We start from the raw sequence: 60,948 nt of genomic DNA, 5'->3' as shown, positions 1-60,948 counted from the left end.
TTTTTTCTAAAAAAGGTTAGAAAAATCTGGACCGTTGAGTTCAAATTTAACGGTCCATAAGTTGACACGTCATCCGACGGTAGGATTGAATTTTAAATTTTTGACCGTTGGAAATCCAACGGTCCAAAATTATAGCCGTTGGGTATCTAACGGCTATGAACAAACCATCTACTGCTGAGGGTGTGAGTGCGATGACAAGCAGGCCCAGTGCCTGCTTTTGGTCGGCTCACGGACCCTCTCTGCTTCATTTATCATTTCCGAAGCGTCTCTCCTCCATCTCTCTCTCCCCTCCATGTCTCTGCCTCAGACCAAAACTCTGCCATTCTCAAACGCACAGAGCCAGAACCTCACCTCCATCCTTCATGCCTGTTCCAAAATCACATAGCCGCAATGATCAGAGGTCGCACCTCCATTTCCGCGAACGGCGATCACAGCCATGGGAGTGGGGAAACCAACCACGATCTCCAACAACCCCCAAACTTGGATTAAAAACCCTAATCCAGGAATTTGCGACTCCGATTCACCCATGGCGTGTCTGCAGAGGTAAAGAATTCCACCTTTTTCCTGGATTTCATGACCGAAGGTCAAATGGAAACGATTTGTAACTCATGCATGTGTATTCCATTCTCTGTGTAGGGTTGGATCAGAAGCTATGAACAAAAAGATGAACGGAGATCCTCAGATATACCGGAAAAGAAAGCGGAGGTCCCAAAATCCATGGATCAGGAAAAGTAAAGGTAAAACTCACCCTCAACCTTTTGGGTCTGCAATTCTTGGCAAAGATCGTGTCTTTTATATGTATGCAGCCCATTTCCTTTCTGGTGTATGTGTTGCTTTCTTGGCAGGTAACTTTGATCAGAAATGGCTATCCTCTGGTCAAAAGTGCACAGAAGGCCGCTGGCTTTTCCAGAACTGAAGAGACAAAAGGTAAAACTTAAGAATTCTCCTCTTCGAAAATTCAAAATTTCGGTCCAGAAAACTGAAAATTTCTCATGTGTTCTTCTGTGTAGGATCCCGAGGGCAAACTCATGGGCTTTTTGTATGCTTGGATCAGAAGGTCCCCAAACACACAGATCATCCAAAATAAAGGTATAAAACTTCAACCCTCACTGTAGCTGAATATCTTCGGACCCTGTATCTCTGTTCATCATGCATCTGTCAAAAGAATGTGATCTGTCTCTTCATGATTTAGCATATATGAGCATGTAAAAATCTTCAAGCGTTCGATGTAAATCTGTCCTGGCAGTCCTGCAGTCTAGGCTTGGGCGCCATAAGGCCAATCTGTGTACATGTGATCCGTGCATGTTTCTGTGTCCTTAATCATGCATGTTACTCACTGAAGATGCTGCCGACAAACTGATGTAAATCTGTGTTGCAGTGCCATGCTTGCATAAAATTAGACACAACGAATATATACTGGATCTGCAATGTGGACCCTCTGCATTTGGGCTCCCGAATTTGGATAATATATAGGATTCGAAATGAATGTCTATTAATTTATGGGGTGGGAGTGAGATGAGTGGAGCGAATGGCGGTCTAAATGCAAAAGCTTCATCAGATATCCCCTGGTACGATTTCTATAACCCCTAGATAAATGCTGCTTGCTTTGAAGGTGCTTACAAACATGCCTAGGCTTTATCGGTTAGATAAGCAAACGTAGGAATGGTCTTAAACCATCTCCAACCCTTAGAGTAAAACCAAAAATTTTTAGCTCAGAAAATTTAGGTTTTAACTCAGAAACAGTTTTTCTGCTCTAATTCTTCTGGCTTAAAATTTTAGAGATTATTAAAGAATAAATTTAGGCTATTTTAAAAAAAAATTGAACTTTTAAACGAAAAAATTATGTAGAAATATTTAAATTCCGATAGATATTGAAAAATCACTAAATCGATACACGAAACACTATGGAAAAATCACTAAATGCAAAAGCTTCATCAGATATCCCCTGGTACGATTTCTATAACCCCTAGATAACTGCTGCTTGCTTTGAAGGTGCTTACAAACATGCCTAGGCTTTATCGGTTAGATAAGCAAACGTAGGAATGGTCTTAAACCATCTCCAACCCTTAGAGTAAAACCAAAAATTTTTAGCTTAGAAAATTTAGGTTTTAACTCAGAAACAGCTTTTCTGCTCCAATTCTTCTGGCTTAAAATTTTAGAGATTATTAAAGAATGAATTTAGGCTATTTTAAAAAAAAAAAAAGAACTTTTAAACGAAAAAATTATGTAGAAATATATAAATTCCGATAAATATTGAAAAATCACTAAATCGATACATGAAACACTATGGAAAAATCACTAAATGCAAAAGCTTCATCAGATATCCCCTGGTACGATTTCTATAACCCCTAGATAACTGATGCTTGCTTTGAAGGTGCTTACAAACATGCCTAGGCTTTATCGGTTAGATAAGCAAACGTAGCAATGGTCTTAAACCATCTCCAACCCTTAGAGTAAAACCAAAAATTTTTAGCTTAGAAAATTTAGGTTTTAACTCAGAAACAGCTTTTCTGCTCCAATTCTTCTGGCTTAAAATTTTAGAGATTATTAAAGAATGAATTTAGACTATTTTGAAAAAAATGAACTTTTAAACGAAAAAATTATGTAGAAATATTTAAATTCCGATAAATATTGAAAAATCACTAAATCGATACATGAAACACTATGGAAAAATCACTAAATGCAAAAGCTTCATCAGATATCCCCTGGTACGATTTCTATAACCCCTAGATAACTGCTGCTTGCTTTGAAGGTGCTTACAAACATGCCTAGGCTTTATCGGTTAGATAAGCAAACGTAGGAATGGTCTTAAACCATCTCCAACCCTTAGAGTAAAACCAAAAATTTTTAGCTTAGAAAATTTAGGTTTTAACTCAGAAACAGCTTTTCTGCTCCAATTCTTCTGGCTTAAAATTTTAGAGATTATTAAAGAATGAATTTAGGCTATTTTAAAATAAAAAAAGAACTTTTAAACGAAAAAATTATGTAGAAATATATAAATTCCGATAAATATTGAAAAATCACTAAATCGATACATGAAACACTATGGAAAAATCACTAAATGCAAAAGCTTCATCAGATATCCCCTGGTACGATTTCTATAACCCCTAGATAACTGCTGCTTGCTTTGAAGGTGCTTACAAACATGCCTAGGCTTTATCGGTTAGATAAGCAAACGTAAGAATGGTCTTAAACCATCTCCAACCCTTAGAGTAAAACCAAAAATTTTTAGCTTAGAAAATTTAGGTTTTAACTCAGAAACAGCTTTTCTGCTCCAATTCTTCTGGCTTAAAATTTTAGAGATTATTAAAGAATGAATTTAGACTATTTTGAAAAAAATGAACTTTTAAACGAAAAAATTATGTAGAAATATTTAAATTCCGATAAATATTGAAAAATCACTAAATCGATACATGAAACACTATGGAAAAATCACTAAATGCAAAAGCTTCATCAGATATCCCCTGGTACGATTTCTATAACCCCTAGATAACTGCTGCTTGCTTTGAAGGTGCTTACAAACATGCCTAGGCTTTATCGGTTAGATAAGCAAACGTAGGAATGGTCTTAAACCATCTCCAACCCTTAGAGTAAAATAAAAAAAATTTAGCTCTGAAAATTTAGGTTTTAACTCAGAAACAGCTTTTATGCTCCAATTCTTCTGGCTTAAAATTTTAGAGATTATTAAAGAATGAATTTAGGCTATTTAAAAAAAAAAAAAAAGAACTTTTAAACGAAAAAATTATGTAGAAATATTTAAATTCCGATAAATATTGAAAAATCACTAAATCGATACATGAAACACTATGGAAAAATCACTAAATGCAAAAGCTTCATCAGATATCCCCTGGTACGATTTCTATAACCCCTAGATAACTGCTGCTTGCTTTGAAGGTGCTTACAAACATGCCTAGGCTTTATCGGTTAGATAAGCAAACGTAGGAATGGTCTTAAACCATCTCCAACCCTTAGAGTAAAACCAAAAATTTTTAGCTTAGAAAATTTAGGTTTTAACTCAGAAACAGCTTTTCTGCTCCAATTCTTCTGGCTTAAAATTTTAGAGATTATTAAAGAATGAATTTAGGCTATTTTAAAATAAAAAAAGAACTTTTAAACGAAAAAATTATGTAGAAATATATAAATTCCGATAAATATTGAAAAATCACTAAATCGATACATGAAACACTATGGAAAAATCACTAAATGCAAAAGCTTCATCAGATATCCCCTGGTACGATTTCTATAACCCCTAGATAACTGCTGCTTGCTTTGAAGGTGCTTACAAACATGCCTAGGCTTTATCGGTTAGATAAGCAAACGTAAGAATGGTCTTAAACCATCTCCAACCCTTAGAGTAAAACCAAAAATTTTTAGCTTAGAAAATTTAGGTTTTAACTCAGAAACAGCTTTTCTGCTCCAATTCTTCTGGCTTAAAATTTTAGAGATTATTAAAGAATGAATTTAGACTATTTTGAAAAAAATGAACTTTTAAACGAAAAAATTATGTAGAAATATTTAAATTCCGATAAATATTGAAAAATCACTAAATCGATACATGAAACACTATGGAAAAATCACTAAATGCAAAAGCTTCATCAGATATCCCCTGGTACGATTTCTATAACCCCTAGATAACTGCTGCTTGCTTTGAAGGTGCTTACAAACATGCCTAGGCTTTATCGGTTAGATAAGCAAACGTAGGAATGGTCTTAAACCATCTCCAACCCTTAGAGTAAAATAAAAAAAATTTAGCTCAGAAAATTTAGGTTTTAACTCAGAAACAGCTTTTATGCTCCAATTCTTCTGGCTTAAAATTTTAGAGATTATTAAAGAATGAATTTAGGCTATTTAAAAAAAAAAAAAGAACTTTTAAACGAAAAAATTATATAGAAATATTTAAATTCCGATAAATATTGAAAAATCACTAAATCGATACATGAAACACTATGGAAAAATCACTAAATGCAAAAGCTTCATCAGATATCCCCTGGTACGATTTCTATAACCCCTAGATAACTGCTGCTTGCTTTGAAGGTGCTTACAAACATGCCTAGGCTTTATCGGTTAGATAAGCAAACGTAGGAATGGTCTTAAACCATCTCCAACCCTTAGAGTAAAACCAAAAATTTTTAGCTTAGAAAATTTAGGTTTTAACTCAGAAACAGCTTTTCTGCTCCAATTCTTCTGGCTTAAAATTTTAGAGATTATTAAAGAATGAATTTAGGCTATTTAAAAAAAAAAAAAGAACTTTTAAACGAAAAAGTTATGTAGAAATATTTAAATTCCGATAAATATTGAAAAATCACTAAATCGATACATGAAACACTATGGAAAAATATGAAACACAAAATACATGAAACACACAGAACACATATATGAAGCATATACAAAACACATGATAGAGATGTATAACACACCAAACATGTGAAACACTTGACACACACAACCAAATACATATAAAACACATGAAACATAAACCTACACACATGAAACGCAAACCTGCCTAGGCTTTATCGGTTAGATAAGCAAACGTAGGAATGGTCTTAAACCATCTCCAACCCTTAGAGTAAAACCAAAAATTTTTAGCTTAGAAAATTTAGGTTTTAACTCAGAAACAGCTTTTCTGCTCCAATTCTTCTGGCTTAAAATTTTAGAGATTATTAAAGAATGAATTTAGACTATTTTAAAAATAAAAAAAAAGAACTTTTAAACGAAAAAATTATGTAGAAATATTTAAATTCCGATAAATATTGAAAAATCACTAAATCGATACATGAAACACTATGGAAAAATATGAAACACATGATAGATATAAACACAAAATACATGAAACACACAGAGCACATATATGAAGCATATACAAAACACATGATAGAGATGTATAACACACCAAACATGTGAAACACTTGACACACACAACCAAATACATATAAAACACATGAAACACAAACCTACACACATGAAACGCAAACCTTCAATCATCCTCTATATAAACATAGGTTGAATATCTAACCATCACACAACTTATTCACCAATCATCCAACTTTCAAAGTGTTTTTGTTTCCTCAAAATCATCAATATCTCATCAATGAGTGATAGAAGAAGGCGTAGCTTGACAATGCACATGACACAACACCAAGCAAGCCTTGCAACTGAGGATGCAGACAAGGTTCTAAAAAATGCTAGGCGTTAGTCAGGCAGCGGACTGAGGCCTAGCGCTTAGGTAGCTAAACGGGAGCCTAGGCAACCTAGGCGGATTTAAGTAAATTTATTATATAATATGTTATTTCTTCAAAAGAAAATTATATATGTATGAAAATATGTAAAAATTTAGACTCTTTTTGTTAGTTTTGTATCACTTTGTAAGGCTATAAATAAAATGCAAGTTGGGCCATGTAGTCCTTGGTTTACATTTGAGTAGAAATGTTATCCATTTATAGATGAGCTTAATGGACCCTAACAAAAAACCCAAAGTCATCCAATCCATTTATTATCCTATTAGAATAAAAAAAAAAACCAAAACCATTACCGCCGTACTCTTATCACCATATCTGCAATTGCAGATTCTCTCTCTCTCTCTCGTAGACCATCATCACACCTAGAGGAGACGACGAGACACACATTGCCTATATTTCCCAGTGTCCGCCTACTTCTGGGTAGGCTATCGTATTTTCCCAGGCCACCCAGATCTTCCAGCTTCCGGCTAGCCCACCCAGCGACCGTTTAGCCCACCTAAGCATCCAACTTATGCCACCTAATAGCTTTGTCGATTTAGTAAACGATTTTGGGATAATCGTGGTGCAGCACCACCGTCTAGAGAACACTGGATGCAGAAATGAACAACAATGAAGCCGAATTTGCAAACTCACTTATGCAATATGAGCACTATGTCGAATCTAGCTATCGTGGTTCTGTCACTAGGGTTTGTGCAGCGTGATAGAAAAGAGTGTCATGATCGGATAATGAAAGATTATTTCGTTGAACGTCCAAGATATCCTTCTTATGAGAACCTCAAACGCTTCTGTAAGGTAATTGAAACCATATATGGAGCCATATACCTCCGCAAGCCAAATCGTGAAGACTTGAAAAGGTTTATATGTAAGGCAGACAAAAGAAGCATTCCTGGCATGATAGGAAGTCTCGATTGTATGTATTGGAGTGGAAGAATTGTCCTACTGCTTGGGTTGGCCAATTCAAGGGCCGTCACAACAAGCCAATCATCATGCTCGAGGTTGTGGCGTCTTACGACACATGGATTTGACATGCATTCTATGGCGCTCCTAGATCAAACAACGAATATAACGTTCTTTGGTCTTCTCCTCTATTCGATGATGTTGCTAATGGATAGGTACCAGAATGAAGGTACAAGGTAATAGGCATGAGCTAGGTTACTACTTAACTGATGATATTTATCCTAGTCGGTCTACCTTTGTGAAAAGTTATTTCCATCCCGATAATGCGAAGGAGAAATTATTTTCGCATAAACAAAAGTCTTACAGGAAAGATGTGGAGAGAGCGTTAAGGATCTTACAAGCTCGATGGGCCATTATTAGAGTAGTTGCATGATTGTGGAATGTGGAAGACCTCCATTCAATCATGATGACGTGCATCATTTTGTACAACATGATTGTAGAAGATGAGTATGTAGAAATTGAAGAAGATTCTGACAAAGAGATGACCAACCAACATATGCGAGAGCTATGACAAAAGATGTTGAATATTTCGCTGCAACCACATGCGAGACCTGACATGATTGGGTCACACTTGAGTGAGATATGAGATGTTTAAATAAACTTCAAGCTCTTCAAGGTCATGACACACTCTGCAAGGATTTGGTTGAGCATATATGGCACCGAGAAGGATAACGTTAATGATGGATAATGTGTTCTTGTATTAAATTTAAGTGTGCGATGTTGTTATTTTCTGGAATAATTTTTAGTGTACTATGTTGGTATTTTCTAGTAATAAATTGAAGTGTCTTCTTGTGACAAGTCTTTTGTCTAGTACGTTGTCAAAAAATTATTGAAGGCCGTTTGAATGATTGAAGGCATTTATTGTACATTAAAGTCTGCAACAATATATGTACAAAAATTATTGAAGGCATCTAGAATAATAAAAGAAATAATTAATAAGCCATAAAATTAATGCACATGATAATTAAGAAGTCATAAACTTAATACAAACGACTTGTCACAAGAAGACACTTCAATTTATTACTAGAAAATATCAACATAGTACACTTAAAATTATTACAGAAAATAACATAGCACACTTAAATTTAATACAAGAACACATTATCCATCATCAATGTTTTCATTCACAACGCCATATACGCTCAACCAAATCCTTGCGGAGTGTGTCATGACCTTTAAGAGCTTGAATTCTATTTAAACATATCATATATTCACTCAGTGTGACTCTATCCTGTCAGGTCTCATATGTGGTTGTAGCGAGATATTCAACATTTCTTGCCATATCTCTCGCATATGTTGGTTGGTCATTCACATCTTCGTCAGAATATTCTTCAAATTCTACAAGTATCTTCCACAATCATATTGTGCAAAATTATGCACGTCATCATGATTGAATAGAGGTCTTCCACAATCGTGTAGCCCCTCTAACAATAGCCCACATCCTTCCTGTAAGACTCTTATTTATGAGAAAATAATTTCTTCTTCACACTATCTATCAGGATGAGAATAACTTTTCACAAAGGTAGGATAAATACCATCAGTTAAGTAGTAACCTAGCTCATACCTGTAACCTTATACCATCCATTGTACAACATCATCGAGCAGAGGAGAAGACCAAAGAACGTTGATATCGTTGTTTGATCCAAGAGTGTTGAAGAATGCATGCGTCGTAAGACGCCACAGCCTCGAGCACGATGGTTGGCTTGTTGTGGCGGCCCTTGAATTGGCCGGCTCAAGTAGTAGGACAATTCTTCCATTCCCAATGCATACAAGACTTCCTATCATGCTAAGGAAGTCTCTTTTGTCTGCCTTATGTAGAAGCCTCTTCAAGTTTTCACGATTTTGTTTGTGGGAAGGTATGTGGCTTCCTATATGGTTTAGGAACGCTTATATATGGCTTCATTGCCTTTAAGTAACGCTTGAGGTAGGACAATTCTTCCATTCCCAATGCATACAATCAAGACTTCCTATCATGCCAATGAAGCCTCTTTTGTCTGCCTTACGTAGAAGCCTCTTCAAGTTTTCACGATTTTGTTTGTGGGAAGCTATGTGGCTTCATATATGGTTTAGTAACGCTTAATGGTTTCATTGCCTTTAAGTAACGCTTGAGGTTCTCAATAGGGTCTTCTCAATAACTCTCTCTTCATCTGATACCGCCTCTGAAAATCATGAGGGCGCACTCCCAGCAAAGCCTCTCAACATGCTCAGTTTTCTTCCTCCCCCAAAGAAGATACCAGATGCCTGGAGTACAGATGAGGCAGGAGAAAACGGTAGATCGAAGCATGTGGAGACAAGCATAACAAATATATGTGTTGATTCATTCGCTGTTTCTTCAAAAGCAAAAGTATCTCATATCATCAAGGGCGAAAGCAAAGGTATCTCATATCATGCTCTTTCCCTGTCTTTTCCTTTGTCCTTGTTCTTACTCGCATAACAAAGTGAAAGAGAGCAATCAGCGGGCACTTGGAGTCAGTCTTCCGATCTGGAACCGACTACCTGGAATCTATTCCCTGGTTGCTTACCTAGCGTTGCTCTCGAGTAGTCATCTTCAACGGTTGATACACTTCCAGAGAAGGGACCACATCTGCTTGGAGAACAGCTAAGGCAAGTGAAAATGATACATTGAAGCATGTGGAGACAAGCGCAACAACTGCATATGCTGAGTTATCCTCTAACCCTCTTCAATACGAATTGGAAAGATTGAACAAAAGAATCCTCTAGCCCAGTTCAAGATTAAGCCTGTGGAATCACCAAGATCAAGCCTCAATGCAATCACCAAGGAGAAGATGGAATTTACACTCCATAACCAGATTTGCGTCCCTAAACTCTTCTCTTTGTTAGTTACATTCTGCCATGTTTAGTATGTTTAGTTGCTGTTTATGTGTTTACTTATGTTTTGTGTGAATCTATGCTTAAAACATTGAGGACAATGTTTGATTTAAGTGTGGGGGGTAACTAAGTATATTTGATGCAAATTCGTGGGATTTTATCACCCATAACTTCCAATGTTGTTCCTTGCTGTTTTTAAGTGTTTTTAGAGTGTTTTAGAGTGTTTTAATGTCTTTTGATCAGAAAATCCGAAAATTTACAAAAAAAAAAAAAAATAATAATAATAATAATAATAATTGCAAAAGAGTATTGAAAAGCCTAAAAAGAGTGTTTTGAGTTGTTTTTGTGTGTTTGTGTCGTAGGTCACCTTCCAACACAATGATGAAAAGAGTTTTTAATTGCATGACTGTTAAAAAGAGTTATAAACATGGAGAAAAGTTTGATTTACTCTTGGTATATGCTTGGTTATGGTTATAATGTATGACTTCACATGCAATCATAAAAGAAAAATTAGTTTTTGTAACATGCTTGAAGGAAGGAACTCAAACAAACGCTACAACCGTGTGAGACTTGAGCCTAAACGTTATTTGGAGAGTTAAAATCTGTGCATTATTGTTTTCTAAAGTCGTTGCATGATCTCATTATTCTTTGCTTGGTTACTACTTAGAAGGCGTTTCATCATATAGTTCCAAATGCTAGAACTCATGCCCATTTCATTCAAAGCATGTTATTGATTTGCATAACACATATTCAAGAATAAGTTGTGTAGTGACCACCACCAAAGCCAAATTGCCATGTATCCTACTTCATTATATGTTTAAGTTAACCCCATTGAGCCTTGTTAAGCTTACATTCTTTGTTAACCCACACTATCCTCACCTAGCCTAATTTAGGACTTTCCATACCCTTATGCTTGAAGCATAGCAAAACATGATTTGAATTGAACTCCCTTTGATTAATGTTTGGCAGAACCCAAGTGTGGGGGAAGTAGGTTTCATGTGAGTTAGTGTGCCATAGGCACGGGTGGAAAAGAGAAAAGGAAGAAGAAAATAAAAAAAAAATAAATAAAAAAAAAAGGTTGTGAAAAGAAAGAAAAAAGAGTATGAAATAAATGAAAATAAGTTCACATGTTTGTGGTAGTAGAGGAAAGGGTCCAAAAATGTTGAATATGGCCCTGAGTGTTGCTTAGTTCTTCCCTTTGTGTTAAAAGTTGATTTCTGTGTTTTAAAGTGAGTTCTAAGTTTCGATTTCATTACTTTGCTTGCTATTGCTTTAAGAACATTTGCTTCCCTTTATCTTTCCATTGTTAACCAATACCCTAAGCCCATTACAACCCTTGACTTCTATCTTGAGTATTGTGCATTTCAATTTGTGGAGTTTGAAGTTGGTATGAGCATATGGTGTCAATGGTTCTCGCATCTAAGTAGTAGCATTCCATTCATGAGATCATATCTAAACATGTTTATTAACTCCAGAAATTGCTTTCTTTGTGATATATATATGTGAGTGTTCTTTTCATGTTTACATCAATCTTCTCACATATAACTAGATTAGGGTGTGTAGTTAGAAATTCTGAGTGAAAATTGAGGGCATATCTTGTCAGGAATTGAGCAAATTCTGAGTGAAAATTGAGGGCATATCTTGTCAGGACTAGGAGGATTAGACTCTTGCAATTTCTTGTTCCTTCTCAAAATCCTCTCGAAATCGCCGTCAAAGTCGGAGATATTCTCACAAACAGGTTGTGAGCTACGGGTCATAAATTAGTACCTACACACAAGAAATTGCAAGAGTCTAATCCTCCTAGTCCCGAACCTGAATTAAAGGAGCAAGAAGTTGAAATTGAGGTTGAAGAGGAAGTACCAACCATGGCAGTGGACAATCGAACCATCAAAGAGCTTTCTGCCTCGGGTTTGGCCAATGCAGCCCCTATTTGCATCCAATACCCTAGGGCAGCCCCTGAGAAGACTGATGAATTTGAGTTGAAGTCCAGTTTGCTACATCATATACCCAAGTTCCATGGGTTAGCAATGGAGGACCCCAATAAGCATTTAAAGGAGTTCGAAGTCGTATGCTCAAGTATGACACCGGTGAACGTGGACAGCAACATATTGAAGATGAAGGCTTTTCCTTTTTCTTTGTTGGAAAAGGCCAAGGATTGGTTGTAAGAGTTGGCTCCCGGAACTGTCACATCATGGGAGAGTATGAAGCGAGCCTTCTTAAAGAAGTTCTTTCCGACATCACGAGTCATTCTTCTTCGCAAGAAGATTAGTGGAATTCAGCAAAGCCAAGGTGAATATTTTCCAACTTATTATGAACGTTTTAAAACTCTTGTTGCTTCATGTCCACAACACCAGATGAAGGAGGAGCTACTTCTTCAATATTTCTTTTACCACTTGAACGGCAAATGTTGGATGCATCTGCGGGAGGAGCTCTAGTAGACAAGACACCCAGGGATGCCAAAACTCTCATTGCTAATCGAGCACTCAATGCACAACAATATGAAGGTGTTGGGCAGAGAAACACCCCACGACCACATCATGTAAATGAGGTAAATTCTATTTCTGAGTTACAATCCCAAATGGCTAACCTTACGTCTATGTTGTCGCAGTTTGTTGAAGGCCCCAAAGCGCAATGAGCTACAATTTGTGGTGTATGCTCCATTCAAGGACACCAATCTGATCAATACCCTCAATTGATTGAGAATGGAGGGTGGGAATCTGCCAATGCCGTGGGTTATGGGAATCAAAACCAACCAAGGGGTGATCCTTTCTCCAACACATACAATCAGGGATGGCGTGACCACCCCAATTTCAGATGGAGAGATGCACCACAATATGCCCAACAAAGTGGAGTCCGACAACCCCCGGGTTTCTTTTATAATTGATGCTAGTAGTTTCTAATTCATGCTCTGCAACTTGGAATGCCCTACACCTTGCACATTTTTCATGTTCTGTTTGATATTCATGTGGATTTTATTATTGTTGCTGCCATAGCTGATGATTTCAGAAGACTTGACTCTTTTGTCTCTCAATAGATTGCAAAAAGGGTTTAATTAATTTGAATTTTGACTATAATAAAAACAGTCAGGCATGCCAGTGTTCAATTAAATGGTAGTGTGAATGAAATGAAATTCCTAGTTTATGAATGTGAACTTGAATTATATATTTGAAGAACAATTCATAATTTCATATTTCAATTTGGGATTCCCGATTTGTCCCAAAATCCCGAAAATATTTTGGGATTCCCGAAAATTTGGTTTGGGATTGGTCTTCAAATTCCCGTTCCGAAAAATTTCGGTTTGGGATTCGGGATACTAGTTTTGGTATGGTATCCCATACCTAACCACCCCTATATATACCAAACGTTGAAAAATTAAGAAATTTTAGGATAGTAAACTAAAATTAACCCTAAAAAATATATTTGCATAAATGTAGCACTACACTAACGGAATTTAGGAATTTTTATCTGAAACATTTCATCAAATACACGAAACCATGTCTCCAAAGAAAAACATTATTAGGGAGGTTGATCAAGTTATATATATCTCAAGAATTAAAACTAAAAAAACAAAAGTTATTAGTTCAAGTGACAACATTCAAGTATATATAACAGAAAGTGACCCTCTATTACAATGGTGAAGATGAGTGTTGTCCTTACACCACAACATGAGTTTGAACCCGGTCGGTTTCCTAATCTAATATCTAATCTAATAAATCTACCGTTTAACAAAAAAAAATGTTTATATATAACATATATTTCATTGAACTATATAAGAAATATGTTTTCGTAACACTCCTCAACATTTAACTAGAATACTACAACACTAGAACACACATTACAAATTAGTTGAAAATAAAGGGTTTAGGATAAAGTTAGAATTCTCTACAATCTCACAATTCTCAAATACAACTTCAATTACTTTATTCTTTTCCATAAGGAGGTATTTACAAGATTACAAAAGAGCAATACTAGGAAATAAATCAATATACAATCCTTTGTCTACAAGACAAGGAAACCCTGATCAAATCAAATCATATCAAAACCCTAATTAAATCATATAAAATCACTAAATAAATCATATCCCCAAAATACTTTCCTTGTTTTTTTAGTACAAGATATATTTTACAAGGGAGGGGGATTTCGGCTAAGTCGCACAGTGAGCAACCTAATTTGGTATCGAATTTGTCATCCACGAGATTCAAACATAAAATCTCTCACTTACAAGTGAAGAGGAATATCACTAGACTAGTAGACTATAGTACTAAGTGGCTATACTTTTCTTTTTATTTTCCAACAAAATTAATAGGTATTTTCTTATGTTTAGCTACCGTTTCTTTAGCGTGGTGCTATCCACATACGTATTTTTACTTTTCAAACACACTTCCTCAACCGCTGCCTTCAGCTATATACTGGTTCTTTCGTCTCTTCCACTTTCTCGTGATTCGTTTGTTTTTCCCTTCATCGATTGTAAGATCTTGGATTGATGAAGGGAGGATGCTTCAGTCATGCAGTAAACCCCACCGTTTCCATGAACGTGAGATTTGATCCTAGGTTTTCTTGCTATAAGCTAGATCATTTGAAAGAGTCAAATAAAATAACTGCACTTGCACTCTCCATCTCATGGAAATAAAACGAAAAACCACCCGCAAGCAGTTTCATCAAAAGTTCGTTTCTAAATTTCCACATCATTTTTTTTTTTTTTTTTGGTGCTTTCATCCCCATTTAAATAAGTAAAAGATTTGTAGCTGAAGAAGTTAAATGCAATTAATCATGCACACAAGATCGTAGTTCGATTTTCCTCTCTCCTATTAATATTATTCTAGTTTCTACAAAAATTTCATACTACAAAAAGATCACATGATCTTATTACTTGTAAGATCATGCGGCATGTTGATGTAATTTCAAAAATTCACTTATTTATGACTATGTGATTTTGTAGTTAGTGTTAAAGTCCCACAGAGTAATATATATACTACTCTAATTTCTCTTTTTTTTTTTCTTGTTAAAAAGAAAAATTAACACAAACAACTTTGGTTAGGTTAAGAAGATATGGTACCTTGGAGAAACCGAACAAAAAAACGAAAAGCACAGATGATGTCTCGGTCTGGTGCGGTCCAAATGGTCCCCCAACACACACATTGATCCATGATTCCATAACACATCTCGACTTCACTCATGAGTCATGATGCAGCCTTCTCACTCCTTCTCGATCTGGGTCCATTCACAAAAGAGAGTTCGAAGATGGTATCTGGATCCTTTCGCAAAAGACAGTTCCATTGCTGGCAAGGTTACTTTTTTTTTTTTATTTTTTTTTTTTATTTTTTTTATGAAATCTTCTTTTTACAGTTTCATTTGTCGGGTGTCGTTTTTGGAATTTTATTTAAAGGACCTGTTTAATATTTTAGGCATCAAAGTTTAAGAAGACAACCGAAATATAGCTATACCTCAGGTATATACATAACCCAACGAACTTACATGCCTGCCTGAAAGTCCGGCGTTTCCAACCCTGACTTTAAACCCACAAAACTTTGAATTAACAAACCATGAGATCTACAGAGATTAGGTTAACATAAGCATGATTAGAGGAGATGTGCATTTTAGCAATGTTTCTGGTGTAGTTGTCGTTTCTATCCAACTGTACATGTTTATAGGCTAAATGTGGTAAAGCTTTGCTTACCTGGCCACACGGTGAAATGAGTGGACCTCAGTTGAAACCCAACTTTATAACAGAAGCCCTAACTTATTCCCCCTCGCAAGAAAAACATATATACAGTACCCTAAAACTCGAACAAGTTGAACCATTGTAATTTTAATTACTAATTATTGAAAAACTGAGGAAGAAGATGGGTAAAACTTCAAAGTCAATCTGCCCATCTGTGCTTTTTGTTATGTTCGTCGTCTTTGCAGTTGCAGGTAAGAAAGAACGAAGACATAGGCCTCGTTTGGCAGCTCGGACTGTATTGACTATTTCTGTCGGATAGGACAAATAACCACCAGATAGTACTGGCTAAATTAGTCGGGTGTTTGGTGCAATATCGAACGAATGACCGTATTATTTATACTGTGTTTAGTATTATACCGGATATGAGAATCAAACTTAAAATAAAATTAAAAAAAAAAATTAAATCATTTCTTTTGTTCCCCAGATCTCTCCACGGCACCCCCCCCCCCAAATCCCTCCCTCTCTCTCCCTTCTTCTTCTTCATCTGCTCCCCTAAACCAAACCCCACCACAAAGGCAGCAACAAGAAACCCAGCAAAATGACGACACTGAAGCATAAATTCCATGCTTTAGAGGGTATCAGTGCAGCCAAAACCCCGTATGAAATAAAAACCCCAATTTTGAGTTTCTAATCCTTTGAAATCAAAGACCCAAATGAAATCTCACCCAGTTTTGAGCTTACCCACCACACATCAACAAAATCAGGGAACAATTAAGCTAAAAACTTAGAAAATGTCTCCAGAATAGGATCGACGGGACTTGAGTTTGATCTGCCACCTCTGGATTCCATTCGAAATCTTCTTGATGTTGATCGGAGGTGGGGATGGAGAAAGAGGGAGAGAAATGAGTTCGCGATCTACAGAGCAGATGGTGAATGGGTTGGAGAAGAGTTATCATGCTTTCGTTTTAGGCGTGAATGGTGAACCCAACTAAATAATGCCAAGGTTTTGCTTGGGATAAATAAGCAGGTGTATGGGCTATTAAATAGGCGGGGCCAGACTAATAATCCGATGCTTATTTAGTACGAGACTCACCAAACACCTGTTTCGTATTATGTAGTAATATCCGATGTCTTATAAGATGTGCCAAACGAGGCCATAGTTGAAATATATGTCTTACTTCCATAGTGCATTAACAAGAAAACAAATACAAGTGTTATAATTTGAGTAAAATAGTAATATCACGTGATAATGTTTCAAGTACACAGAAAAATCTCTAGTAAACTGCATTGACACTTTTTCTCCTTTTTTTCCTTTTTCTTTTATTTCAATCTTCAAACATGACTATATATGTTTCTTGCACAATGCAGATAGCGGGTTTTTAGGATGCCGTGATTGGTCGTATAGTAGCACATGGCAGGGTTCATGCTTATGGAGTCCAAACTGCAACAACGCATGCACAAAAGAAGGTGCGACTACTGGAGCTTGCGTACTTTTCAAATGTGTTTGCTATGATGGTAAAGGTTGTCCGCAGGGCCGCCTCTCTTCACACTAGCTACACCTACATGCACTAGAAATACTCCAAAACTGCATTCAACTTTCAATGTATATGTACGTACTTGGCACGTATTACATTCAACTAACTACGTACCCATAGCTCCATATGTTTGTAATGATCGATGTAGTTTCTATACTATGTATATTACTTACGAAGGTTTTGTACGTAATGTTTGTTTACTCATATGTATAGTAAGCTGAGTGATGTAAAGGTACGATGACTTTTACACATAATGATGTTGTTTATCTGTAGAAACTGTGTAAGACTGTAATTGTCCGTACATCATATTTTCTTCTGCTTGTGGTGCAAAAATAGGGGGAGGAGGATTCTCTCCCCTCCTAATCTCTTTCCCTTTCCCACTCCTCCTACTTGAATGGTTACGGTTAAGCCACGTTAACATCTTATATTGATTTTTTTATATAGACAATAAGACAAAAAGCAAAGTTTGAGAGGAGGGGAGGGAAAATGTTGGAAATAGGAGGGGAGGGAAAATATTGGAAATAGGAGGGGAGATAATTCTACTCCAAAATAGGATGCACATAGGGAGGGGAAGGGTAAGAGAGCTATAATTGGAAGGTTAATTGACATATACTTAATTGCACTCTTTACTATTTTAATGAAGAATCCATCTGTTGACGAACAAACCTAAGGGGCTTAATTAACCTAATTAAGCTAAAGAACAAACAAATCAATCTCAGTTTACCCACCCCCTTAAACCCACAACATACTAACCTAGAACATCTTCTCTACTTATCCCACACATATAGATGGCTAGGGTAGTGTAGTGTAAGGTAGGGTAGGGCAGTGCTTGGTAGCCGTATAGAGATTTGCTGTAGTTTATTTTATTGCGCAAATTTACTCTAAATCAATTTCTTAGTCACTAGAACTTATGTACCTAATTGATAACTTTTATAATTGTTTATGAAGTTCAATAAAAATATCATTCTATCGCTTCTTGTAAGAAATGGCAGTTTTCCATATACCAAAGAAAAAAGTTCAAATTCAACAATTAAAAAGTAATTGCATGTCGTATATTATGGCATGATCAATTTTCTTAAGATAAGTCATCAGTTCAGATATTTCGAGTTGGACTTTTCTGACGTACCAAGTATCCAGTTTATTGGATGTCCACAAAAGTTGGATGCAACTACAAGTTTTGAAAACTTATTTTGTATTACATTATGAATGGTGAGAATATTTTCCTCCTACTATAGAAAACTTTAGGGCGTATAAAACAAATTATCAACTTTACCATTTTATAAATGTACTTTTTGTTTACTAAGGTAAAAACCCAAGAAAAAGCTTGGGGAGGGAGACCTTTTGTGAGTCAGACATAGGGAAGGTTTGTAGCTGAAATTGTTTTCAAAATGGCTGAAAGCGTTTTTGATAAAATATTTTTAGTATCTTTAGTAAAAATGCAAGCGAATTTTAGAAGAAACACTTGAAGTGCCTTTCTGCAATACATAACTAGTGCTTCATGTAAGAAGCACATCAAGTGATTTTGAAAGTCAAAATTTTTTTGTAAAAGCTTTCAATAATTTTGAAAGCACTTCTAAATGAGCTCATAATGTCTACGATGGGACTTCTGAGTTATAACACATGGATGCATTTTTCTTCCAACGCCTTCATGCTGTTGAATATGTTGACCCACAAATATAAACAAGTTCAATGAAATCAGTGGGATAGTTTCCAAATCTTTAGCAAAGTCGTTGGTGATCATATATATATATATATATATTGCAACACAGGTCGTTGATGAACATATATGTATACAGTAAATGTATACAGTAAATCATTAATGAAATCGGTGGGATGGTTTCCAAATCTTTAGCAAAGTCGTTGGTGATCATATATAAATATATATATATATAGCAACACAGGTCGTTGGTGAACATATATGTATACAGTAAATCATTTTGTTTTCTGGGTCAATTTGCTGTTATTTATTTTGTTTCCAAATGTATGAGATACCAGTTGGCTGTCGTTTATTTGTGAAATTGCTAGTGAGGCTCTACAGTAACACGGCTGAAGATCATGATTAAATACAATAAAAAACAACCAATTGTGGCATAGGTGAATCATGCAAAGAGAAAAGCCTAACCTAACGGGAAAAGAATTGCTGCAATTTTGAATAAGATTGATGTTTAAGGGAGAGCTTAGTTGATTAAGAGTATTTGTTACGCAAAAAGTTCTCTAAGTTCGAATCTCATTATTATAATAAATAAATAAACAAATAACTTTTATTAGCTGTGCTCCAAGTATTTTTATTAATAAGCTCACTTGTATCAACTCTACCGTTTTATCCTTTCTAAACAACATACACATATGTTAGGATTGGAAGGAAAAGTCAATATATATTTTATCATTTTATGTGCATGTAAATTAACGCTTGTATAAACACCATTAAATCAATTTTAACAAGCTATATTATAAAATAATAAAAATAAAAAGGTTAATCTCAATTTATTACTCTGAACATTCTTGGTTTTCAAAATAGAATTTTGATTATAATATATATATATATATATATATATATTTAATCCAACGATATTTGTATTCATAACTAAATGAACAAGATGGTACACACATAAGACTTACTCCAACCTTTGAGCCAAATATGAGTTTTAACCTAAAATTTATTTTTGGGACAAATTTAGGCTAGAATTCTTCTCTGAAATAGTGGGCTAGCCCACCATATATGTGTATTTTTTTTTAATTTTATAATTATAAAGTCATTGAATCCAATGACAAAGATCTAATATGATCAAATTCAACGATAAAAAAAAAAGATCTGACAGTCCAAATTTAAATCTAATGGCTAAAATAATTATGAAAAAAAAAAATTCTTTCATATGTTTCATATTTTTTTATAGTGTTCCACGAGTTTCATGATGTCGATTTAGTGACTTTTCAATATTTATCAAAATCTACATATTTTAAGGACCAATGTGAGAGTTATGTCAATCTCAAAGACCAATGTGGCTAAATTATTATTTTTTTAATTTGATCACCAAATAAAAAGTATAAAAATAAATAAATTTATACCAAATAAAAGGACTTTTATGCCTTTTTCCTTTTGGCCAGTTAATAGAATTATAATCCAAAGACATTTAAAACTTGGAGGGCACACTGTCTCTGCGGCGTCGCCTACATAATACCGTTTACAGAAACCGACCTCGAACCGACAAGCTTAAGCAATCCAAGCAAGAACTCAACCATGGCGGCTACGATGTTGCAGAGGCGCTTAGGCTCACTCCTTCTCCGCAATCAGCAGCCTAACTCCCATCTCTTCAAAGGTTAGGCCCGCCCTCTCAAAAACCCAACAAATCTTGATCATCGATTCTTCGCTTTTCGTAGTCGATTTTGTGTTTATGCTTTTTTTCGTCAGAAAAATATGAAATTTTACTGCTATTGTAAGAAATTTTAAAAATTTATGGTGTATTTTGGTGTGTATGAAGGAAATTGATCATATCACAACTTGGGTTACTGATGGATTAGGAGACTAAGTTGAAGGGATTAATTCATGAACATCTTCTCTAATTTGTGTTGATGGGTATTTGTTTAGTAGTTTTGAATGCCTGATTAGGAGGATGATTTTATTAGGTAAATACGTATTAGTATCTCTAACATGGAACACTTGGAAAGCTGGTGGAACAATTTTTGAAATAGAGTTCTAAGAACTGTCTAAAGCAAATCCTTTGAAACAAATTAGTCGGACTTAATTGAATATCGGAGCTCAAACTCGTTCGTGGAAGCGTTATACGTCTAATTAATAAAAAACCATTTACAGAAAAGAGATGCGACTGGAATACATGGTGGCTCTCTTTACTTGAGGCTCCAAGAGAAACTGTATCTGTACAGAAACGAAGGCTCTCAAGCTTCGCAAGAATGAAATTCCCACAACACCTACACTGTTTCTGTATGTCTGTAACTTGGAGTCTACTGACTCTTGTGTAGAAAACCCGAACCTTGAACTTGAGGTTTAAATCATACATTCATTGCACCATTGCAGAATGCAAGACATACCTAGCAGTTTATACATTTATAACAGGGTTGTGCGTATGCAATGGAGACTTGTGATATTTACAAGACTTGAAGTTGTTGTTAGAAATATGATTTCAGTGATTTCAGAATTTAAGTTTAGAAATTGTCGTTGTGGATCTGGAAGTTCTGTTCTCGTAACATTAGAAATACTTTGGATATTGATTTTAACACTAGTTCTTGTTATTTGACCTCTTAGCTTTACATTCAAGCTAACGGTCCATTTCTTTTGTGGAAGATTGCTAATCGAGAAAAGAAAAAGAAATGTGATGGTGGAAAATATATGGGAAACTCAGAAATTTTTCATCAAGTAAATGGCTATTGTTTACTCTTTTATTGATGGTGTTAGGACAGATCGGCGTTACTTGTTTGTTCGCACTCAAAACACAGAAATGGACACCCATAGTATCTGATAATGCTATCCATCAATTAGACACGGAAAACTATTCTTGTTACTGGATACTAAGTTGAATTTGTTGATCTATTTCCATCAAAGTCCTCCGTTTGTTTCTCCCTTTATGCTGAAGAACTTGTTGGTTCAGCCCGTCATTTATAGGTTCTCCATGGATTTCTTCTAAGGATAAATATTTTCATGCTTAAACTGTATACTATTCCGTTTAACTTTTCTTGTTTTTGTTCATACAAATTGTTGGCGGCAGATCAATTTGTTCCTTCTGCAAGTTCTATACTCAGAAGATATGGATTTGACAAAGGAGATCTTCAAACGCAAACAAATCCAACCAATCTGGTTAATGAGGATCTGGCAAATCTTGAAGATGGCAGTTCGAAACCCAATAATGATGCGAACGCTATAAACAGTTCCGATACCAAATTTTCTGCTTCTTCCGGGCAGAAAATCTCCCCAAGGCATGACCTGGCCATGCTTTTTACCTGCACTGTCTGTGAAACAAGATCCATGAAGACGTGCAGTAGAGAATCATACGAGAAAGGTGTGGTGGTAGTTCGCTGTGGCGGGTGTAACAATCTCCACCTGATTGCTGATCATCTCGGGTATTTTGGAAAACCATCCAACGTTGAGCAATTTCTGGCTGCCCGTGGGGAAGAGGTGAAGAAAGGTTCTGCTGATACGTTGAATCTGACTCTCGAAGACATAGCCGGAATGAAACCTCAGGGTTGAACTTGAGCAATTTGAATAGTCTCAGAAGCTTCATGGCAGGTAGATTAGAGTTTTCTTTAAGACATATGCTTCTGGTTTAGGCGTTAACCCATATGTAGTATTATTTTAATTTTAGTATAATTTGGTGGTTGTGTATTTGATCAAATACAAGAAAAGCAACCCACATATGTATAATTCGATTTTGATTTGTGCTGTTATATGATATCTGCAAGCCTTTTTCCGTCAATCTGAGTTTAAGGAAAAGGCAAAGGGTTGATTTGATCTAAATTAAAACAATGTAAATATTTTTTGAATACCATTTACATTATCAAGAAGGGGAATGCGCTAAATTTCACAAAGGATCAACCATAATAAGTTGGTTTGAATTCGTTCTTGGCAAGAATCAAACTTAACACCTCACACTTATAAGTGAAGAGGAATACCACAAGATCTCTGACCTTAGAAAAGCGATATTTAAAATTATTCTAATCCAACATAAGGTTGGAAGTGGATTTAAACCCAATTACATTAGTCGAGCATGTTGTTTTGATCACTAAGCTAACCCACATTTGTGATATTCACTTGTTCCGTTAAAATTTCAAGAATACAAGACAATAGAAAAAAGGTAGCCACTTAGTACTACGGTCTAGTGGTATTCATTTTCACTTGTAAGGGAGAGGTTTTAGGTTTGATTCTCGTCAAAGATGAATTTGAACCAAATTATTGCTAGCCCACGTGAGGCAAAGTTTATCCCCCTCCCCTTTAGTATGGATAATATAGTTTGTTAAAAAAAATATATATATCACTTTTGTAATAGAGAAAACAAAAAAGACAAGTGGTTTCGCCTTCTCCATCATTTTCCTCCTCTCTCATCTCTTATGCGCCATCCCCTTCCTAGCATCCACCTCCTCTTCCTCTCCCCTTTCCAGTCTCATTCCTTCGTTTTTATTCCCAATTTTCCCCTAAGTTTATCTCAATTTCTGTTGAGTCGGGTTTGAACTATCCCCTGAGCTTGTCTCAAATTTGGGCTTCATGCCCCTTATTCAGCAGTTTTCGCCTACTTTTACTGCTTTCTGTCTTTTAATTTTCTTTCCTCCTTCCTCTTTAACAGTGATACTCCATCTCCGTCCCACCATGCATTCGGATCAGCGGGCTCCAATCAGAAATTGGATTCTAGATCCACTACCCTTCTTCACTTTCCCTTCCCAACCGGCATGTTGAATCCCAATCGAGGGCAAGTACCCCTTAGCCTCACTATCTATCTATATGATATTTTGTTTGTATACATTTGCAAGTGTTTGTGAAGGGGACTTGCATCTGGTGTTTATTCTCTTGGTTCGAAGTTTGGCTTCCGAGGATGTGGCGGTGGCAATGGTCTGTTTATGCTGCCTGAGACTAGGGTTTTGTTGTTGTTTGTTATCGTAGCCTACATGCCTAAATTTGTAAGGGTCTCTTGTTGTATATTGAGTTGCTTCTCTCACTTTGCTTGGCCCTGTTACTTTATCTATCCTTGTTTATCGGGCTCTTTTGAGCCTTGTACTAATTATTATTACGAAAGTTCTATTGACAAAAAAAAAAAAAAAAAAAAAAGAGGAGGCAAGTGGTTATGGTTTATGGGTCAAGTACTCGGGCCTCCATCCAGCTACAATCCGAGCTTATATAAATACCAACCGACCGATGGAAATTACTCTGAAACTCCACTCTCCTACCAGAAAACCATGGCGAGTAGCACATGTATTCCCTCCACTTTCACACCAATTCTTCACAACTTGACCGCCAGAAACTCCATGACAATGGTGGGTTTGCTATCTTATGCTCCCAAAACCCTCAGACCTCTCTCTCTCCCCAAAAGCTTCGGTTTCAGCTTACTTTCCACCGCCACAAAACCCCCCAGAAAATTCTTCCAATTGCAAGGTAGTTTCTTTCTTGAATCTTCAAATACCAACTGTTATTTGTCATGTGGGTCTATTTTTTTTTATGTGTTTGACTATCTGGTTTGGAAAAAGATCGAAACTTTTCGGTTTTGTTAGTTTGTTGGTTTGAATGTTTGGATTGGTTTTGTTTGAATTGGTGGTTTTGATGGGTTGAATACTGGTGTGGTTCAGAGCGGTATCGAGTTGGTTGATGCTTTGTTGATTATTGTTTTTATGCAACTGGTTTTGCTTGGTGGAGAAGAAAATGGATTGGATTACATATGGTAGGAATTGAAGTGGAAATTGGTGTTGAATGGGAAATGGACGAATAAGGAGACACGGGATACATACTTTGGAGGTTTTCGTTTGATTATTCGAATGAGGAAATGGTTCTTTTTGTTGTAATATTTGTTGGAGTAAAAGTAGCTCATTGCAATAACCAATTGGAATGGTTCGAGTTTGGGGATAAGTGTTTCTGTTCAAAGAACTTCAACTTTGGTATGTATGTATGCCAGAGTCTGTTAATATGTTTGGCTCTAAATCGAAGGGAACCGTGAAGATCGTGTCTGAGAACTTGATTTTTGATAACCAATAAGTTGGAATGATCCACTATCCAGTGTATAAGAAATGGGAATGATGCAAAGAAGATGAGTACTCTTGCAAAATATGTATTAGGAAGCAGCCCGTGAATCAGATTTTTCCCCTTTTGTGAATTTTTTTCTCTTTCTTTGAAACCATCCACTTCCTATGTGGGTGAAAATAATTGTGAGTCTAATATATAAAAAAATGAGACTTATTTCTCCCTCCCTCTCGTGTTTAGACAAGCAAACTACATATTTAATTGTTTGTATGGAAAATCAACTCCATACACTGACTGTTATTTCTGTCATGGAATCCTGTTCCCTTGGTAGAATTGTTTGTCCCTGATTAAAGGCATCAGCACTTGTTTTGTTCTGTGATGTTATCATGGGTTTTTCATTTCAAACTTGAGTTTGTCAGAATGAGTCTTTTTCACTTATACTATGCCTTAATTTTTGTCAGTGAGATCAGTGGCCACTCCAGCAGAAGCTGTTGCTGGGTTTGATGACATGGTTGCTGGGACTCAGCGAAAGTACTACATGTTAGGCGGGAAGGGCGGTGTAGGGAAGACAAGTTGTGCTGCTTCACTTGCCGTAAAATTCGCTAACAATGGGCATCCCACTCTTGTGGTTTCCACTGATCCAGCACATTCCTTGAGTGATTCTTTTGCCCAGGTTTAAAACGCTACTTATTAATGTTTTGAAGTAGTTGCATTTCCTGTAAAGCAGAATTTAACTGGTTATAATGTCTATGCGTGTGTGTGCACAAGATTATAATGATACATGTTATCTTGTCGTAGGATTTGGCTGGGGGGACACTTGTACCAGTTGATGGGCCTGAAGCTCCACTTTTTGCTCTTGAGGTATGTGGAGTTAGCTTCCCATAAAAGCTTTTGCTAATTTCTTCACATACTTCTGTTTGTGCTATTATTTGATGGGGTGATCATTATAATGATAAAGTTGTTGTTTTGTTTCTTAAGATGGTTTTGTGATCTTATATGTGGTGTATGTAGCTAAACTAATAGCTATGCCACAGATAAACCCGGAGAAGGCAAGGGAAGAATTCCGTAATGTAAGTCAGAAAAATGGTGGAACAGGAGTCAAAGATTTCATGGATGGTATGGGCCTTGGGATGCTTGCGGAACAGGTAAAGCTTTATTTGAGATATTGGTATTGCAACTTTAGATCGTGTTTATCGTCTTCTGATCTCATTTGATGTTGTGTAGATGTTCTTGAGCATTAAGGCCTAACTGATCGTTTGTACACATGTGCATGCACACTTATGCTCACATTAGTATTTAACTAATATTGGATTTTCACATAGCAGCTGTAAAAGGAGCATCTATACCAATAGGGATTGCCTTATGCTTTATGATAATCCTTGCTTCTTTTTCATCCTGTGTGTTTCTTTTTCTGGTCGAAGTTAGGAGATTTAAAACTGGGAGAATTACTAGACACGCCTCCTCCTGGTTTGGATGAAGCTCTAGCAATTTCCAAAGTAAGTATTTTCTGGCTCACCAACAAACACAAAATCTTTTTTGCTCTTCTATTAATGTTTAATCCTCTTTCCAGGTGATACAATTTCTTGAATCCCCAGAATATAGCATGTTTACCCGCATAGTTTTTGATACTGCACCCACGGTGAGAGAATATACTTGCTTTTTTTATCTTCAATGACTTTTTAAATAAAAAATAGCTCGCTATAGATACGATATTGTTAACAGGGTCACACATTGCGGCTTTTATCATTGCCAGACTTTTTGGATCAATCAATTGGCAAGATATTGCAGGTAATGATGTCTACTTAGAATGAATAACGATGCATATGCATGTGTGCACGGGCATCTTTCTTGTTCTGGAGTTAAATGCCCCATATACTTGATTCTATTTACAAACACTATAATATTGACGGCGTTGCTTGATGATCTTCTTGAGAAGTATTGTTGGTGAGGAAATGTACGTGCATGTCTTTTGTTGTTTTTGACTTTTTAAATGTTTTCTTAGAAGTTTTACTCTGAGTAGAGCCAGGTGTTGATGCTCAGAGTTTCTTGGCGCTTCTCTAAAATCTTTTTTAGCTTAAGTGCTTGCCACGCTTATGGTATCATCAATATCTTGGTGTCCATAATTTTTCCTTTAGTAGCATTAGTCAATACAATTTAATAGGTCCGTTATTTTATTTTTGCTTTGTTATAACCTATAAGGTTTGGTCCTTCCCTGATAAGTAAGCTACATCTTTTGAACATTTTTAGAAGAAAAATCCTTAGATCACTTGATTTTTACCGTCTTGTATTTCCTTGTAAGCATATGGCTAGTCTGTTAGCATTCTTATATACGTAAAAGTTATGTCTAGACATGTTTGCTACTAATTGGTTATTCTCTTGATTTGCAAATATTTTACATTTTATGTTAATCATTACGTTCTCTGTTATACAGCTTAAACAAAAGATATCTTCAGCCACCTCAGCTATCAAATCTGTTTTTGGGCAAGAGCAACCCCAAATGGGCGCGGTAAACCTGATGTCGTTACTTGCCTTTATACTTTATGTATACAAATACAAGTATACTTATATTTTATCATAAAACTTCAATCCAGGCTGACAAATTAGAGAAACTGAGGGAAAGGATGGTTAAAGTGCGTGAACTTTTTCGTGATACTGATTCAACAGAGTTTGTCATAGTAACAATACCTACAGTAAGATCTTTGTCATATGACGTACTTCTCTTTCTGCTGTAATTTGGTCCTTCTCGAGTAATCGTTGATAGAAATCACTTTACATGATTCATTCTACAATGTAGAATCTAATCTTGTGTGAAAGATGGATCTCTGCATGATATTATTCTCTTTTTTCATCCCTAACTAGCATTTTTCGCTTCCAATTGATTGTTTGCAATTTTTTTCTTGTTCTCTAGGTGATGGCCGTTAGTGAGTCATCTAGGTTGCATGCCTCTCTGAAGAAGGAAAGCGTACCTGTGACTCGACTTATTGTTAATCAGATTCTTCCCCCATCCGCCTCAGATTGCAAATTTTGTTCAATTAAAAGAAAGGTATGTAAATGAGACTCCTTTTACTTGTTTGGGTAGCAAATATATCAACTCTCGTTTTAGCAAACGCGTCAAGACGCATGCTTATTGACCAAGTAAAATGGTGAAGTTTTGTCCAAACCATGCAAAAAATAGTGTTTTAGGAAAATGCACTTTCATCTCATGTGCGTGCGTGCGTACAAATTTTACGTTAGATTTTAATGCAGATCCACGATTTTGTTCAATTTATTCTGTTTCTTTCGAATAACCTCAGGATTCTAATTAATTTTTCTTCCGAGTAACCTCAGGATCAGATGCGTGCTCTTGATATGATCCAGAAGGATACAGAGCTCTCTGGCTTGACAGTTATCCAGGCTCCACTAGTTGATGTGGAGATCAGAGGCGTTCCTGCCCTTAGATTTCTGGGAGACATAATTTGGAAATGAACATATTTTTTGCACAGAATAGATGATGATAAAAGAAATAACCACTTTTGTTTATCCATTCATTCGATTCAATAGCATTCGGTATCTCCGAAATTTGGTTGATTCGTTTGAATGTTTCGTTTAGTGGCTTCCACTCCGTTGGGCCAAAAAAAATTAAAAATTTCTTTTGACACAGTATTGCATCATTTTGTAATAGTTTCAAGCTTTTTCCCTCTCCTTAATAGTTCTGGGGATTCGAGCATATGTAGGTTTGGCATTAGATTATTTTGATTCAGATCTCATATAATTATTAGCAATCTGGAAGTTGCCCAACTATTTATAAGCTTACGAAATTTTTTTTTTTTTTCCGAGGGTTTAATTCTCTTAAGATACAATCATTTATGAAATCATTTTATGTCCTCTCCTTTTTAATGTAAAGCCATTTTTTTTCCGAATTATAAACAGGAACAGAATTCGAACGTAAAACCCGTGGACGTTAAATAAAAATGCAAGACTGGAAAACTATTCAAGGCTCATGATTACTTCAGAAAACAGAGCTGCAAGAGAGCTAATTAAATAATAAAAATATAAACAAAATCCCTGCCAAGTTGATTAGGAATCTTTCTTCAGGGTATCGGGTGAGGAACTTTCGAATTTTAAGGAATTTAGACAACAAAGTGATAAAGAAATTGTTTACGAAAATTTAGATATGAGTGATTAAAAATGCATTTGCATGAACGTTATAAAAGTATGTGTAAAGAATTTGCAAATAACTCGTTTACAAATTTTTTTAGAGCATTTTTAATGAAGAAATTAAATTTAGATTGTCAAATTTTAAATGAGAGCTGACAAGATATTTAAAAGTTTGTTTGTTTGTTTGCTTTTATATATATATATATATACCAAAACACTTGGAAGTTAGATACTAAATTTTCTTTTTTCTAAAGGATGAGTCAATTTTTTTTAATTATATATTGTGGATCCCTATTGTTAAAAAAAATTGTAAAAAATTGTGTAAATTGGGGCTCTCTGGATCCCTTCTATCAAATTCATCAATCGAAACTCTTAAAATTTGATCAAACAGCTAAAAATATAGATCTATTTTAAAAATTATAATAACTTTAATATTTAAATTAAATTTTAAAAATTCGAATTAATGAATTTGATGGAAATGATTTTCGGCCTTTCCATGTCATCGGTGGATTGTGAGAAGCATTCATTAATCAATTCAAATAGAAGGGATTTGACGTTTGGGCTATGCTGTCAAAACAAACGCCTAGAATGGCGTCAAATGCATATCAGATAAAACTTATGGGTTGGTAAAAATTTGTTGTCTTTTTATTTTAGAGAATTGTTATTAACACTTTAAAATTTTTATTTTACATTCTAAATTTTCTATATTTAAAAAGAAAAATATACTTGTGAGAGGTGTAAAATGAAATTTTTGAAGTGCCAATAACACTTCCTTTATTCTATTGACACTTGTCTCTTTTGAAGACGAGTTTACGTATCTTTGTAATGCTCGTGTAGTACATTTGCAACATTAATTTATAATTCCTTCTATTTAATTCTTTGTGATCTATTTCCTCCTCGTTATGCCTAAATCCCCTAGAATTTGCAAATGTTTCTATACGAAAATATATATATTGTCATTTTCTATTTTCCATTATTACTACTTTATGTTAAAAAGAACAATTGAGACAAAAAAAAGGGAGAAAAATTTGAGCCACAATTTCTACTGAGGATTTCACTTGGCAACCAGTCTCATCAATTATTCGATTAACATTCTGACTCTCAACTTGTGAAATAGTATTGCCATATGGAGAAAAACTTTCACTTTCACTTGACCTTGGCATTTAGTTTAATATTGTTGCTGTCATCGGATAATATCAAGAAGGTCATCAACTAACTTGGTCACTTGGTAGATCCTCTTTGCAACATTTGAGTCGATACCATGTTCAAATTGATACGCGCACATACTTGGGGAAAAATGACTTAACCATGATTTCATTTCAGAAAAGATATTATCTGCACCATTGACACAATGTGCATGTTAGGAAGCTAATTAAAAGAGAGAATTATTAAACTAAAGTTGGAGGTTATGGACAAGAACTTTTAAGATCAGGAAGCGTAGAAAGTAACCAACCACAGACTCCAGCAGCTGAATTAAGCATTTCCTCACAAACCATGCTGATCCGGTTGGTCGAATTTGGATCATCTGCACTAACATGCATATGTGACAAGGTCGATGCCACACTTTGCGCAGCTAGCTTCGTCTTCTCCAATTGCTTTTTGAATACGGGCAAAGGAACTTTGATAAAGTGATTGGTGTTTTCAGCAAGTGTGTCAGTGGATGGACAAGTAAAATAAAAGATGAAAACATGAGATAGTTGGACAACGACGATCTCATGAGTGGACTCATTGCTTTAGGGTTTACCAGAATATGTAGAGGATGAGTGAGATAAAGCTACGGTTGCACTATGAAAAAAAAAAAATATATATATATATATATATATATGTGTGTGTGTGTGTGTGTGTGTAATAATATATACAAATAAAAAGAGGTGGCAATCTTTTATAACCATTTTCTTTCTTATGGATTTATTTCCTGCTGAACATGAAACGTTTCCTTTCAAAGAAATGAAACCATAATTCTTTTCCTATTGAACTTGAAACGTTTCCATTGAAACAAAGAAAAACCATTAAAGCAAATCTTAAATGGATTTCTTTCCTATTGGTTACAAGCTCTACCAGAAACAAATGGGGTTTGATTACTGCATTAGGTGGGATTCTGTAAGAAAGGTTTCTGTAATTTTGGAGGGATTGTTGTTAATTTGGCATTAAAAGATTACCACAACTTAGGTTTGTAGTGTTTACATTTGCTCCTAGAACGTGCATGGGAACCATAATTTTTATGGGTGGATCACTGTCACATCCCGGCCCGGGGCGGATCACTTCCCGGGCCCGCTCCACCACCGTAGCACGATATTGTCCGCTTTGGGCTTACCATTCCCTCACGGTTTTGTTTTTGGGAACTCACGAGCAACTTCCCAGTGGGTCACCCATCATGGGATTGTTCTAGCCCCCTTCTCGCTTAACTTCGGAGTTCCTACGGAACCCGAAGCCAGTGAGCTCCCAAAAGACCTCGTGCTAAGTAGGGATGGGAATATACATATAAGGATCACTCCTCTGGGCGATGTGGGATGTTACAATCCACCCCCCTTAGGGGCCCGACGTCCTCGTCAACACACACGTGACCAGGGTTAGGCTCTGATACCAAATTGTCACATCCCGGCCCGGGGCGGATCACTTCCCGGGCCCGCTCCACCACCGTAGCACGATATTGTCCGCTTTGGGCTTACCATTCCCTCACGGTTTTGTTTTTGAGAACTCACGAGCAACTTCCCAGTGGGTCACCCATCATGGGATTGCTCTAGCCCCCTTCTCGCTTAACTTCGGAGTTCCTACGGAACCCAAAGCCAGTGAGCTCCCAAAAGGCCTCGTGCTAAGTAGGGATGGGAATATACATATAAGGATCACTCCCCTGGGCGATGTGGGATGTTACAATCACTAGCTAAAAAAACCCCCTAAAATCAAATGATATATATATTTTTTTTGTTACATAGGTATTGTATGCAAAAATTTAAGTTTAACTTTGGTATTTGTATATTTTAAAATTCGCTTGGCATGAACTCAATAAGCTTCACAATTACAAACTGCAAAAATTACATTAAATCATCTAGTTTCACCTATATTTAGATGCAAACACAAGAAGAAGATAGAAGACTTGATACATGGACTATCTCAATTACAACAAAACAACTAGCACAAAACAAAAAAAAAAAAAATTGAAAGTAGAACTAAAGTATCTTTAAAACATTGATTGAAAACAATATAAAACCCACCAAATCAAAGTACAATAATCTTGAACAGAATGATATCACAATTTCTATGGTAATTTTTATGTTTTCAGTTGTGCTAAATACTCACCGAGCTAGTGTCATTAAACATAATTGTTCTTGCACTTTTTTTGTCTATTATATTAGGCAATACACTAAACTACATACATATTACTACAAATCCTCCCTAGGCTACAGCCCACTGTAGCCTTTGGTGTGGCTCCGCAACATGTAATGGAGCTGCACACTTTGTCTTCATTTGCTTCTTGACACAACGGTAACCATAGATGGAATTATATAAAGTCAATTTGACTTTTTAATACTTTAGTGGCTAATACAAATGTTTCAATTCGAATTTAATAATATATCTATGGTTTGTCCGAAAAAAAATATATTATTGTAAAAAGAGGGTAGGAATCTATTATTTTGTTCCTAGGATTGAAAATTGAGGTTAAAAAGAGCTAAATAGAACTTATATTCAATGAGGCCAGTTGAATTCAGGAAACTCTGCAAGGCTTGCATTAATATGAAACTTTTGGTTGGGTTAAACTTGTTCGCTCACAAACTGTGATCAAACTTGCTCCAATCCTGGTGCGTAGGGGACACCGGTGGATGGCAGCCATGAGTCACCATCAATAAACTTGGTCACAGTAAAAAATTCGGCATCGGATGCCTCGGTAATTACATGGTAGCCGGGCCACTTGACCCGACCTACAGTCGATGCACCCGTCCCATTGTTCATGTACTCAGCATAATACAAAGTGTCAAGCTCACCAACCCCATTCCAATCCAGCCAACCCTCGGGTCTTATTACATCACTCATATATGACTGCATGAATATAGTACGTGAATATTTTCCCCATGGTCGACCAAAGTACGTGGGTGAAGAAGTAACATTACCCCCTAGATCGGAGTCTGCATCAACGTTGCAAAATTGAAATGAGAAGCCTGAAGAATCTGCCGCATATCGACCGTGCGCAGTGAGAGTGTTTTGTGCTCCTTCAAGGTTTTTCCTGGCAAGAATGTTACAGTTTTGGAAAACGGCAGTGCCGAAGCCGAAGATGAAGTCGATGGTGCCACTGATCGTGCATTCTCGGTAGAACTGGCGACCGAACTGCACCAGCAATGTGTCTTGATATCCACTCATCTTGCACCTGTAGAAAACTGATTGGTCGCCGCAGGATGAAAGTGCAACTGCTTGCATGTTATTTGGCCCGGCAGTGTTCTCAAACCCTATGTCCATTGCTACGAACCCTTCGGCATCTACAGCTATATATAAGGGAATTGATTCACAACAAAAGTCAATAAGTGGATACATGATAACTCATTAATGTATAAGGACACTTTGGAACATATAAAAGAAGTAAAGAGAAAAGATTGAATTTGCCAACAAAGTTATCTTATAAATACTAGAAAATATACGATTAATTGAATGAATATTATCTAAATCCCTAGGTTTGCAATCCAAATGGGCCTTAAATTCCTACAATAAGCATCAAAGCATGGATCACTCAGTCCTACGATCTGATAGTATTCATCTTTACTTGAAAGTGAGAGGTCTTAGGTTCGAATCTCGTAGATGACGAATTCAATACCAAATTAGACTGCCGATTATGTGGTTTAACCTAACTCCCCTCCCCTTAGTATAAAAATATCGATGTACTCAAAAAAAAAAAAAAAAAAAGTATCAAAGCATGGATTTCTATGCATGGACATTCGACGATGATATAGTGATCGAATGCATAACTTTATTTTGGGTTGTCATATCTAATCCATTTCTTATATGTGCGAGGATCTGTTTCTCACAAAATAAGGAATAGGTGAAGTATGATAAATTCATCATAAAAAATAAAATAAAAATTGTTATGGGGTTTATTAGCGACCGGTGTGACAACCAAAATTAATCATGCATAATATTAATTATATTACAGATTTTTAACGGAAATGATAATCATGCATTTTTTTTTTTTTTTAAATCACACTACACATCTCTGTTTAATTCAGTTTGCTGATAAATATCTTACCAAATGTTGCTGAATCAAGTGTTTGCCAACCACTACCATTGCATCTGTTGCCAGATATGGTAGTAACGTCCATGCCCTCTCCCATCAACACCAGATTAGTCTTTGTGGCATCAATTTTCACATATTCTTTATAAATTCCTTTCTTGATAAATATCACAAACCGCTGTTGGCCATGATTTGGTGCAGCCGCAATGGCATCCATTATTCGATTAAAATTCCCACTCCCATCCTGAGAAACTGTTGCATTTGGCGTGCTGGACAATTTTACGTCTTCGAATTTCGTCCCGCCGGGTAGTAGTAAAGGCTGAGCACCATTTTGGTGATGGTGATGCTGCACTTGGATCATGCCGATGACCTCATCGATTAGTCTGCTCACTTGTCTGAGGCTTTCTGAAATCTTTGAGTCAATACCATTCTTAAAAGCTTCCATGCATGTCATTTCTCTGGTTTGAGAAGTATTCAGCCATGTTCTCATATGGAAAACCACATCACCTGCGCCATATATACAATACGATATGAAGCTAGCTAGGTTAATTAGTCTAAACGTATGCCATTTACACATGGTATTTCTGTAACCAAATAAATCAATGAAAAAAAAAATCAAAGTAGTATATATGTCTATTAAATCCAATGCTGAAAAATATCCTTAGTTCGAGTTTTGTTCTCTTATTGGAAAAATGAAAGTGTAAGTACGTAGTCTATAAATTTTATGTAGGGAGCGGTTGTCCCATTTTCTCTGTCCCCCCAATCCAATTTCTTTGATTTAATTCTTGACCAACTAGCTATTGTTAGGTATTCTCTATACTATTGGGAAGAAGTCTAAGGTTCGAATGCATAGCGTTATATAAAATAGAAAATTAAAACAGACAAAAGAAATGTGACATTATGTATATGAACCTTTTAAATTATCAATTGTCGAAAAGGACCAATTCAAGACTCCAGCAGTTTCAACAAGCAAATCCTCACAATATGAAATGACCACATCAGTAGAACTTTTAGCATCTTCACCAATATGCATATTTGACATGGCTAAGGCTACATTTTGCACAGCTTCCATGGTCTGCTCCAATGAATATTTGAATACAGGCAAAGGAACATTTATCAACTGGGGATCGACATTATTAGCGCTCGGGTTAATGGATAGGGAACAGAAAAAAATCATGGAAACGATGATAAAATGGAAGGACGACTTCATGACCAAAGGACTCATATATGGCAGAATGTACCAGAAAATGCAAATCATGAGAAAATAAGGTTGAAGCAAAGAAATTATATATACACACACACACACTGTGAAGAATGCTCCCTTTTTGTAAAAATATTAAAGAGTTTACAAATTTGTTTTATTAAAGGAGTTGCCAAATCTGATATATTTATGTATTGTAGATTATGATTTATGGTTAAAACCTGAAACATTTACTATCGCTTTCAAATAAACATTAATTAATATCTTAATTATGCAAAAATAACAAAAAATAGCCTTTATAATTTGAGGGTGCCTTGATATGGCCACTGCACATGCATACATAAGTTTAGTCAAATTAGCTAGAGCGATGACTTTTCAATTACAAGTGAGGAAGAATAATACTAAATCGTAATACTAATGATTTAGGTAGTAAAAGTTAACCACATGGACTATTGGATTGGGATAGATTTTCACATGAGGAATCCATTCATATATTGCATGTGATGGATTTACCTAATGGTTAGAATCCTCCTTTTAAACTCATTGGATTCTGAATTCAAACCCTCCCATTAGTATAAATTAAAGTGGTAATATAAATTGTATTTAAAAAGTTTCAAATAGTAGTGTGCTACGTTTATGACTTATTTATTTATAATTAGCAACTGGCATGATAAATTCTTGTGGTTTAATTTGTAGTTGGTATCATGTATTTCTGGAAATTGACAAGGAATAAGAAGTAGAATTTCAGAGGAATGTGCAGTGCTCTCTCTGTCGAGCAAGCACAGATATTTTCATTAAATATCAACACATTGGACTTTTCTCTTACAAGCTAGTCTAGAGCAATATCAGCCCTTGATTCACAAACAGTAATCTAAAGCATACACTTGTCCTATGAGACTAAGCATTCACTTAACTGTTGGTTTCTTCCTTCTCAACCATTAGATCAAAACCAAATTCTATTTAATTCCAACACTCCCCTTTAAATGAATTCTGGTTTTGACCCCAAGCATTCATCTGAGATAGACAAATCTTTCCTTTGGTAGAGCTTTGGTAAAGATGTCTGCCATTTGATCTTGTGATTTGCAGTAAATCAGTTCAATGGTATTCTCCTACAAGGCTTCCCTTATGAAGTGAAACTTCCTTTCGATATGCTTGGTTTTCTGGTGAAAAATAAGATTTTTGGTCATAGCTATTGATGATGTGTTGTCACACATAAGTGGTGTAGCATCCACTTGCATTCCACCAAAATCCTTTAACACAAACCTCAACCATATAGCTTGAGAGGTAGCCATTGCAGCACTCACATACTCTGCCTCAGCCGTAGACAGTGCAACACTTTATTGCTTGACAGAGGCCCAAGAAAATATCCCAGAACCAAATGCAAATGCATATCCTGAAGTACTTGTCATGTCATCTTCATTGCCACCCCAATCACTGTCACAGAAGCCTACTAGGATTGCTTCTTCTCCATTCTCATACTTGATTCCATAGTCCAAGGTCCCTGAGATATACCTGAGTACTCTCTTGGCAGTTCCCATGTGAATTCTTGTGGGATTATGCATGAACCTTGATAAGAGACTGGCTGCATATATAATGGCAGTCCTTATGGCAGTCAAGAAAAGTAGACTCCCAACCATTTTTCTGTATAGGCTTTCATCAGCAGGTTCAGTACCATCCACTTTACAAAGTTTCTCATTTGTGATCAATGGTGTTGCCACAGATTTGCATCCTTCCAGATTGAATCTTTCAAGCAATGATTGTGCATACTTCTGTTAATGTATGAAAATCCCACTAACTTCTTGTATTACTCCAATTCCCAAGAAGTGATGCAACAAGCCAAGATCCGTCATCTCATATTGTCTCATCATGTCCTTTTTGAATTCTTCAATCATTTCTTCACAATTACCAATAAAGACCACATCATCAACATATATAGACACAATAAGCATATCAGAGTTCTCACCAGTTTTTGTATACAAGGTAGCTTCACTAGGACTTTTGTTAAATCCACTTTTGCTGAAATAGGAGTCTATCTCACTGTACCAAGCCCTGGGGGCTTGTTTGAGTCCATACAGAGCCTTGTTTAACTTATACACACTTTCTTCTTCATTTGGAACTTCAAATCCTTGTGGTTGATCCACATACACTTCTTCTTCCAGAATGCCATTTAGAAAGGCTGATTTAACATCTAACTGGTGAAGTTTCCATCCCTTTTGAGCAGCAAGAGCAATCAAGATTCTAATGGTATCTAACCTTGCCACTAGAGCAAAGGTTTCATTGAAATCTACCCCAGGTTGTTGTGAGTAGCCTTTGGCAACCAATCTTGCTTTGTTCTTCTGTATAGATCCATCCAAATTCAATTTGGTCTTGTAGATCCATTTCACACCTATCACAAGTTTATCACTCGGTCTATTTACCAATTTCCAAGTAGAGTTTTTCTCAATCATGGCAATTTCTTCACTCATTGCTTTATACCAAGATTGATCCATTTCAGCTTCTTCAAAACTCTCTGGTTCAACAACACAATAGTTACATACTGCATAGATCTCATCTAAACTCCTCATTCTTAATGGAGTTGTTTCTGGGGAGGAATCCTGCAATTTTTGTCTTTCTGGGCTGAGATCCTTGTGTTGGTGTTGAAAAAGTATTTTGACCTTCATCCTGTATAATAGGTTCATTCTCAATTTGGACATCAGCTTGTGCTTCTTCCATAGTTAATGGAAATGAGATGGTGTCAATGTTATTGGTTTCCCAATTCCATGTTGCATTCTCCTTGAACACCACATATCTTGAGATAATTACTTTATGTGACTCAATATTGTAGAGCCTATAGCCCTTTTCACAGGTTCCATAGCCTACAAGAACACACTTGATACTGTTGATTTCAAGCTTGTGTCTTAATTGAGATGGTATCTGTGCATAGCAGATTGATCCGAACACCTTCAAGTGCTTCACACTTGGTTTTCTGCCAATAAATGCCTCAAAAGGTGTTTTCTTCTCAAGTGCTTTAGTTGGACACCTGTTTAGAAGATACACAGATGTATTGACAGCCTCACCCCAAAAGGAAAGTGGCATTTTCTTATCATGCAGCATTGACTTGGTCATTTCAACCACAGTCATGTTCTTCCTCTCAGCTACACCATTCTGTTGTGGTGTGTAGGCCACTGTCAATTGCTTCTGTAATCCTGTTCCTTCACAGAATTCTTGGAACTCAAATGAAGTAAACTCACCACCTCTGCCACTTCTTAGTCTTTTAATCTTGAGACCACTCTGAAGTTCAACCATCACCTTGAATTTCTTGAAGATTGAAAAAACTTCACTCTTGTTTCTCATAAAGTATACCCAAACCATCCTGGTGCAGTCATCAATGAATAACAGAAAGTATATGTTCCCACTGAATGTAGGTGTTTTCATTGGACCATACACATATGTGTGAATGAGTTCTAGAGGTTGGCTTGCTCTCCATGCATTTCCAGTTTCGAAAGAGTCCTTGTGATGCTTCCCCAATATGCAACCTTCACAAGGTTCTTTAGTCTCTTGTAACTCAAGAAGACTAGTCACCATTTGTAATTTCTCCAATCTCTTTAAACTGTGAAAGTTGAGATGTCCAAACCTCGTGTGCCATAACCAAAAGTTTTCTGCAACGCTTGTTTTTAGAGCAATTGAGTCATTGTAATCTAGCATAAGTGGAAAACTTTTGTTTCCTGTCATGCCAACTTGTGTTACCAAGTTTTGGAGGCTTCTATCATCAAAGATCTCCACCATATTGTCTCCAAAAAGTAAGAAATACCCATGAGCAATCATCTGTCCCACACTAAGGAGATTCTCATCAGAGCGGTTCAACCGAAGGTGGAATTGCCCAGCACCCTGTCCAAAACACAGGCCAGCACCCTGTCCAATTGCTCCAGCCCGCAAAACAGCCTGGCACCCAGCCCAAACCAGGCAGCAGACCAACCCATTTCAGACAGACCCAGAAACCGGCCTATTTGGCTAGCGCGTGCACAACACTCGCGACTGGGCGCGAGTAGGAGACAAGGGTGCAGGCGGCGGGGCCCGCTTGTCAGCCCACTTGTGTTTACCCGGATGAGGGCTACGTGGCCCTCCTCAGAGTCGTTGGATTTCCAATGGTAAAAAAAATTTAAATTTGACTTTTAAAATGGACCGTCTGATCACAGATCAACGGTCCACGTTTTTTTCACCAAAAATAAAAATAAAACAAAAAAAAAAGGCCCAACGGTCAGAATTTTGACCGTTGGCCACGTGGTAGCTCGTTGGCTGTTAGATTTGGTTATTTTTCAAATCCAACGGTCCAGATTAATTACAACATTAAAATTTATTAAAAATTGTGAAATTTTTTTAAAAAATACAGAAAAATTTTTAAAAATTAATTTTTTTTTCTATAAATACCTAACCTTCATCTTCCACCTTACACCATATTTCAATATTTTCGACACTTTCTACACTTTCTACATTTGAATATTTTGTACACTTTGAGAGAAAAAAATGACTTCGTGGAAGCTCATTGAAGATGTTATGTTGTGTGAATGTTGGGTTCACACTACTCATGACCCGATTACGGGTAATGAGATGGATAAGTGAGAAATGTGGAGTAAAATTACGAAATCGTTTTGCGATGTACATGGAAAAGATGTCAGATCTAGTCAAGGTCTTCAAGGTCGTTGGAAAAAACTCAATGCATCCTTTACTTGTTGGAAAAATGTCATCTTTCATGCTTCCAGTAATCTGCGTAGTGGGACAAGTTTAGCGGATCAGGTAACAATATTTTTATTTATTTATATGCATTTCACCCACATCAATATTTTAATTTATTTAATTTCTTATGTAATTTTTATGTAATTTCTTATGCAAGTTTTATGTAATTTCTTATGCAATTTTTATGTAATTTATATGCATTCCACGTCCATCAATATTTTAATTTATTTATTTGTGTTACATCCATATTTTTTAATACTATCTTATCCCACATTTTTATAGACACTACAAGCATAAGCATTCTACAATGCAAAGAACCATAACAAATCATTCAACAAATGGGAATGTTGGCAAATTGTCAAAGATTGCCCTAGATACAAAATTGTGGCAACCGGTCCAGAAGTTGTCATGCACGGTATGGGTCTACACAGTTCGCCAGAAGCAGACACAGCCGAACAAGAAGCCAACACATTTGAAGACACGGAAGGGACGCCTGAAGAAGTGCCGGAGACCCAACCGACTCGTCAGTCCCTCAGGCCTCAAGGTAAAAAGGCATCAAAGAAAAAAGGTAGTTCTTCCAAAAATGACTACACTAAATATATAGAGGAACTTGCTCGCCAAGGTGAACTGAACATGGCATGGGAAAATGCTAGAGATGAGGAAAAAACTACTGCTATGGCAGCAATAATAGCAGCTACTGAGACTCGTGATGCGGCGGCTGAGTGACAAAGAGAAATAGTTAATCGAGAGAACGAGATGATTAGAGAAGCACTTCATCGAGAGAATGAGATGCTTAAAGAAGAAATGATGGCTCAAGCAGATCGTGACACTATGAACAAGTCTCTAGTAGGACTGTCTCCAAATTCAAAATATTTTTGGACATCAGAAAAAAGAGATGTCGTGCGAAGGAGGCGTGCAAAAGATGCCGAAACAAGTCAAGGGGGTTCTAGCTACAGAAATCCTAGCAACGAAGATCCTAGCACCATATATCCTAACTCCACAGACTTTGTATAATTTCATATTTATTTGTACTACTTTATTTAATTTGTTATGTAATTTCTTAACATTTTTAGAACTTTATTTAATTTCTTATGTAATTTCTTATTTATTTTTATAACTTTATTTAATTTCTTATGTAATTTTTGTACTTTATTTAAATATATGAATAAGATTACATAAACTCACCAAATAAACATTTAAAAAAAAACACCAAATAAAATTTCATAACCTCACCATATAAACTTTAAAAAAAAAAAAAAAAAAAAAACACTAAATAAGATTACTTAAAAAACAATACACTTTATTCTTCAACCACAAGCCTTCTTTTAATTATCTTTACCTTCGTGCAATCTCCACTGGTGGTCAATCAAGTCATTCTGGCAAGTTATGTGCCAGTATGGCTCTTGCAATGAAGTGTACCGCTGAACGATCAATTCATTGTAACGTCCATCCCATTCCAACGGCTCTTGTTGCACAGGATCTTCAGTCCGGTCATGAGCATAGTAGATTTGTGTTCTTGAGTTATTCATCGGATCCGACTCGTATTCATCGACGGCATCATAATCATACTCGTCTTCAACAATCATGTTGTGGAGAATGATACACGTCATCATGATGGATCGAAGAGCCTCGACATCAAACATTCTAGCTGCAGCCTTGACAATCGCCCAACGAGCTTGCAGATATCAAAACAACGCTCGACATCCTTCCTACACCCTTCTTGACGCTTTGCGAAGTGTTTTTCTTTTTCACTCTGTGGATGTGGCACTGTTTTGACAAATGTTGACCACCTTGGGTAAATACCGTCTGCAAGGTAGTATGGTCCCTTGTATTTATTACCATTAACCCAATATGTGCATCTCGGTCCATTTCCTTGTAGCAGTTCGTCAAACACTGAAGATTGGGCAAGGACATTTAGGTCATTCTGAGCTCCTGGAACACCAAAAAAAGCATGCCAAATCCATGTATCAAAAGAAGTCACCGTTTCCAAAATGATGTTTTTGGCTCCTTTTATGTCGCCATAAGCTCCTTGCCACGCACTTGGACAGTTTTTCCAAGTCCAGTGCATGCAGTCGATGCTTCTAATCATGCCAGAGAAGCCTCGCATCTCACCCTTCCTCAGAAGCCTTCGCATGTCCCTTGGCGTGGGTTTCCGAAGGTACTCATTGGTGTATAGGGCTTCAATTGCAGAGCAAAACCGCATCAGGGACTCTAAAACAATTGTTTTTCCCATCCTTGCGATCTCATCCACTTGATCTGCAGATGCTCCATATGCAAGCATTCGTAAGGCAGCCGTAAATTTTTGCTCAAGAAGAAGACCTAGAACATGAAAAACATCCTCTTTTTGCACAAAATATGGATCATGGTTGCAAACAGCACTCATGATTTTATCGAACAAACTTCGTTGCATTCTAAAACGACGTCTAAAAACATGATCAGGGAAAACGTTGTTGGGAATAAAATAATCTTCCAAGAGATCTTTACCTCGTCTTTCCCTTCTTCTATCGATGTTTGCCGCACGTCTAGGTTTGGCTATCTGACCCACAGCTTCCATGATACGGCGGGAATGTGAGGCCCTCCGCCTTCTATGGTGATCATCCTCATCCTCCTCTATTGCGAAGGCCTCATCTCCACATCCACCTTCGTCAAGATTGACCAATTATTCCTGTTGTGCCAACAACCTTTTCTGCTGTTCTTACAACTGTTTATACACTCTCCTTGAAGAAGACATTGTAAGAACTCAAGATTTGAAAACGATAAAAAAGAATTCTGAGCTAAAAAAAAAAGGATTGAGTTTAGTGTGAGGATGGATGTAGGGATGTAGAGTTTATATGGACAAAAAAAGAGAAGATGAGGTTCTGGACAATACCACGTGGCACTACGTGATTGGTTGAAAATCTTATCAAAATCTTGGCTAAATTATTGTAAACAAGAAGTGACATGTGGCGTGTCGGGATTGGTTGAAAATCTTATCAGAAATCTATCTATAAAATAGTACGTTCGAAAAATGACACGTGACGTGACAAGATTGGTTAAAAATCTTATCGAAATCTTGCCTAAATTATTGTAAATAGGAAGTGACACGTGACTCGTCAGGATTGGTTGAAAATCTTAGCATAAATCTATTCACAAAATAGTACGTTCGGATAATGACACGTGGCGTGACTAGATTGGTTAAAAATCCAAATCGAAATTAAAACTTTTTTTTAATTTATTATTTTATAAAAAAATTATTTAATATTTTAAATGGATTGGGTGCTAACACATTTTGTAGAGGTGGAAATCGTTTGTGCCAGCGCATTTTTAGACTGGGTGCCAGTGGAGATGCTTTGGCCTATTACTGTTCATTAGGGTCTATTATTGTTCACTGAAGTGGATAAATGGGCTGGGTGCTAGCGCAAAGTCTTTAGGGGTGGAGTTGCTCTCAAGGCCAGGTACAAGTATCACATCCTTGATGAATCTTCTTCCACCCTTTGTCTCTAGAACAAGAGTTCCTTTTCCAGTAGCTTCCACAAGTTGTTTAATCCCCATTTTAACTCTGCAATTGAAGCTTCTGTCAATGTTGTTTGACAAGGATTCATATGCAGTCATATGATTACTGCATCCACTGTCAATATACCAGATTCCTCTCTTATTTTCAGTTCTTGCAACACTACAAGCATAAAAGACATTTACTTCCTCTTCTTCTACTCTATGTGCATAGTTGACAGCTTGGTTCCTTCTTGGATTACAATCTTTTGCTAGATGGCCAACCTGTCACACTTGGTGCCTTTGGGTTTTCCTTTGAACCAATAAACACCATAGTGTAATTTGTCACAAATTTTACACTTGGTTTTGGTAGAATCATTGCTAGTTTCTGATTTTGATTGTGGAGTATGCTTGTTGTCCCATTTCTTCCCTTTTCCTTTCCAAAATTTCTTTTGATTTGAGTTGTTCCCCTGAGCCTTGTAACTGCTATCTTCCTCAGTCACACTTAGGCTAACAAAAGCCTTTTCAACTAAGTTTTCAGAGTACATGTTTAATCTCTGCTCATAGCCTTTCAATGTGCCAATCACCTCCTGAACCTCAATAGAGTCAAGGTCCTTAGTTTCTTCTATAATAGATGCGATGGAATCATAGGATTTAGGCAAGCTAATAAGTATCTTCTGCACTAATCTTTGGTTTGACAGTTCTTCACCAAGAGTTTTCATTTGGTTCACAATGTTAGTCATTCTTGTTAAATAAGCAGATAGAGCTTCACCATCATTCATCCTAGTGTACTCAAAATCTCTCCTTAAACATTGTCGTTTGACAGATCTAACCTTTTTATCACCACAAAATTCTTGTTGAAGAACATCCCACGCAATCTTGGAGGTTTCAAAGTTTGAGATTCGAGGAAAGATCTCATCAGACACTGCCCCTTGAATGATACCAAGAGCTTTTGCATCTCTGGTTTCATTAACCTTCATTGAGCTCTTCACAGACTTTTGATCTTCATCGCTAGACTCATCTTCAGTTTCTGCGATTTCAAAACCCTTGTCCACCAAATTCCAGAGATCATATGATTTGAATATGGTCCTCATCTTGATGGACCAAAAATCTAGTTAGACCCATTAAAGATAAGAGCCCTCAGATCTCCTCTACTGCTCGAGGTAGCCATGTGAGACTTTGTAAGAACATATGAGGTTTTTCAAAATTTGGGTTTGTTTTTCCCCTTTTTCTTTTCAGAGATACGAAGCGCACAAAACGCCCAGTCCTAAAATTGATCAAAACCTAAGCTCTGAGGCCATGATAAATTCTTGTGGTTTGATTTGTAATTGGTATCATGTATTTCTGGAAATTGACAAGGAACAAGAATTAGAATTTCAGAGGAATGTGCAACTCTCTCTGTCGAGCAAGCACAAATATTTTCATTAAATATCAACACATTGAACTTTTCTCTTACAAGCTAGTTTAGAGCAATATCAGCCCTTGATTCACAAACAGTAATCTAAAGCATACACTTGTCCTATGAGACTAAGCATTCACTTAACTGTTGGTTTCTTCCTTCTCAATCATTAGATCAAAACCAAATTCTATTTAATTCCAACATGGCACACACACGATATGTGGGCAATTAAATTTACTTTTAATTTTCTACGTTTTGTCGCATTCACAAAACTACAACACAGTTTATAAAGTGAGAAAAAGATGCATTTTTTTAGGGATATTTGTGAATATGATGCTGAACATGGTCACCAAATCAGCAAAAACAATCCTTTTCATATGGGGCTTGCGACAAAAAGCTAAACCATAATTTTCAGACTTAGTCATCCATCGGTGAACTACCTCCATTGGGTGGCTTTAAGAAAGTGGATCAGTTGAGCGTGAGGAGACGTTGGAGGAGCGATTGAGGATTTTTCTGGCGAGAGATGCCGAGAGAGGAAGAAGAGAGAAGTGGGTTTTTTTATTTAATTTTATTTTAATTAGAGCTGCTATGTTTACATGGTTGTGAGGTTAAAATTTGTGTTCTTGTAATTACTAGATTGTTCATAATTTTTATTTCTATTCAGTTTTAATTTGAGGTTAGAATGATAATTTTGTAGAGTTTTGATTGACAACCAGAATCTTATTAATCTCTATTAATTAATGAAATCCTCTTTGTCAACCAAAAAATAGTGACAATACTACTTAGTCTTCTATCACAAAAAAAAAATGATGGGCAATAATATAATTTCACGGGTCCAAATTTTATTGTTTTTTATTGAAACGTTACCTACTAGTAATGTTAAAATACCTCCAATATTAAAAAAAAATTAAAAATTAAAAAATTAAAAATTAAAACCAAAAACAAAAATTTCCCACTCCCCCCACGTTCTCTCTCCCTCTCCCTCTCCCTCTCTTCTTCTCATTTTAAAAAACAAATGTATTTATACACACAAAATGTGTAGGCAAATGCTAGTTTGTAGTTTAAAATAACGGTGTCGACTTGGTTCAATGTAAGTGGTATTCCTGCTACCTCTAAATAATAGTAGAAGTTCGGGTGTAATCCTTGTTCTGTGCATTTCTTTTGAATATTGAATGAGCTAGAGTTTTCTTATGCACAAAGTCATATCTCTAACTGAAAACTGCACTCCTTGTTCTTGATATTTCAAAATCAAGGGATTCAGGGTTTGATTTTGTGTTATTAATGTTCCTTGTTTTCTAGGATACATACTTTCTTTATATTGTTAAAGGATGTCTGAAGTTCGAATTCCTCCTCCCCAAAATGATCAAAAAAAAAAAAAAAAAAAAAAAGATATTATGAAAAGTCAAAGCAAATACTCTTGAAGGGTAAATTACATTAAAAAAAAATTGTGATCCAATGGGCATATAGAAAAAAGAAATTGTGATCCAATGCAAGTTGATTTGGTTCACCCTCCCAACCTTACCAAACCTCCCAACGTGCATCTCCTTCCAGTTAATTTATTCTTTGGTTCAACTTATCGATCCTTCAATAACCCTGGTGCATAAGGGATGCCTGTGGATGGCAGCCATGAATTGCCACCAATAAACTTGGCAACTGTAAACTCATCAGCCACAGATGGGTCAGTAATCACATGGTAACCCGGCCATTTGACCCGGCGCGTAAGGTTCGAACCCGGCCCCTCATTCATGTACTCACCATAATACAGAGTTTTCAGCCCAAAATCTCCACTCCATTCTTGCCAACCCTCTGGCCTTATAACTGCATCTAATTGTGACTGCATGAAAACGGTACGTGAGCAATTTCCCCAAGGTCGACCCAAGTACGTGGGAGTTTGATTCTCAACAGATACAGTACCATGTGAATTATCACATACAATGTTACAAAACTGGAAAGAGAAGCCCGTGGGATCGTTTTGATTAAAACGACCATGAGCACTGATCTCGTTTCGGCCACCTTTACGGTTTTGCTTGGAAATAATTGTACATTTTTGGAAAACGGCAGTGCCGTAGCCAAAGATGAAGTCAACTGTGCCACTTATTTTGCACATTCGGAAGAACTGGCGGCCGTCATGCACTAGCAATGTGTCTTGGTACCCACTTATACTGCACCGGAAGAAAGCTGATCGATCTCCTTGGGACCGGAGTGCAACTGCCTGCATGTTGTATGGTCCTGCTGTGTTCACAAAACCAATGTTGACGGCAATGAAACCGTCGGCTTTTACAGCTACATAAAGAGAGAGAAGGAATTAATTCACACAAAAATTATGGAGAAATATTAGAATAGCTCATGTGAAGTTTCAATAATTAGGTTTTGAATGTTAGTAAGTAATGATAAGCACTGTATTTGGCAATCTTGAAACAATGGTAAAAGAGAAACATTTTCTCCAAAAATTCAGAGAATAACTCATTTTAATGAGTTGAAATTATAAGGATGAAAATACCCGTAACTCAAACAATTGTTACTACTGCAAGGGCTTGTAACTCGGTTAACAGGACCACTTGTTCTTGAGGTTCTAAGTTCGATTTCTTAACAAGTTGAGCTGCAAATTAGCAATCCATTAGCCTATTGATGTTCATTGTCTTAGACTCTTAAAAGTGATCTTCGAATTGATAATCCAATAGCCTATTAATAGAAAACTTATGATGGGTACCAAAACATAACATACAAGTAAAAGCATGACTCCAAGCCAACAAGGTTTCCCATTTTGTGAGGGTCGGAGGAAACAACCATCGTACACAACCTTACCGTTGCTATGCAAAGAGGCTGTTTCCACAACCCGTGACCTTAGAACATGCCAAGTGTTCTACTAATCTTGTGTTCATTGGCGAAAGTTTTTATTTGTTTTGTAAAAGCAATTTGATAAAGTTTTGGCCCCTTACTGAATGTTGCTGAATCAGATGTGACCCAACCAGTCCCATTGCTTCTGTTGCCAGATATGATAGTATTGTCCATGCCCTCTCCAACCAAAACCAGATTAGACTTTTGGGCATCAATATTCACGTACTCATAGTAAACTCCTCTCTTAACAAAAATTACAAAGTACTGCCGGCTATGATCGGGTGCAGCCGCGATGGCGTCGGATATTAGCTTGAAATCTCCCCTCCCGTCGTGAGAAACGATTAAGTTTGGTCTCTGCAGCCAAGGTCTAATGTGTTTAGACGTCCGAATAGAGCCAACAAAATCAGCTGCTTGGTGCGCGTGCAACATGCCAAGGAGGCCATGTATTGATGTGGTCACTTGTTTGAGGCTTCCTGCAAGAATGGAGTTGGTTCCTTCGAAGGCTTCCATGCATGTCTTGTGCCTTGAAAGAGAGGTTTTCGACCATGCTCCCATATGTGAAATCACATCATCTGTATAAATTTTTCATTAGATAGGTTAATAAGAACAGCCTTTTGTTAATTAATTAATGGAATATATTCTCATACATTAGTAATCGATTATTATACTTAACTAATGATGTTGTAGAGGATGAATTCAATTTATAGGATTTACGATAAGCTTTCAAGAAAGTTGCAACATAAATTATCAACTTCTTGTTGTGAATTGTGCATTCTTGTTGGAGAGATTTTTCAAAGCACCTGAAATACGGGGCAGTTCGCCATATATTATCACACAAGTGGAAGAATTATTTTTTTATTTTTTTTTTGTTCAAGTTCCTACACTTGTATAATGATATATGGCGTATGTGTCTGTGTTGCTACAGTGAAATAATTAAATTCCATCCCTAAGTATAACAGTTTTTTACTTGTTTTAATCCAAATCAAATATTGATTAAAAAAATATCTGTATCAAATGAAAAAAAAAAAAAACTAAGAGATAAATTGAGCTAGAGGTATATGATAATAAATTGAAAAATAAAAGACACCTTTTAGATCATGAATTGTTGAAAGGGACCAATTCAAGACTTGAGCCGTTGAACCAAGCAAATCCGCACAATATGGAATAGCATCGTTAGCATTTCGACCATCATCATGTTTTTCAACATGCATATGTGACATGGTGGATGCAACATTTAGTACAACATCCATGGTTTTCTCCAATGAATTTTTGAACACCGGCAAAGGAACTTTGATCAATGTTGATGAGTTAGTGGATAGAGGACATAAACAAGCGATGAATACAATGAAATATTGGTAGGGCGACTTCATGAATGGACTCATGAGTGTACCAAAAAAATTGAAAAAATGATGAGAAATAGGGCTAATTAAGATATGGAAGCATATATAGATCTATGTCTATAGAAAGAGTGTAAATCAAAATCTCTAAATAATTCTATTGATCCAAAGAAATTGCCAAAGTTTGGCAGTGGTTTTTCTTAAGCAGTTGAATTCACAGTTTGACAGTTCAATCTATGCTATAATTTATCATTCATGTTACTCGATCACTTTGTTAATAGATCTGAGTATGGTAGAGAGACTAGAGTGCACATCCTTTTATACTCTTGTTTTCGATAAAACCCAAGTACTTAATTAATTTGTTGGTTACAAACAAAAACCTTACATTACGAACATTTTTTAACCCATGAAGGTAACTGTTTTGACATTTTAATTATTTCAGGTGCTAGTTCTCTTTTTAATGCCAAGTAAATATTAGAAACCACTTTTTTTTTTCATATGAGTAAATAACAAAAATAAATAACAACCATTGTGTAAAGATGTAGTCCTTTAGTTATGTAACCGTTTTGACAATTTGTAGTTTTCTTTATTATTTTTATCTACAAAATCTACAAAATAATATTTTTGAGTATTCAATTTGTCTTTCTTCTTTTCTCGTGCTTTGAACGAGACTTGGATGTGATTTATATTAGATTTTAGTGTTGTGAGTTGTTTGTGCGAATTTTGTGGGCTTTAATTTAGGTCTTCGGGTTGCTGAGGTTGTGTTGGGAAATAGCTAAGAAAACCTAGTTAAAAAAGATTAACCTATAAAAAATATACAGCTTCAGATTCAGATTCAATTTCCAGAGCAATCTCATGGGAGATGTATACATCTTACTAGTAACAAAACCTGAACCCACACAAAGCATCGAGGCGTAGTGCTCAACAGCTCCTAACATACATTTTACCTATCTGCTTTGGACAATGCTGTCCCTATCAACGCTGACTGTTGATCTATGATTTCACTCACTTCTTCTGAAAGGTCACCATACAAAAGAACGCTATCGCCCGACTAACTATGCCGATGAATGTTAGGATGATTATACAAAGATTCCAGTTATGAAGATTATAGCCGGTTTTTAGAAGTGACCCGCAGCGAGTTATCAGCCATACTCCGGCATACCTGTAGCAAAAAGGAAACAAAAGCATACAGATCAAAATGACAGTTTTAACCAATCGACTAGAAGTTCCAAGTACATACATCTGTATAATAGTTCACAAACAAAGCTCGTAAACATTTCCCATGTTCCATTTAGATTAATTTTGTGGAGTACCTTTCAGCATTTGCAGTCACTAATGCCTCCAACGCCCACCTCGGGTAGCACAACTTAGCTAAAATCTTCATAAATTCACTATCTTGCTGCCGTGTTGCTATGAGAGTCAAAACAACTGGAAGAAGTACCGATAACTGCAAGCAATCCGTTTGTCAGTAAAATATCAATGGAGTGCCAAAACTGAATGCGAAACTGAGAATATGTTAAATGAGATACTTACTAGTTGGGCTGCACCCTGTTCGAAAGAGATTGCTAACGCGTAGGCTATACCAGTTACACAATACACAAGGCAGACCAGAACAACATAGTTATCTGCAAACCTAGATCTTGGGTTGGTAAAGAAGTAGAACATAGACAAATACACTACAGGTTTGATCACTGTATTAAAATGATCAATAGTATCCTTAGCCAGGAAATAAGCCAAGCTGCTCATCCCCGAAGCACTCTCTCTCCAATAGTGTAATCTGTCTAGAGAAAACGACCTCAAAGCCGCAATTTTGCACAGTAGAGCTGAAATCAAATCAAGACTCAAGATGTTAGGAAGAAAAAAAGCTTTGTGCATTTGTGTCTACAAAAAAGAAACCTATAATTGGTTGTACTCACAAACTGCAATAACAGTGTAAGTGTAACCGCCTGCACCAAAGGTCTGATCTCTGACATTTGAAAGTGTTCCTAAGCAGGCTCCAGCAAGAAATAAAATCAAATAATCCACTGTTTGCATGCGAGCTTCCCGTAGTCTCTGCTTACCAACTCTGTCATGACGTCAAATAAAGAGGATCAACCATTAGCATTACAATAAGAATGCAGAAAACACCATGTTTTCAATTTTGAAGATTTCAATAATGAAGCAATTTCTGTGGAATAAAAATTTTTAACTTGGCACAATCTTGATTCCTTACCTGCCCAGGAAGTATCTGTACTGTAGACATAAACCTGGAATTCTCCGGTTTGATAAATCCTTGGATTTCAAGAAATTAAGCTGTATCTTATCACGATGCAGATCCACAGTACTTTTCACATCTTGCCATACCTCTCCGACAAAAGACCGTTCCATCATATCATCACCAGAAGAATTTGTTTCACGATTTGAATTTTCATCCATCGATGACATTGCGAGTCCGGTGGCACTCTGCCTCATCTCAGGAGGTACTGAGTACCCATTATGAAGCATCCATCTGATGGGAAGCTCATCATAACTCACTCCAGAGCTTCTTTCCGTTGTGACTATACCCTCTAAAATGTCAATGAAGTGGTCTGGAGGGTTGACTCGGTCTGGGACATTGATCCCAAGGCCTGCAAAGTATTCTTCTACTTTCTTTGCTGGTCCATGATAAACAGTAAGACCACCTTTTGCCAGGAGTACCAGATCATCAAACATCTTGAACAAGGCATAGCTGATGCAAAAAGGTTTTGCATTAATCGAAGTATATGAGAATTATATGCACATCAAAAGAGGAGAGAGAAATGGTGGACTTTCAAAGTATAAAGAGTAAAGAACCTTGTTTTGAATGATTACCTAGGCTGGTGAACCACCATGCAGATATTTACCCCTTCAAGAGCTTCCCGTCTAAGTGCTCTAAGAAGTAGCTGAGAAGAGGCGCTGTCTAGACCGGATGTGGGCTCATCCAAAATCAAAAGTGAAGGTTCCATAACCATTTCCAAGCCAACATTTACACGTTTCCTCTGGCCTCCAGAAATTCCTCGCTTCTCCACCGTTCCAACTAAGGAACCACGTACTGTTTGAAGCCCCAAGGACTCGATAACTCTTTCAACCACTAAAACTTTGTCCGCTTTTGGTAAGTCCACGGATAATCTTCCAAAAAAAAAATAAATAAATAAATAAAAACACAAGTTCATCATCAAGATGTAGCAGCAGTCAAAATTATAGGATGTAGCAGCGTTTTGCAGAAAAACCACACAATACTATAATGGTTGCTTGGGGTTCATGAATTGTGTACCATCACTTCATTGTAAACTTTTTAGTTGCAGGTTGACAATAAACTATCACACAACCAAAAAATTAGTAGCAAAGATGGCGAACATGTGAATAGTATATATTCTGTTAGAGTGGATTCGGTAAAGAGATGAATGTTACCTGCACTTAGCACTGAACCATAGATTCTCTTCCACAGTCAAGTTTCCGTGCACGATATCATCTTGCGGCACAAACCCTACGATTTTTTTATACGAATGGATTGATGTATTCTTTCCATTTATGAGAATTAAACCAGTCGTATTGCATCCAATTGCTTTTCCAGCTAGGGCAGAAAGAAACGTTGTTTTTCCAGCCCCTGATGGACCCATAACAGCAGTGATGCGGCCAGGCCTAATTTTACCAGTTACACACCTCAGTAGATGCTTGTTTTTTGCTTTCAAAGTAATCGTTAGGTCTTTGAAAGAAATCTCAATGAGAGGCCGTTTCCTTATTTCGTTATTAGTTGCCATTTTAACCACCCCCGAGAAGGTTAGGTCTTTGTACTCTTGCAGCTGAGCCTTCTCTTTCTCAAGTTGACCATAAGCATACTTGAAAATTTGGCTATGAGTATTGATCGTCTTTCCTTTTGGCACATTTCCTACATTCGTATCCTCAGCTCCAATACCGAAACCTTCATAACCCTCAGGGTCTTCTTCAATTTTATGCATAATCTGCATGAGCTCAGTAGGTTCCTTTTTCTTTCCTTCTGATGGCACAGGTGAGGACCGAGAAACACCGGATCTACTTGGATGTGGTGATATTGAAAGGTCATCATCTGTGTGAGATCTAGATTGAGTCAACATCTTAAGTTTCTCAAGTTCTGAGCTGTCATTTTTTCGAGAAAAGGTACGTGATAAGTGAGCTTGTAATCCACTTGCATGCTTCTTAGCAGCTTCTTTTGCAGATTTCCATCTTTGGCGTGCTTTTGCTGTTTCCCTTGCACTTCTGGCTGCTGCTTCTCGGTATTTAGCCCGTCTCCTCCCCCTAGTGGTGAGAACTTGATCTGAACAATTGTATATAATAAGTAGCAGAGTACTCAAAGCTGCCTGCATAAGTAATTAAAAATCATAAATTTCAATTCATTTTTTCATTGCTTCATTTCAGATACGCACTTTGATTCAAATGAGCAGTGTGCGCCTCACATGAACAATCAATAACGTGCAGCTATGAAAATGAAAAATAAAGTTTTTGTTTAGGAAGTAAAATGGCCAACTTACAATTAGCATTATTCCATATGCATGCATATTTTGATTTGCAGTGTTTGGATTGCAGGAAGTCAAAGCGAAGCAGCCTGAAACATAAAATAAAATAGCAAAAGGTTAGCTTCTTTATGCTTGCAGATTGTATTAAAGTGCAAATCCCGGGTTAGAAGGAAAAGGGACGTGGCCACTTAAAAAAAGGGCTGCAATCAGAAACATATCAAAATTTTGTTCGAGAAATAGAATGAAATAAAACTAACGTTTCTCAGATGTAGAACCCATCCTGCAGTAGTGTCTGCACTTGAATGAAAAAAAAAAAAGATTAATAGGAAGAACATAGAATATGAAGGTAGCATAGACCAATTTTAACTTATCATCCAAAGTGTATATCTCAGATCCTAGTTCAGACTTGTAAAAAATAACTGAAAAACATAACAAGAACACAATCAACTAAACATCGAACAAGTTCCATAAACGACGTAGGAATGAAATTCAATACCCGCTACTACAAGGAATGCTTTTCACAGTGGTTGGGCAATATGATCCAGCTGAACAAAATACTTCACTACTACTACCAACATCAGCCCATAAATTTGCTCCTCCACAAGTATGATTTGGTTCCCCCGGAGGTAATTGGTAATTGTATCTGCAAAAACATATCAATATAACTTTTACACATAATAAGCTATTGAACACCATAAGTCAAGAGATCATTAAAGCAAGAATCTGAACTTACGGTTCACACACACCGGTGGATTTGTTCAGCGTTGCTTGGGGACAATAAGAACCTGATGGGCAAGCTTCAAGAACATGATGGCAATTGGAAGAAAACAAAGAAATAATCAGAAGCATCCTTTAATTAGGGAAAGTACATTGCACAGAAACAAAGTACAAGTTGATTACTCGGATATATTAAGATAGAGGGCCTTACGTATCATGCATGTAAGACCATGGGGGCAAAAGAAACCCTCACAACAAGGTTGGCAGCTCTGAGTCCTGGCAGGGATGTCCTGTGAATTTTCGAGGTCAACCTGCTCATTTGGGCCAACACGACAAGCCCATCCTGGCTCACACCCAGAAATCCATGAGGTCAAATTGCAGTTCTTGTTCGGTCTTAAGTAATTTGCAGTCTCAGATTTTTCAAAGAAACTATTGAAGTAGAACTTCATTTCAGCTGCTGTACACAACCGCCGCGTAACATCTCCTGTTGAACATCATAAATTATCAAACTGAACAAATCAAATACCTACATTCGATTGCCAAGATACAAAACGAATGAAAAAAAAATTCAATTTTTCGATTCCCTGCATTACTTAAGAAACAACCAGACAGTCAAATTTATTCTTCATTCTAATTACAAAAGTACTTACATACCTTTAGTTTTTTGAATGCAGGAAGTTAAGAAATCCACATTGGATGAAAAATTAAACGCCTCGTTCCAATCGGCTTCCCTGAAACACAAATTTGATCATCCAAACTAATCTCTGTCGCACAACTAAATTGAAACTAGTCCAACAATATATCTACATATAAACTACCAGCTATACAATGTTTCCATTAATCAACTTGAATTGACTTTTCACACCCCAATTACACAATTCAATTTCCGACATCCCCATTTTTCTCTTCATGTATGTTCATTTTCTCAGCAACCAAACAGAAAATAGTAAAGTTGAAAACAAAGCAGCTTACGGGTCCTTCACGCAGAAGCTGGAACGATTGCTGATTTGTCGGCTGAGGACTGCAGTGACATTGGAGATACGGCCGTAGACAATCTGAGTGATGAGAGGAATAACTGCTGGGTTGTCTATTTGGTCATAGTCCCCCACATCCTGGCACTCCACAAAGTGCACCCAGCACAGAACCAAAACCCCAACCGAAACAAATGTGCCAAAGTTGGCGCCTTTGGAGATCATTTTTGGAATTCTAACACCAAATTACAAAAGCGTTTTGCAAATTTAGTGCAAAAAAGTGGAAGGAGAAAAATTGGGTTCTGGGTTTTGGAAATTAACTCATGCATTTACAGTAGAAAAAAAATGGAGCTGGGTTTAAGGATCTGGGGAGGATTGAATGCTGGGTTTGGAGATTGAATGCCGGGTTTGGAGGTTGAATGCTGGGTGTGGAGATTGGAGGAGCTACAGAGAGCAGAGAACATGGGAGAGAGATTGAAGGAAGAAAAAGCAGTGGGGTGGGGCCTGTGAGTTGAAGTAAACGAAAGCACGTCTGAACTCACGGATTTTGCCTCGTGACGGCTTTCGGACATGTCTGGTCTTATTGTCCGTGTCTAAAAAATTTTGGCAGGATAGAGAGTTTTGGGGTTTTCATCAAAGCTAATATCAAGGAGGTTCTTCAAAAAAAAAAAAAAAAAAAAAAAAAAAAAGAAGCTAATGTCAAGGAGAATGTTTTATTATACTTTGTAAATTATATGACATGGTTATTAATGATTAGACTATTATTCAAGTGTTAATTAACGTACTTATTTTCTATTAGTGAACATTTACTCTTTTTTTTTTTTTTTTTTTTTGACAAGAAACGATAGTGTGGTATTTCATTAATCAACACAAACAATTACAAGGGTGTCATTGGGTACAAAGCTCCAGTGACCAATAAATTGATCTGGAGTGAATTTGCGTAGACAGACAAATAAGAGTAAACCCCTAGTAGACTACCACAACCACGAACACACAATTGCCAAACGCACAAGTGCCACCAGTACAGATCTATCACAATAGAGAAATACATGTAGCCACAATGGTCATCATTGAGTAGCGAGGCCACATAAAGTCATCGTGGTAGAGCTAGGACACATCAAGTCATCGTTGACAGATGAGACTACATAACACATCGCACAAAGGCGAAGACCAATCTAGCCAAAACAAATAGCGCCACCACAATGCACATAAGGCAAGTGAAAAACAACTACACTACTCCGAGAAGGGATCCGCAGATCGACTCCCAGTGGGGGACGAGGCACTCAGGCCAAGACCACCTACAAAATTCGCCGGACAGTGAGGGACCAGCATCCACACATTGAACACTAAAAGGGCTAGCCGCAACCGGCGCTGGAGCCAACATGTCCAAGATGCATAACCTGAGCTGCTAGATCAATTAGGTGTATCTTTGATGTATCCAGTGTTTTCCTTCGCTCACAATTAGTACTACGATCTATTGGTATTCCTTTCATTTGTAATTGAGATGTCTTAGGTTCGGCGTATCAATTAAGGATTAGAAAATATGATTATTTTTTTTTAGTCCCATCAAGTTTAATTAGTGTTCATTCATTGCTTATACATATTAACTAAAAATTAGAAAATATGATTAATTTTTTTATTCCCATAGTGACAAGGGTAATAAATAAGAAAAACACATCACGATTAATATGAAAACACTTTAAAAGTTCATATAGAAGGAAAACAAAACTCATAATCTATCTACCTATAAGTCCGGAGTTTTTTGGTTCCCTTCTCTCAATACAAAATAAATTAGTTTTTCCGTATTTTTAAATTATTGAGTTTGAAGTGTTTTTCTAAGTATAATTTTATCAAAATCTTACGTATGAAAACAAATAGTTTTTTTATATATGAAGGTAGAGTACATTTTAGCGTCGCCCCGGGCCTCAAATTTCTCAGGACCGGTCCTCTTGCTTTTGAGCTAGCTAAGATGTGGGTCTTTCCAAGCATGATGGCCGGAGTTGGCGGTAAAAAGCAAAAAAAAAACCGACAATGACTTTAGAGACGAATTCTTAGTATGAGCTTGTAAAAAGAACAAAGATGAAAAGAACACTAATTAATTTGGTATTCGGACAGAATTTGAATTCAATGACCATGTTTTTCAATGTGAATAGAATGAAGAGGGGCGGGGGAGTAGGCCCAAGACTGTGGCCTTGCTGCAATTATTTTCATTTAATTATTATTTTTTAAATAAACTATTTTAAAGGTCAGTTTTTGGTATATTCTTAATCGTATCAGGGTGCCCAGAGAAACTTGAAAATTAATCTGGGGTGGGCAAAGTAATTAGTGTCCAGAGAAAGAGTCGTGGGTGTACAAAAAATTTAACAACCACAGAAAAAAATGTGAACTGTATTTTCTAAGGCCCGTTTAGTGAGCCTCAGCTACTTTGTTGGGCCTTTGTTCCGAAGTCCAAAATTAGATATTGGAGCCCAGTCCATCAATGTATTACTTTATCAGGTTAACTATACAAACACCCGTTGAGGTTTATCGAATTTTCACAAAACTCTTTCACGTTTTGAGACATTATACAAACACTTCTTGGGCGACTTTTGCTGAATTACTTTTAGTGATAAGTCAGTTTTGTCTCGGATCGGCTCTACTGAGAACCCAAATTATTTTATGCGCATGAATTTGCATGATTTATTTATTTTGATCGAATAATTGGATAAATATATCATTTTTAAATTTTGGGTCAAAAGGATCCCAGTCCTCTGGCTTGCGACCTGCCTCAGTTTAAATGGTCCGGGGACAATAAGGCTTTGTAAAATCCCTAGACTTTCCTTGCAGAGTTAAGAGGGCCCACTCGCACTGTTGTACCGTACAACCTTATCTAATGTATTTGTCAAGCAAAACTGACCATACAAATTCGTGATGAATGTCCCGTAACACTAAGATACTCTGGATTGCAGTACATTTTCAAGTTTGGAATAATTATGTATATCTAAATTTCGTTTTTACTAGTTCTTACAATTTCAGAAGAGATGATTCTCGTCGGATTCTTTTTGTAAGGCTTTGTAAAATCCCTAGACTTTCCTTGCAGAGTTAAGAGGGCCTAATCGCACAATTGTACCGTACAACCTTATCTAATGTATTTGTCAAGCAAAACTGATCATACAAATTCGTGATGAATGTCCCATAACACTACGATACTCTAGCTCGCAGTACATTTTTAAGTTTGGAATAACTACGTATATCTAAACTTCGTTTTTACTAGTTCCTACAAGTTTAGGAGAGAGGATTCTCGCCGAATTCTTTTTGTGAGGATCCTCAGGATCCTCCAATTACATTCATTCATCATACATTGTGCAGTCATTTTTCGTCAGGTACTGTTTATATTCAATTTTAAATAAAAAATTTGCAATGATTTCTAACCGTACGATATACGTGGAACAGATGTGATTTGAGGATTCTCGGGATCCTCACTCCAATTTCAGCTACCTAAAACACGTTCATGGCAGATTGATAAAAACAGAAGCTGAAATATGTCCACATTATTTGATAACCTTGTTGAATTGGTTTTGCCGTGTTATCAAATCAAGAGAAAAACTTACATGTGGTGAGAGTTTATTCTATGGATTATATTAGTTTCACTCATAATGCTCATTCCATGAGAAAAAGTTTGATGAGATATATTCTTGTTTCTATTTCACTTGTGTAATTTGACCACTCGCTATATGATAAGTGAGATAAAGACAGATGATACATAAATACTGCATATTCCCTCTTAAATGAGAAACTTAATATGTTTAGTGTTGGTAACATTTGGGCATGTTATGCAACTTGCATCTGTTTTAGGGACACATTACTTCTCTAATTTGAGAATTGCCAATGGTACTCTCGCGAAAGTGAAATTCTCCATAAACTCTCCATTTTTTCACATGTTTTATAATATAGATACAGAAATTAATGTTAAACTATAATGTAGCAAAGAATCTACTATGAGTCTCGCTTTTAAGAAATATCGAATCTGTTTGTACCATACTTGACCAATCCCGAAACTATTAAGCACCGGTCAACAGCATACCGTCAAGGACCCACAAGACTTTTCCTCCAACCAGGAGGCCAATCACAACACGACACATGTCAGTATTAGAGGCCAATCATAGCGCGACACGTGTCGATATCAGAGACCAATCACAACACGACACGTGTCAATGTCAGAACAAAGCTAGAAACTCTCTTCTATAAAAGGGGATCATTCTTCCACAATAATCCCTAATGTCATTTATACTAAACTATTCACTAGAACTCACAAAAAGAGAGCTTGAACCTATGTATTTGTGTAAACCCTTCACAACTAATGAGAACTCCTCTACTCCGTGGACGTAGCCAATCTGGGTGAACCACGTACATCTTGTGTTGTTTGCTTCGTTGTCTCTATTCATTTACATACTTATCCACACTAATGACCAGAGCAACCTAGCAAAGATCACAAATTTGACACCTTCTATTGTACCAAAATCCTCACCGATTTTGTGCATCAACAGAATCATTATGAGTCTCACTTTTAAGAAATATCTCTGGTCATATCTGTTCTAATTTATATATAAACTATCGGTAACTTTGGATTATTTATGGTCTAAGCTACCCCACAAAATCAGCAAATGTTGGGGGTGTGGTTTCCAACTTGCAACAACCTCTCTGTAAAATACAGCACAAATGCGTGTGTGTGTGTGTATATATTATAAATATATAAAGTCATATAATATATATATATATATATATATGTATATGCAGATAAAACACTGTGCAGAACTTGACTGGTTCTTCTTTTATTTGCTTTGGCAGCATATCATGACTCGTTCTTTGGCAGAAAACCACCTTAAAGTATAAACCTTTATCTTTAAAACAAAGATATCCATCCATCACTCACTCGGTCTTCGCTTCGCTTTCACACGCACAAAATATTAAAAGTTCTTCACCTTCCCCCTCCTCCGAATACAAAAACAAAACAACATCCAATTTTTATAAATTATTATTTGGGATCTCTTGCTCTCTCTCCCCTTCACCAATATTTCTGTCTCTGCCTCTCTCTCTCTCTCTCTCTCTCTCTCTCTCTCTCTCTCTTAATTTTTATTTATTTTTGTTGGTGTGCGTCCGGGGGTTCTGATTTGTTGAGCTGTTGAGCTGAGCTTTACCCCAGCTGCCTTGTATTGACTTGCCTTAGATCATGGGGAGCTCGTTGTTTCCTTGGATGCTCCTAAATTTTTCTTCAGGATATCTGGTCTCCCTTTAGCAACACCAGAAAGCTACAAGGATCTGTTTGCATAGGTTGCCAGACTTTTCCTGCAGTGATATATGAGAGGTAAGTTTTTTTCTTTTTTTTCCAAGTGAATTGAATTTTCTAGCTTTTTTTTTATTTTTTTTTTATTTTTTTTATTTTCTTGTGCAAGCCAATGAATTTAACTGTTGGCCATAATTCAAGTGGCTGGAATTGGGATTCTGGGGTTTCAAGATTTTGGTGGTTTCTTCAAGAATTTGAATCCTTGGATTTTTATGTTAATTGGTTTGACTTTTGTATTCTTGTGTCTT

General features: G+C 36.5%; 6 protein-coding genes and 1 long non-coding RNA gene across 9 annotated transcripts in view; 4 read left to right on the top strand and 3 right to left on the bottom strand.

The window, feature by feature from the left end:
- The first annotated feature begins 247 nt into the window (after nt 1-247).
- LOC148695900 (uncharacterized) lies at nt 248-17,535 on the top strand. Of its 3 annotated transcripts, XR_015964037.1 has the most exons (7): nt 248-543; nt 637-737; nt 846-927; nt 1,011-1,089; nt 1,379-1,568; nt 15,061-15,309; nt 17,053-17,535. It is a non-coding gene; the product is annotated as an uncharacterized LOC148695900 (long non-coding RNA). The 3 variants fall into 3 exon arrangements; XR_015964036.1 differs by having other exon boundaries at nt 637-927; XR_015964038.1 differs by lacking the exons at nt 15,061-15,309; nt 17,053-17,535 and adding an exon at nt 11,626-13,130 and having other exon boundaries at nt 637-927.
- Nucleotides 17,536-20,334: 2,799 nt separating this feature from the next.
- Nucleotides 20,335-22,645, top strand: LOC137735474 (mitochondrial protein import protein ZIM17). The gene is made up of 2 exons (XM_068474905.2): nt 20,335-20,536; nt 21,941-22,645. Exons 1-2 carry the CDS (start codon nt 20,458-20,460, stop codon nt 22,417-22,419), a joined length of 558 nt encoding a protein of 185 aa, XP_068331006.2. The 5' UTR covers nt 20,335-20,457; the 3' UTR covers nt 22,420-22,645.
- A 1,430-nt stretch (nt 22,646-24,075) lies between these two features.
- LOC137734889 (ATPase GET3B) lies at nt 24,076-28,570 on the top strand. Its single transcript, XM_068474205.2, has 11 exons — nt 24,076-24,312; nt 25,353-25,564; nt 25,690-25,752; nt 25,926-26,036; nt 26,313-26,387; nt 26,462-26,530; nt 26,614-26,679; nt 27,323-27,397; nt 27,483-27,581; nt 27,800-27,934; nt 28,219-28,570. The coding sequence occupies exons 1-11, from the start codon at nt 24,117-24,119 to the stop codon at nt 28,354-28,356; spliced, it is 1,239 nt and encodes a 412-aa protein (XP_068330306.2). The 5' UTR covers nt 24,076-24,116; the 3' UTR covers nt 28,357-28,570.
- Nucleotides 28,571-32,733: 4,163 nt separating this feature from the next.
- On the bottom strand, nt 32,734-34,744 carry LOC137734396 (pectinesterase/pectinesterase inhibitor PPE8B-like). Its single transcript, XM_068473672.2, has 2 exons — nt 34,259-34,744; nt 32,734-33,503 (listed from the first exon to the last, which is right to left on the bottom strand). The coding sequence occupies exons 1-2, from the start codon at nt 34,731-34,733 to the stop codon at nt 32,806-32,808; spliced, it is 1,173 nt and encodes a 390-aa protein (XP_068329773.2). The 5' UTR covers nt 34,734-34,744; the 3' UTR covers nt 32,734-32,805.
- An 11,853-nt stretch (nt 34,745-46,597) lies between these two features.
- LOC137734395 (pectinesterase/pectinesterase inhibitor PPE8B-like) lies at nt 46,598-48,372 on the bottom strand. Its single transcript, XM_068473670.2, has 2 exons — nt 47,964-48,372; nt 46,598-47,307 (listed from the first exon to the last, which is right to left on the bottom strand). The coding sequence occupies exons 1-2, from the start codon at nt 48,370-48,372 to the stop codon at nt 46,598-46,600; spliced, it is 1,119 nt and encodes a 372-aa protein (XP_068329771.2).
- Nucleotides 48,373-49,988: 1,616 nt separating this feature from the next.
- On the bottom strand, nt 49,989-55,990 carry LOC137735178 (ABC transporter G family member 24). Its single transcript, XM_068474574.2, has 14 exons — nt 55,379-55,990; nt 55,061-55,137; nt 54,618-54,890; nt 54,423-54,486; nt 54,186-54,332; nt 53,947-53,981; nt 53,705-53,778; nt 52,608-53,533; nt 52,029-52,325; nt 51,412-51,906; nt 51,116-51,264; nt 50,733-51,022; nt 50,513-50,646; nt 49,989-50,361 (listed from the first exon to the last, which is right to left on the bottom strand). Exons 1-14 carry the CDS (start codon nt 55,600-55,602, stop codon nt 50,205-50,207), a joined length of 3,342 nt encoding a protein of 1,113 aa, XP_068330675.2. The 5' UTR covers nt 55,603-55,990; the 3' UTR covers nt 49,989-50,204.
- Nucleotides 55,991-60,151: 4,161 nt separating this feature from the next.
- Nucleotides 60,152-60,948, top strand: part of LOC137734737 (serine/threonine-protein kinase PCRK1) — a 3,565-nt gene continuing 2,768 nt past the window's right edge. The window contains exon 1 of the mRNA XM_068474010.2: nt 60,152-60,721. The gene's annotated coding sequence lies outside the window, so the exon portion shown is untranslated. The remainder of the gene's footprint in view (nt 60,722-60,948) is intronic.

Source organism: Pyrus communis, chromosome 7 (genome assembly GCF_041283825.1).
Source record: "Pyrus communis isolate YQ-2024b chromosome 7, ASM4128382v1, whole genome shotgun sequence".
Taxonomy (NCBI): Eukaryota; Viridiplantae; Streptophyta; class Magnoliopsida; order Rosales; family Rosaceae; genus Pyrus; species Pyrus communis.
This window is presented reverse-complemented; position numbering and strand designations above follow the sequence as displayed.

Coding starts and splice junctions, on each gene's coding strand:
- LOC137734889 (XM_068474205.2), top strand. CDS start 24,117: ATGGCGAGTAGCACATGTATTCCCTCCACTTTCACACCAATTCTTCAC. Junction 24,313..25,352: donor AAAATTCTTCCAATTGCAAG/GTAGTTTCTTTC, acceptor AATTTTTGTCAG/TGAGATCAGTGGCCACTCCA. Junction 26,531..26,613: donor TTTTTGATACTGCACCCACG/GTGAGAGAATAT, acceptor TATTGTTAACAG/GGTCACACATTGCGGCTTTT.
- LOC137734396 (XM_068473672.2), bottom strand. CDS start 34,733: ATGAGAACATGGCTGAATACTTCTCAAACCAGAGAAATGACATGCATG. Junction 33,504..34,258: donor ACTTGATTCAGCAACATTTG/GTAAGATATTTA, acceptor CCTTATATATAG/CTGTAGATGCCGAAGGGTTC.
- LOC137735178 (XM_068474574.2), bottom strand. CDS start 55,602: ATGATCTCCAAAGGCGCCAACTTTGGCACATTTGTTTCGGTTGGGGTT. Junction 54,891..55,060: donor CTGCATTCAAAAAACTAAAG/GTATGTAAGTAC, acceptor GATGTTCAACAG/GAGATGTTACGCGGCGGTTG. Junction 51,023..51,115: donor TTACACTGTTATTGCAGTTT/GTGAGTACAACC, acceptor ATTTGATTTCAG/CTCTACTGTGCAAAATTGCG.
- LOC137734395 (XM_068473670.2), bottom strand. CDS start 48,372: ATGGAAGCCTTCGAAGGAACCAACTCCATTCTTGCAGGAAGCCTCAAA. Junction 47,308..47,963: donor ATCTGATTCAGCAACATTCA/GTAAGGGGCCAA, acceptor CTCTTTATGTAG/CTGTAAAAGCCGACGGTTTC.
- LOC137735474 (XM_068474905.2), top strand. CDS start 20,458: ATGGCGGCTACGATGTTGCAGAGGCGCTTAGGCTCACTCCTTCTCCGC. Junction 20,537..21,940: donor TAACTCCCATCTCTTCAAAG/GTTAGGCCCGCC, acceptor TGTTGGCGGCAG/ATCAATTTGTTCCTTCTGCA.